The following is a 71991-nucleotide window of genomic DNA, read 5'->3' as shown; positions in this document are numbered from 1 at the left end:
TGGGTCGGGCCGGGCCAAGCCTAATCCTAAATGGGCCGATATTGTCCATGGGCCATTAAGCCCAGCCCGGCCCGGCCCATTTAAAATGTATAAACAATCCAAACCAACCATAAAGTAGACACAATATAAGAGAATTATAAAGGGCCTTTAAGGGACCTTATAAAAGAGAACACGGCCAAAAGCAACTACAAAAATATCGAGTACAATACAAAGACCCTAGGGAGGGACTTACCTTCTAGGAAGGGCCTTCCCAATGCCCAGGATCTTGAAAACTGGTTTATAAATAAAATCTTATTACAACTTTTTTTAAAAAAAAGTAATTAGCTTGTTCTGTATACGATTGGAGAAAAATGGGTAGACCGGGAGGCATAGAGCTCAGCCTGGTCTGGTGATCTGAATACCTCACCAACGAACGTGTTAACATCAGATTGATCTTTACAACAGAGTCTGCTTGAATTTCTTTTTGAAGGAGCTGTAGCATATACAGAAATAAGTAAGACTACTTGATATTTTGATAACAAGAAAGCTGCTACATCAAGAAAAACAATGCTCAAATGTGGTTTGGAATCTAGTAAGATAAGAAAGCCACTATATTTATTATCCAATTCAAGGAAATTCGTAGCAATAAATTACATATTAGTTACATTCCCTCATTACATAATTCTGACTAATAGCTAAAACCCATCATCAATAACTCATCATAATATCATATACATATAGAAAATCAAGGAGACAACAAGAGTAGAAAAAAGCAGCCCTAGTCCAGCCCTTTTATAAAAGCAATAAAAAGCAAAATAAAAACAATTACCTAGTATAGGAAACTATCATCAACCTCATCATCATCATCATCAACGGCCTCATCATCATCCGAGCTAGAATCACAATCCAAATTTGAAGGGATGTTATATTCATCACGACGCCAATCTTGAACACAAACTAGGGCTTGAACCGTTGAGGGTTTCAATGAGCTACGATTAGGAGATATAGTTTTCCCCCCTACACTAAAAGCCGACTCGGAAGCCACCGTACTAACCGGAATTGTTAGAAGATCTCGTGCCAATATTGCAAGCTCCGGAAATCTCACGGCATTTTGTTGCCAATACTCTAAAATATCTAGCTCCATGTTCAAATCAAGCTCCGATTCCTCCAAATATGACTCAAGTTGGGACTTTTTTGTTTGAGTCCTTGTAATTCTTGAACTATAGCTTTGATAATCATCAAAGAAGTTTTCATCTTCAATCCTACTACTTGTAGTAGAGGGAGCAACAATTGGGGAAGTTGAAAATGTTGACTTATACTCATTATACAAAGATCTTAAAGTGTTCAACACTTTTTCAACTTTACACATAGCATCATCCAAACCATATATCTTGTCAAAACAATACTCCACAAACTTTAACTTAAACCTTGGATCAATAATTGTCGCACAAGCTAGATATATGTTATACTCGGACCAATATTTGTCAAATTTTTCCAACATAGGTAACACCATTTGAGCAAAAATTCATGTGGACCTTTAGATGTCTCAAGTAAACGACGATGCACCATACATGCTCCCTTAAAATACATGTTAGAAGTTGGAGACTTATTGGCCGAGAACATACATGTAACATCATAAAAGAGTTTCAAAAACTTGTGAACAACACTCAAATTTTCCCATTCATCCTCCAAAGGCACATTACTCTTGAAAGATGCATGTAATGACCCCAAATGAATAAAAACATCTTTGTAGTAAAGCACATTATCAAGCATCATATATGTAGAGTTCCAACGAACTTGCATGTCCATACGAAGTTTCCTCTTAGCCTCTAAATGAAAATGCTTTTGAGCGGTATCATAAAAGTCCTTGCTTCTAGAAGATGATCTTGTAACAAATTTTACCAAGTTTCTAATCTTATCTAATATGTTCTCAATACAAGATAGACCGGATTGGACAATAAGATTGATGATATGAGCACAACATCTTATATGAAAAAAACAACCACCACTAACCAACATACCCCTTGACCCAAGACGATTTTTCATGTGCTTAACCATCACATCATTATAACTTGCATTGTCAACCGTTAAGCTAAGCACTTTGTCATCTAAATGCCATTGATTAAGAAACATAAAAATCTCTTCGGAGATGCTTTGTCCATCAAAGGGGGGTGACAATGATGTGAACTTAATAATCCTTTTATGAAGTTTCCAATCATGATCAATAAAATGGGCAGTTATGCAAATGTAATGTTGCCAAGTATGTGATGATTTCCAATTATCAGTTGTCAAACATATTCGTCCGGATGCATTCCTCAAATTTTTTTTAATTTTCTCTCTATAAGAGGCATACAAAGAAAAAAGGTCTCTAGTTAAAGTTGCTCGACTAAATGGTTTAAATTTAGAATTAGCCTTTAACATCATCAGCGGCAAGCAAGAAGGTAATAAATTGAAGATTTAGAATTTGGGAATTTTTTTAGGATTCATCATTTGGGGGAAATAGGGAATTTTTAAAGGGAATTTTTTTTTTTTTGAAACTGACGTTAGAATTTTAGAAAGTGTAATCTAATTTAGGATAAAAAAGCCTCATAAGTGTAATATAATTTCAGCCCTTTTTAACTTAGACCCAACCCTTTAAATCCCATTATTTAATAGCCCTTTAAAAGCCCGCCCCATTTAAATGTTGGATGGGTAAAACCCTTTTATAAAAGGGCTGGACTAGGGCTTTAAATGGGCCCCTAACCCATTGAACAGGTCTAATTATGACTAGCAGCATTTACAATGTTGATTTTCAGTATCTTGAATATAACTAGTTTGAGTTAGTCGTACTCAATTTTGAACTTAAGTAAACAGTCGTGTCATTGTTATTGTATGGAAATATGGATGCTTTGGGTAAAGATTGAACATATTCTACATTCAATTTTCATAACAGCAGAAAAATATGCTACAAAAATCTGAACATTCTAGAATCAATTGACCAATCAAAGGTAGAGAAGAGAATTGAAGAAAAACTTACAGAGTTACAGTAACAAAAGGTTGAAATATAATTATATGGGACTTTATCTTAATAACTAAAAAGTCTAAATCATAGAGCAAGGTTAAATTCTATGAAGCAGCTGTTGACTATGGTATCAATCTGTCTAGTGGGATGACCCTCAAAGCAGTTATGTTTGAGAAAAAAAAAAAAAAAAAAAAGCAAATTTTAGCCACAGAAAATTTGGATGACTTTTCAAGTTTTCAATTAATGACGTTGCAAAATTTTGAATTATATATGAGCTTTATAATTGATTTGTTCTCTCAGAAGCAGTGCAATCTTCCTTTCAGAAGGTCTGAACTAAATAATTGGATCTCTTGTTTGGTTGTGTTAGCTTTACTTGCACATTGTTCATTCAATTTTCTTCTGAAAGCAAGATGACAACTTTGTATGGTATAGCTCTTTTATGGTCATTTTTGTCTCTGATCATTACTTGCATAGCTTTAGATACAATCACTCTAGGTCAATCTATTCGAGATAATTCTTCGGAGACTTTAGTGTCTGCTGGTGGAGATTTTGAGCTGGGATTCTTCCCAGGCACTAATGAGAAGAGATATGTCGGGATTTGGTTCAAGAAAATCCCAAGTCCAACGGTTGTTTGGGTTGCCAATCGAGAAACCCCCATTCTTGATTTTTCTGGTGTGCTTCAGGTTACCAACAACTCTGTTCTTAAACTTTTCAATGGTTCTGGAGGAGTCATGTGGTCTACCAATACAACAAGATCAGTAAAGAATCCAATTGCGAAGATTTTGGATAATGGAAACCTTGTTATAAGAGATCAAGATGATGACAACCCTGATAATATCTTATGGCAAAGTTTTGACTATCCTAGTGATACCATGCTGCCAGGAATGAAGTTGGGAAGGGATCTTGTTACTGGGTTTGATCGGTTTCTGACATCATGGAAAAGTAGTGAGGATCCTTCTCCGGGTAGCTATACATATAAAATTGATCCTCATGGATATCCACAGCCTTTTGTTTTTAGAAATGGTTCTGTTGAGCTGTTCCGGGATGGCCCTTGGAATGGTGTTTGGTTCTCTGGAACCTCTATGTTACCAGACGATACTTTGGCCAGCTTTGTTTTTAGTAACAAGGAGATGTATTATACCTATACAATGTCTGACATCCCAACTAGGAGGACTTTGAATATTGGTGGAAGTATTCAACGTCTTAATTGGAATAATAATACAGGTGATTGGGAACCACTTTATAATAAGCCAAATGATAGATGTGACACTTATGCATCCTGTGGCTTATTTGGTATTTGTAACCTTGCAAATTCTATTCAATGTCAGTGTCTGAAAGGGTTTGTGCCAAAGTCACCCAAAGATTGGAACAATGGGGTTTGGTCAGGTGGGTGCGTTCATAATGGCCTATTAAACTGCAGCATTAACAATGGGTTCACGAAATATTCCAATGTCAAATTGCCTGACACGAGATATTCCTGGTATAATACGACCATGAACCTAGATGAATGCAAGCACAGATGCTTGCAGAATTGCTCCTGTACAGCTTATGCAAATTTAAATGTCATAGGTCGAGGAAGTGGTTGCTTGCTTTGGTTTGATACTTTAATGGATTTGAGAGCTATAAATGGCCCTGGACAAGACCTTTACGTAAGGGTGTCCTCCAACTCTAGTAAGGATTTATTGCTGATGCTGTTCCTTAAACTTTTTTTTTTTATCTTCAGTTTTGATTTTCTATGTTAAAAAATTAACATTCTTATAAATTTTTTGTTTCTGGTCCGAACTTTTTTTTTCCTGTTTTGAACTGTCATTTCTGTAGTTGGTGGAAAAAGACGAATCTGGATAGCAGTAGGTTCCAGTTTATCAGCTGTCTTGCTTATATGTGGCGCTATTATCTTTTTTCGAAGGCAAAAAAGGAACGAGGGGAGGAAAAGAAGTCAGTAAAAAACTTATGCTGTTTTCTTTTTATCTGAATCTCAACTGATGTTTGAAAGTTCAACATCCTGTGGTTTTAACTGAAAATTTATTTTGTAGTAGCAGTATAACTTTCTAAGTCTGAAACATGCTGGTTCCACTGTAGGAAAAAAATTGTGCTTTGGTCAATCTCATAATTATTCTACCATTTTTTTTTTTTTTTTGATTTCTTATCTGTGGTCACAGGAAACATTGAAACAAGGGAAAGTGAACGAGAAAACCGTAGCAACAAAAAGGAGTCGGAGTTGCCAATATTTGCCTTCGGTGTGGTAGAGAAAGCTACCAATTACTTTTCACCCAGCAACAAGCTTGGAGAAGGAGGCTTTGGGTCTGTCTACAAGGTATCAGATTCAGTCATTTGCTTTACTACTTGATTGTTTACAGAGGCACTGGCCAATGTAAGTAAATACAAGTATTACTGTCAGAGACTCCAATGCTGTTAGGAATCAAGTTGGGCAACTGATATCTGTTATATTGTTTGGTGAACATCCTTATTGAAAGGACGATATTTTTTATGATATTTCATATATTTTTATTAAATAAATGTGAATTAGACAGGTTTTACTTCTAAATTGGTGTACAGTTCTGATTGCCACGTCTAATAATTCCCAGGGATTGCTGAACAATGGGGAAGAGATAGCAGTGAAAAGGCTTTCAAAAGATTCAAGACAAGGAATAAATGAATTTAAGAATGAGGCTTTATTTATTGCTAGGCTTCAGCATCGCAATCTTGTGAGACTTATTGGATGCTGTGTTGAAGCAGAAGAAAGGATTTTAATCTATGAATACATGCCCAATAGAAGCTTGGACCACTTCATATTTGGTTTGATATTCTGTGGACTTTACATCCATGCTTATTTTTTCACTTTCATTGAAACTTTTTTCTTTCCTTTTTATTTTTTTATTTTTTTTTACATGCAGAATAACTAATAAGTTCAGTAAAATTTACGGTGTTTGTCCTGAAACTGAAGCTTTAGATTAGAGCATTGACAATCATTAATACAAAAAACTAGGCATTCTTTGCATTTAAATCACTATGAAATGATTGAAATCATCCAAATTTACAGCACCCATCACTGGCAACACACGATTAATAGAAAAGCTTACAATTCTGATGTATTTGCAGATGAAACGAACAATTCTACATTGGATTGGACAAAGCGTTTTGATGTAATTAAGGGGATTGCTCGAGGTCTGCTTTATCTTCATGAAGACTCTAGATTGAGAATAGTCCATCGAGATCTTAAGGCAAGCAATGTATTACTTGATTCTGAGATGAACCCAAAAATTTCAGATTTTGGCTTGGCTAGAAGTTTTGATGGGAATGAACACGAGGCAATGACTGTCAGGGTAGTCGGAACATAGTAATTTTCCTACATCACTTTACACTCCTTGACTTGTTGTACCTTATCCTTATGTTGATGACTAATTACATACTTTGTATGTTATTTTGTGACAGCGGTTATATGCCTCCTGAATACACGATTGATGGGGTATTTTCAGTAAAATCTGACGTCTACAGCTTTGGAGTATTGGTACTGGAGATTATTTCTGGCAAGAAAAATAGAGGGTTCAAACATTCAGATCACCAACACAACCTTCTTGGACATGTAAGATCAGTCGTACCTTTCTCTGGTTGCAACTTTTCAACTCTTTGTTTTCTAATTTCAGACTGTATCTTATCAACCATATCTTCTTTCAAGCATGCAACAACTTTAACAACCTTTTTAGGATTGAGACAGGAATGTAGAATTTGTGCAAGTTATTATATTTGATAAATCATATTTTACAGGCAATTATCGAAACATTCTTTAACATGGTTAAAGTTTGGTAAGTAAGTTGGTTAAAGTCTTAGGGTGATACCAAAGGGAGAAAATTACGTCTACATCATTTATCCTCCATATAAGTTCAGGCCCGTATCTAGGGCAGGGCAGGTGGGGCAACCGCCCTGGGCCCAATGTTAAAAAACCCAAATTTAGTTATACTTAAGGCCCTTAAAAAAACCAAAAAACTATAAGATGTCTGTTATCAAGAGAAGTCAAACGGTTATGGTTTTCTTCCCCCTAATTTTTCGCACCTTTTATTCAGTTGCCAAACTATATTTAATTTACACCTCAAAAAAAAAAAAAAAAAAAAAAAAAAAAAAACATTCAATCGATCCCTTTTTTGCTAGTTCTGTTTCAAAAATTCAATACCTCTTCTAGTCTTTCCAAACCTACATTAAATCCTTTCAAAATAAAATCTTAATTAACTCAAATTACTTAACTAATGATGAAAATTATCATAAACTATCATATATCTCTTCAATTTCAATGAGCCTTTTTTTTTTTTTTTTTTTTTTTGGAAAACGAGCATTTTTCGATATATAATCCTCCTTTTATTTCCATAATTCGCCCAAAAAAAAATTCTTCTTATATTTCCATACATATGTTTTCTGAATTTGGATTTGTTTGATTGGTTTCGTTCAATAATCTTGGGTAAAAGTTTTTCAGTCCCTTTGTGTTAGATTGTTAGATAATCCTTAGATTTCAATTGATTTCATATGAAATTGTAAAGACCGTTTTCAGTTGATGGGATGCACTTGCGTGAAGACATACTTTTGTAAAGTTATTAGTTGGTGAAAGAATAGGTGACAAATTAAGAGCATTTTTTTTTAATGCTTCAGCTCTAAGTATATTATACGGAGTAAGCAGTAAGAACATTGGCTGTTTTAGTTAACTATTATTGACTTTACTTCTAAAAATGCTAGTAGAAATTGTTTAGTATGAACATTTAGACTTTTACTTCAATATATTTATATGAAATGTTTTATGAGATCGTTTTTTTTTTTTTTTTTTTTTTCTGAGAAATTATGAGATTGTTTGTTAATCATAAGAAAAAGTACCATTTGTGGGCTTTTTTTTTTTTTGCCCCTTGAAGTTTAATTATTTTAAATAATATGGAGTACTTGTTAGTTAGGGCCCCAATTTATATATTCGCTCTAGGCCACCAAAATCTCAGAAACGGGCCTGTATAAGTTGAAGATATATTTTCGAAGATCTTTTCAAAGAAGTTTACTCATTTCAGCTATAATCAGTGCTGCACTTTCCCTTAAAACAATTCGATCTATTGTGTTCTATCTCAACTAAAATTTGGTCTCCTTAAATGTGGTAGACCAAGTAGAACAATGTTGCTTTTTAACTTATCTAAAATACTTTTCACTTAAATAAACTAATTGCTGAAACATATTTGAGTAAGTTGAACACAATGCATGGTTCGTGCAGGCGGATGCACGATCCACATGGTGCATCTCTTCCAAAAAAAGGCGGAAAGAACATTGCATAGAAATATAAAGAACATTTAGTTTAAGTGAAAAGAACATATTATAGAATTGTAAAGAACATTGTATAGAAATGTAAAGAACATTCCGTTAAAGTGCAAAGGACATGTTATAAAATTGTAAAGAACATAACGTTTAGTTAAATAATGTTCTTTACCTTCATGTTCTTTGATTGTCAGAATAATGTACTTTTATTTGTGACATATGTTAATTGTTTATTTTGAAATGTTCTTTGAATTTTGTCTTTAGATTATGGTGGTTGAATAAAAATAATGTTCATTACATTATATTATCATTAAAGGTGATAAAAAATTCGGGTCGGGCTGGGCTATAACATAATATCTCGTGTCCAAAAAAACCCGGAAAAAGTAGTGGGCTTTTCGGCTTTTTTTCGGGCCGAGTTTGGATTTTTTTTAGCTAAAAATGCAATTTTAGGCTTGTCTAAACCCGCCCTATTTTCGGGTTGGATCGGGTCTGGTCTGGTCGGGCTGAAGTTGATCACCTCTAATTATCATGTTTTTAATTAATATTACGGATGTTCTTTAGATATATATAAAGAACGTGAAGTTGGATGTTTTTTTTACAAAATAGGTATATGTTCTTTATAAAACAACTATATGTTCATTACAATACAACTCTAATTTGGATTTTCGACTTTTTTTTCGGGCCGAGTTTGGATTTTTTAACTAAAAATTCATTTAAATTTTTAGGCTTGTCTAAACCCGCCCTATTTTCGGGCTGGGCCGGGTTGGGTCGGGCCGAAGTTGATCACCTCTAATTATCATTTTTTAATTAATATTACGGATGTTCTTTAGATATATATAAAGAACATGAAGTTGGATGTTTTTTTTTTACAAAATAGGTATATGTTCTTTATAAAACAACTATATGTTCATTACAATACAGCGATATGTGATGTTCTTTATGAAAAAGATATTTGTTCTTTACAAAACAAATGTATGTTCTTTACTGAACAACGGAATGTTCATTCCGCGTTTTCAAAGAGAAAACGGATGCACGGAGCATCATGCATCCGCCTCCATAGAAAAAATTTCAAGTTGAACAGACCAACTAACTTGATTTTGTCTATGTTATGTAGACATGGATGCTTTTCAGAGACAAGAAGACTTTGGACGTTGTAGAACCATCAATTCGGAACCCAAACTACGAATACGAAATGCATCGATCGATACACTTAGGCTTGCTGTGCGTTCAACAGAATCCAGAAGATAGGCCTAGTATGTCTTTTGTAACCGCCATGTTAAGTGGAGATAGCCAATTGCCAGAACCTAAAGAACCTGGCTTTTATTTTCAAAGGAATATGCCACATAATTCTGTTTCAAGCGACGCCCATTCAAGTTCAAATAATGAAATTACTATGACTTTGATATCTGGAAGGTAGATTAATATATTTATATACTTACTATGTTATATGGACTCCGGAACGGGTATCGGACACAGACACATGTTCAAGTGTCCGATTCAACAAGTTACAAAATTTTAGGACATGAGGACTTTGTTCGATATTTGGACACGGGTACGGGGACATGTCAATACGTCACTTAAATTTATATAAATGAATTGTACGTCTACCCCTATTTTTTTTATTTTAATTCTTTCCTCGATAAATTCTCCTAATAAATGACAATCTTCTTATCTCCATCTTCTCTATATTAATAGCGGTTTTCGAACAAGATATATTTTTCTTTCATGTTTCTTCTCTTTTTTCTCTCCTCACTTAATGGAAGTGTCTGAGTGCACATTGAAGGATCGGACGCGTGTCATGTGTCCGTGTCCGTGAAGTGTCGTGTCGGCACGGTGATATTAGCCGTGTCCGATTAACATAGTATAATTATATGATGATCATATTGTTAAACTGGGATGACTTTGCTAAATTCTTTGGTTTATAAATTATTATCTAAGCTTCGAGAATTTTAATCATGTATTTGTCAAAAAAAAAAAAATTTAATCATGTATAATGTTGTGAGTTGTGACTAACTACAGCCATTACAGATGTACGGTTGATTGCTCAAGAGATAGGACTGGATTTCAATTGATCTGCCTAAAAAAATATTGTCAAAAAAGATTACTTTCAAGCTTCATTTCTTTATTCTTTATATGACATTTAACTAGGTGTCAAATTAAGCAAAAATGGTTCATGTACTGGCCGCGATTGACACTTCTAGCTAAGGGCGTATTCAGCGTTAGCTTTTGAGTAGCTTTTAGGTAGCTTTTAGTGGTTTGACTTGGTCAAACCACTACTCAACAAAAAATGTGAGTGTTTGGCAAAGTAGTGGTTAGGGTAGCTTTTAGTAGTGGAGGTAGCTTTTGTGAAATGTTAGAAATATTAGCTTTTGAAATTAGAGGTAGCTTTTCAAGTAGCTGTTGAAAATTTAATCTATAGTTTTAAAAATAAAATATTGATTTTTATATGTAACAGCTAGTCAACCACTACTTTACCGAACACTCATATCTAAATTATTTATCTTCACAGCTAACAGCTTGTTGACAGCTAATAGCTACCTCCACAGCTACAGCTACCTTCACAGCTATATTTTGCCGAACACGCCCTAAGTTAGAGTAACATCGATCTTAATCTTATTTGACGGTGTACAAAGAGCTCATCACACTACCATATCTTTAACTACTTTGATCTTTTCAAAAGTTAAATCTAGATCGAAATCAGATTAGATCAGATCATGTGAATTGAACATAAGTAATAGTAAAATGTAAATAGGTGTTTGTCAAATCCGAAGTAGCAAGAATAGTTGAAATTGTAATGAAACACAGACTAGAATCACAAGAAAGGAGGAAGAAATTAAGGATGGACCATGGAGGTGGAAGATGATGAAGATTCTTTTTTTTTTTTTTCAAATGTTAACGAAATTTATAATCTTGTCATCAAGATATCTCGAAGATTAACCGGGGCTCCCTCTTCGATAAACAAAGTATAGCAAAACTATAAATAAATCAATAAAAATGATTATTCTGTATATAATGAAAAACTAGTGTATGACTTGGATTTGCTCTAAGTAATATTTTAAATAATTTCTTTTTTATGTTAGATGATTTAAAAGACTTTATATTATTTTATATTTTTTTAAAGGCTTTCTAATTTTTTTTTTTAATTGTGATTAAATTAGAATGCAATGACAACAATAACTTTTTTTTTTATTACTCTAATACTTATAAGTATTTAAATATAAATGTGGATTAAGGGTCTATTCACATTTACTGAACTAAGTTGAACTGAATTGAACTGAACTGAACTGAACTGATTGGAGCTAAACTGAACTGAACTAAACTAAACTGAACGAAGCTGAAATGAATATTTTATGAGAGAGGGAAATTAGGAGTTGAACTGATTGGAGCTGAACTAAACTGAACTGATTGGAGCTGAATTGAACTGAACTGATTGAAGCTGAACTGAACTGATTGGAGCTGAACTGAACTGAACTGAACTGATTGAAGTTGAACTGAACTGAACTGAAATTAAGTAAATGTGAACAGGTCTTAAGGCCCTATTTCAATTAAGTTATTCAATTCAGTTCAATTCAGTTCCTATTTTCCTTCTCTCATAAACAGTGCAGTTCAGCTCAGTTTTAATGTTTAAATCTCGACACCGGTGTAAAAAGAATACAAGTGGCACATAGATAATTTTAAAACAAGTTATTTACAAGTTTGCCATTGTTTATGGAGGAGATAAACTTGTAACCCAAAATTACAATACGGAAATTTTGTGTAGAACTACCCTAAAGATAGGGTCATTTGTGAACAACAACCTTTTTTTTTTTTTTTTTTTGTTTAGAACTACCCACAAATTTGAAAACATTTGGGTATCACTACCTATTAACATTTTTCGTCCAATTAATACGTTATCGAAGCCCACTTTTTTCACTTTTCCAACCCAATTAACTCCCCCAATTTATAAAGGTTTTAATTTACCTAAATTAACCTAATTAAGGTTTTAATTTACCTTAATTAACCTAATTAAGGTTTTAATTAGAATTCATTTTAGGGTTCATGAGTTTAGTATTATTTGGGGATTTTTATTTCTAAGGTTTGGGGTTTAATTGAATTGGGGTTTTTTTTTGCTTATTTTAGTATTAATTGGCCATTGTAATTGAAAAAAGTGAAAAATTGGGCCAAAATAACATTTTAATTGGATGAAAAACGTTAGTGGGTAGTGCTACCCAAATTTTTCCAAACTTGCGGGTAGATCTAAACAAATAAAAAAAATGGGCAGTTGTTCACAAATGACCCTTTCAGTTCTACACAAAATTTCATTACAATACACTGCTGTGGCAAAAAATACTTTTAGTTTTTTACAATTTTTTATTCTTCCACCAACCCCACCACCTCCACATTTTATTACTTTCTCCAATTTCTCCTAAAACTCCGCGCATGAAAAAATGGAACGAGTATTTAAAAACGGAGGGAGTACTCCATAGATGATACCCTTTCTCTCCTTGCACGTGTCATGTCGAGCAAGCATTGAAATTTTACATTCCATTTTTTTTTTTGAAATCCGGAGACTTTTTTTTAAGGCAAACGGGAAAATTTATTAAATCAAATCAAGTTCCGCCAAAGATTGAAAACTTTGGGGGAACAATTCATACAAACACGTTCAGAATTAATCTCAGACTCCCATCTAGCAACTAAATGGGCAACGGTATTTCCCACACGCCTTACATGACAACACTTAAAAGAAGAAAACACCACACTAATATGCCTAATATCTTCATAGAAAGTAAAAATAGGAGCAGCTCCTTGTTGATTCTCAGCAACAGCACGAACGACATTCAAAGCATCACACTCAAGAACTACATAAGCATAGCCCAACCTGCTCGCAACTTCCACCCTGTATCTCGCTGCAGCCGCTTCAGCATAGTCTGATTGCCATCTACACCCTGTCTTTTGCACAGCCACGCATAACAAAGCCCCATTCTCATCCCTGATAACCACACCAAGACTCACCCCCGCATTACCAGACACATAAGCATCCACATTAACCTTCACAAACTGTTGCTAAGGTGGTTTCCATGTTATATTTGAAGGAGCAGCCGAGCAGCAGACCCTGCCACACACACACGACCACCAACCTTCACATTATACACATCATAATCCTCACAGAGCTTAACAAAACCCATGGCCACCTGAACACCATTAACATCACTATCTCCATTGAAAATAACCTTGTTGCGGCAATGCCATGAAGCCCAGGCTAAACACATAATAACACGAAGCTGAGGTTTCTCTACCTTGCTCACCAACCAGCAAAACAGATCTGCAAAAGACTCGTGGGGGGCTTCAGCAATCAGAGCACCGAACTCACTATAATTCCAAATATTCAGGGCATGCTTGCAGTAGAAAAGAGAATGGATTATGGTTTCTCTTTCAGACCCACAGATGGTACACACACTTGAGTTGCGAATGTGACGTCTATACAAAACATCCAAAGTACCCAACGATCCTTTGCAGGCACGCCACACAAAATGGTACAGCTTTGGGGGTCCTCCTAAACTCCAAACCATTTCCCAGACATCCCTTTCCCCATCACCATAATAAAGCTCCCACGTTCTCATATGCCCCAATAATCTTCCTTGCCAATAAGTTGAGCGCACACTATAGATACCGGAAACTAATAAAGCTTAATTAGGCTATCCAAATGGACAAAATTTTACATTTCATTATTTACGTTTTTTATTTCCTTAAGCCTTTCAGTGTGTAGAATCAAGAATGCTAATCAATTAAAAATCTTGTTAATACGGAGTACCACCAAAAGTTCCACCACAATTCCACAAGTATCTGAAATTACTGCAAACCCTCCAAAATGTCACCAAAGTTCTGTATCATCACAAAAGTTCAAAGTTCTACATCACCTTTTTTATGTACCACAAAAACGCAAAATCAACTATGAGTCTCTTTTCATTCAATAATTGAAATAGACAATAGAGAAGGCAAAGGTATTGACAAAGTTCAGATGTAAAACTACCCATAGGGCTCCAATATTTTATATTAGCATTATCAGTCGACAAAATTGCACATGTGCATTTCAACCATGTGCTTGTTCAGTACATGAATGAACCGACTCTAGTGAGCTTCGTCCTTAAAATAGAGGTAAAATCGTATATACATGAGTGCATCTAATAATCTATCTATGTCATATTTACATTCCATCAGATTCTTACACAACAATACAACATAATATCAATGTTACATATGCTTATAAGATGCCAAAAAAATGAGAAAAGTTTATGGTTTTCTCTTCTCAAGTACTGAATACTTTATCAATGACTTCTTTCAGGTTCTTGCATCCCACTACCTGTAACCCTTCAAAGCCGAGAGCTGCTATGGCTTTTTCAGCTGACTTTGGAACAATGCATGTTTTATATCCAAGTTTAGCCAAAGTATTAACCCTTTTTTCAATTCTCGAAACCTGCAAAGAAGTTTTCGGTCAAAATATAGACTAACATAACATTCTAAGTTAAGAAGGGGGTGTGAATAAACAACAGACAATTTATGGAGCATTATATACAGGCTTAGAAAAATCAGTGGTCAATTGGTCATAGAGAAATAGATTATGTGAGATTATGTCACTTCCTCAATAGGGCAAGCATTTTTAATAAATTGTTGGAAATTTACTTCAGTTGCATATTTATATTGGCAAAAAAATAATTTGGCAAGAGCCTCATACTTACCATTCGGAGTTCACCACCAAGGCCAATTTCTCCAATAAATGCTACATTATTTGGTAGAGGGAACTCCAGAAGACTGAAGAAGGCAAATGTAGATATGTTACTTCGAATTTGATTACAAGAAAAGGATAGCTATAGTTTTTTTAGTAATATACACTTTACAGAACTCACGAGTAAGGCATATATCACCAACCAAAAACCAAGACTCCTCACCAAGATGACAAGAAATAAAAAAAAGACTCTAGAAAGAATATGAAAAGGCTGGACAACACAAGTCTCTAAAAGTGTAGTGGAGAGCCAAGAGAAATGGTTGGATAAGAGCTTAGAATCAGGTATCAGTACACTACTGCGGTCATACCAAACCTAGTAACATAATTTTCTCTCTAAATGCCAGAAAATTTGGTGAGACAAATGAGCCAACAAAAAAAGAAAACATGCCTGCTGCAAATTGCCGCTGCCACAGCAAGATCTCCTGCAGTTTCAGTGAGAGATACTCCACTAACAACATTAAAAAAAACACTCTACAAAAAAGAAGTTACATTAGCATATAGCACATACAGAGACGAAATTCTAACAGGTTACAATTACCATGAACTCATAACAGTTAAAAAAACAAAAATGAATTATAACAAAACTATATCCAGAGTACCAGACTCTAGCTTGGAAATGAGTTCCACACACTAGTAGAAAAATGTACATTTGCGTCGCCATATTTGCGTCACTCATTCTAAGGAGCGAAGAAAATGTTTATTTTTACCATCCTTTTAAGTTATTTGCGTTGTATGTTATTCAAGAAGCGACGCAAAACTCAAGTGCATTTCAGCTTTCTCTCATTTGCGTCGCTCTTATTTATTAAAGCGACGCAATTAATAAACTTATTTGCGTCACTCATTTGTTAATCAGTAAAATCAGTAATACATTAATCATCAGGTACATGAAGCTAATATATTAGCATCATGTATGTTCTTTAAAACAGAACAATGGCTTGTACAAATTTAGAAACAATTAAATTGGACATCATGTGCCCATTGTTCTGTATCCATTGTCACTGATGAGCAAGCATAAAACAATTTTTTTTACAGTATGAGTTAAAATGGGTTATTTATTTGACTAACACCCTGTTTTTGACTTTTCTCTGATCCTTGTTAGTCTAGTGGTTTCCTAATCATACAATGGGATTGATACTATTTGTTAAAAAATATAAAACTTTTAACAAGTCTCTTCGGTAGTTCACGAGTCTTGTGTACATATAGTACGAGTCTTGTGTACATATAGTATGAGCATGGTGCTTCCGGAAATGCTTCTGACTTGAAGATCAGCTGCTCAACGGACGTATAGGCTTTTAGGCTACATTTCCTAATGGAGGAGAGGATCTAAGAAGTCCTACACTCCCTTGCAAGAATCCAGAAAACTAAAGACACATTGTAATCTTTTCAAATATACATATTGCTGATAACCTAGAGCTTTTTGGCATTTGGAGATGATCATAAAGGAAACAAAGGGAAACAGTGCTTTAGGTTGTTCGGTTTAATTTGTATTGAAATAGATTTTCTGAATATTCCTTTCCTACAGATTCCTACCTAATGAAAGAAAACTTTTCCTTTCTTTACCATCCATTCTACTCCATCAAAAAAGCAGATAGACCAATTCAAAGACGCTGCTGACAGTTGTTCAATGCATGGAACGAAATTCTCCATTGAACTAACCAATTGAAGAAGACCCTAATATTAAGAAATCAGTTAATATAGAACTTATACTCTTAAAAAAAGATGCTGAAGCCAATGAATAGTGATGTAGAACTATTTATCATGGCTCTACATTAAACCACTAGTGATTTGGGTATTTTATACCCGGCCAGGTGGCCCAATCAGAAAGCGCCACGTGTCCTCCGTATAGGTGCCATTTGGACCTATGGAATGATGACACGTGGAGGGTGGACTCTTCTCCGTCCTACGTGGACTGAAGGTCCATCAGGGACCATTCAGGTGGCGACACGTGTCACTCAAAAAGTGCTTCAGAATCCTTTTGGGCACAGTGACACGTGTCACTCAGGCATTGGCCCTGGGATGGCGGCCTTCTAAGGCCCAAATCCCAAGGCGCCGCAAAACGGCGTGACCTAATTCCTAGGTCACCAGATCCTAGGAAGGCACACTCTTCAAAAGGACCTTATAAATAGGGACATTATGTCATTTATGACAAAAAAAAGAGAAAATTTGGACACGCAATACGAGACAATACGTCACTTATCACACTTTACCTGAGCTTGGAATCCAAGCAGATAACTTTACTTCCGCACGTTTTATTTTCGAACGTTTGCTGACTTAATCTTCGGAGGTGGACCCCCAACCATCCGGAGGTCCGTTTGCTTTGCAGGTACAGGCGTCCTCAGTTGAATCCAGTTTCAGTGTTGTAACTCTCCCGAGGAACAAAAACCCCCGAAACATTTGGCGCCGTCTGTGGGGAGAGTACCTCTGAAATGGCTTCACAAGAACATGTACCAAATCCGGAGGCCATTCGGCCTCCAAATGATGTACTGGTCCAAACGGACCATGACTCAGGTGACGACGCTGATGTCGAAACCTATGTGGATCCAAATGGATCCCTCATCTCTAAACGCATCCGCAATAAAGAACGGCGGGAGCGTCCCCATGTTCAGGCAGGACCAAGCAAAACTGCTGGTCAGCCAAAGAAGCCCTCGGGGCGGCCGGTTGATCCTTCCCAGGCGGCAGGATCAACTCCCGTCACTCGGGATGAACTAATGACTCTCCTGAGCAGTCTCAGGGGAGAAATCAAACAACTCGCCTCTAAGAAGTCGCCTGCCCCTAGAAAGGAGCAGTCGGCCAAGAAGCCAGCCCAAGCTGGCAAACAGAAGTCGGTCAGGGACCGTCAGCCAACTCCTCATCCTGCCCCTAAGGAGAAGGCCCAGCCCCAATTTGATCTCACTCGGCTCCGTTTCCCAGAAACGAGCACAAGAAAGCCCATCCGGCATGTACAGCCGGATGGCAGCAAGAAGACGTTCTCTAACGCTCGGCAATACATTGAGGAGAAGAGAACTCAGCTATCAGAGTCGGCTTCAACGTCGACTTATCATGATAGCTTTCGGAATACCTCTGTGAGGTGTTCCCAGTCTGGGTTCAGTCTGGGCCTCATGTGATTCAATCCGCCCAGTACATGGCACCGCCACTGTACCAGGCGCCAGTAGTACCTTACATGCAGCCTACCCTCTACGGGGGACAGGCGGCATACGGCTATCAGCCGATGGACTGGCAGCTTAGGCTGCAGCACCTTGGAGACCAACCCTCTGCTTTCTCCAGAGAAATAACTAAAGCCGTGCAGCCGGCTAAAGTTAAAAACGTTCTGGTTGGAGCCTATGACGGGACCTCCAACCCAGAGGACCACCTGTTGGCATACACCCACCTCATGTATTTATAGGGGTTAGATGATGCCGCATGGTGTCGTTGCTTTCCAGCCACCCTGAAGGGCATAGCCCAGCAGTGGTTTGGCAACCTGCCGGCTGGCTGCATAAATAGCTTCAAGACGCTTGCGTTCTTGTTTGCATCAAACTTCTCTATGAACATCCCTGCCAAAAAGACAAGTCTTGACTTGGGCAATGTACAGCAAGGAGATAGAGAAGGTTTGCGATCCTATGTCAGGCGGTTCAATCTAGTCCGAATCCAGATTCATGGGCTGTCTGATGAGGTCGCCTTCACAGACTTCTTTAAGGGTCTGAAGGACGGGTCTACTTTTAAGTACGAACTCGTCCGCAAACAAATCTTTACCCTACAAGGAGCCTTGCGAGAGGCGGAAGCCTACATACAGGCGACCGAACTCTGCTCCTCCAATAAGCAGTCCGACCATAAGAAGTCCGACCGGCAGAAAGAGAGTCGGCCTGCTCAGCCGGCTCCTAAGCCAGAAGAGAGCAAAAAGAAAAAGCAAGTCTGGGCCATTGATAACTCTGATCAACCGGCCCAGAAGAAGAAAAAAAAGTGGAAACCGTACGTCCCAAGGTACGAATTCCACAAGGACTGCTGCTCCATCCTTTTGGAAATTAAGGATCGGCTAACTCTTGAAAAGCCGACTGCTATGAAAGGTTCCGCTGAAAATCGAAACAAGAACAAGCATTGCCATTTCCATGAGGATGTTGGCCATGACACGAACGACTGCTTTAGTCTCAAGCGGGAGCTCGACCGTCTGGCCGACAAAGGACAGCTGAAGTCCTATGTGAAGTCCAAAGTGACTTCAAAAGCAAATCCGGGGCAGTCCAAGAAAAAGACTCCCCAGCCTGCTGTGAGTGCCGAAACTGATGAAGAACCGGTGTACACCATAGCAGGCGGATTTGCCGGTGGTGGCCCGACCATTCGGGGTACCAAGGACCATCTGAGAAAGATGGTCAATTCTGTTGAGGAGGGGGATGCAGCTAGCACATCCACCTTCCCTAAAGTTGTCATCACCGAGCAGGACAGAGGCAAAGTCCGTCGGCCGCATGATGACCCTGTTGTCATTGAGTGCAAAGTCGCCAACCAGCTGGTTGGCCGAATTCTGATTGACACAGGAAGTTCCTCTGACTTCATCAGCCTCAAATGCTTATCCAATCTCAAGTACAAATCGGATAGCATGATGGAGGTCACCCACACCTTAGTTGGGTTTGGGGGAGGACTTGTGCACCCAGTCGGACGAATTGACCTACCTGTCCGTCTGGGAAGCAGGGGAGACGGTCGGCACATGACCATCCGTTTCCTAGTGGTTGAAGAGCTCACGACTTACAACCTCATCTTTGGCCGACCCACTCTTAATGAGTGTAAGGCCGTCATCATCCCTGCTCTCATGCTACTCAAGTATGAGAAGGATGATGGAACAGTTGGTTCCCTTAATGGGGACCAAAAGACGGCTCGAGAGTGTTACCTCTCGGACGTCAAGCCTGCGGCCGCAGCATCCGGCCGGGGCAAGCAAATGATTGACCTCGACGATGTCGAGGAAGAACAGTCGGCCCCACCAGCCGGAAAGAAAAGAAAGACTGATCAGCTGGTGGTGGTCAAAAAAGAAAAGCAATAGCAATCACTGACCGGGGAACGGTCGGATGATCTTCGTCCCCAGCCTGCTGGTGAACACATTGATATCCCTCTGGATGACAGCCGTCCAGAGCGGACTGTTAAGGTGGGGACGATTGCCTTTGCAAAGCTGGGTGAAAACCTTCACCAGCTGCTCAAGGAATTCAAAGACATCTTTGCCTTTGAAGTGGAGGAGATGCCAGGCATCAGCCCGGATCTCGCTGTCCACAAACTCGCCGTGGATCCTAAAAAGAAGCCCATCCGGCAAAAGAAAAGAAACCACGGCGAAGAAAGAAGTCGGGCGGCAGCTGCCGAAGTAAAAAAGCTGTTAGATGCCAAGTTCATTCGGCCGTGCAACTTCCCTGAGTGGGTAGCTAACGTTGTGTTAGTAAAAAAGCCGAATGGAACTTGGCGGATGTGTGTTGATTACACAGACCTCAACAAGGCATGTCCAAAGGATAGCTATCCACTGCCTAAGATCGACAGTCTGGTCGACTCAACAGCCGGACATGCCCTGATGAGTTTCATGGACGCCTATTCAGGTTTCCATCAGATCCCCTTGTGGAAAAAAGATCAAGAAAAGACGGCATTCGTCACTGATCAGGGGTTGTTCTGTTATACGGTGATGCCGTTTGGTTTGAAGAATGCGCCTGCTACCTTCCAACGAATAATTAATACGGTCTTCATTAATCAAATCGAAAGGAATGTAGAGGCGTACATTGATGATATGATAGTCAAATCCAAACAGCAGGCGGATCACCTTGCTGATCTCCAAGAAACATTCGCCACACTCAGGCGGCATAAGGTCATGCTTAACCCAAAAAAGTGTGTCTTTGGTGTTGAGTCTGGGAAGTTTCTCGGATTTTTGATTGACCAAAGGGAAATAGAGGCCAAGCCTGAGAAAATACAGGCGGTAATCGACATGCAGTCGCCCCGTACTGTGAAGGAAGTGCAAAAACTAACAGGTTGTCTGGCGGCCCTGGGGAGATTCCTCAGCCGGTCAGGCGACAAGTGTCTCTACTTTTTCCAAGCAATCAAAAAGAAGACAAACTTTGAATGGGGGGATGATGCAGAGGCGGCCTTTCAAAGGCTAAAAACTCATCTGCACTCTTTGCCGAGGCTTGTCAGCCCTTTGCCTAAAGAGAAGCTCTTCATGTACTTAGCCGTCTCTGATCATGCCCTCAGTGCCGTCCTCTTAGCTGAAAGAGACGGCATCCAGCTCCCGGTGTATTTCATAAGCCATGTTTTGAGAAACGCGGAGCTTCGGTACCCCATGGTTGAGAAATTCGGCCTTGCCCTTTACATGGCCATTAAGAAGCTTAAACCTTACTTCTTGGCGCATGCGGTAGAGGTCTATGCTGACCAACCGATCAAACGGCCACTCACAACCTTGGAGTCTTCTAGACGAATGCTCAAATGGGCGATTAAAATGCAAGGATTAGAAATCACTTACGAACCAAGGAAGGCAATAAAGGGACAAGCATTCGCTGACTTTATTGTCGAAATGACAAGGCCGGTTGTTCCGGACAATACAGACCAGGTTTGGAAAGTGTATGTGGATGGGAGCTCCACTGTGAACGGCTGTGGTGCGGGGATTATCTGTCAATCTCCTGAAGGAGATAAGTACAAATACGCACTACGGTTCAAGTTTCAGGTCTCTAATAATGAGGCCGAGTATGAGGCCCTGCTGGCCGGCATCCGGTATTGCAAGGCGGCAGGGGCGAAGAAGATATCCGCCTGCTCTGATTCTCAACTGGTCGTACTCCAAGTTAATGGAACGTACGAGGCCACTCATCCGGCCATGATAAAATATTTGCAGGCGGTCAAGAGTGAAGTTGGGTCACTTGAAGAATTTCATCTAACTCAAGTGCCCAGGTCTTCAAACAATCAGGCGGATGCTCTGTCCAAGTTGGCATCATCCGCCTCCTGTGAAACGCCTCGGTCAGTTTTCTGGGAGGTCATGGAAAAAAGAAGTATATCTGAGGAAGACCCCATTGGAATTCTTGACCGAAGCTCAACCTGGATGGACAGCATCCGGGCCTATCTTGCAGACGGCACGCTCCCTGACTCACCACGGGAGGCGGCTGTTCTAAAAAAACGAGCAGCTAACTTCGAGTTGCGACAAGGAGAACTCTTCAGGGCTGGCTTTTTGAAACCCCTGTTGAAGTGTGTTACCCCTGAAAAGGGGAAGGAAGTCCTCGAAGAGTTGCATTCGGGATTCTGCGCCTCCCATATAGGCGGCAGATCCCTCACAGCCAAGGCCAGGCGGCTTTACTTTTGGCCAACTCTGGAGTCGAATGCCATGGAAATGGTAAAAAAATGTGACAAGTGCCAAAAGTTTGGCAAGCTCATCCATCGTCCGGCTACAGACCTGACGGCCATCCACAGCCCAATACCCTTTGCCAAATGGGGCATGGACATTCTGGGGCCATATACAACTGCACCAGGTGGCAAGCGCTATATATTGGTGGCTGTGGATTACTTTACCAAGTGGGTAGAGGCTGAGGCAGTCAAAAACATCAAGACTAAAGACGTCATTTCCTTTATCTGGAGGAACATAATCACTCGTTTCGGGGTGCCCATGTCTATGGTTTTTGACAATGGTCCTCAATTTGAGACGCCTCAACTCAAGACTTGGCTGGGAGACCAGAGGATCTCAAGCTTCTTCGCATCAGTCGGCCGGCCGCAAGCAAATGGCCAGGTCGAAGCCTTCAACAAGTTAATCTCAGACGGGATTAAAAAGAAAATTGAGCGGGCTGGTGGCCTTTGGGCGGATGAATTACCACACATCCTTTGGTCCATCAGAACGACTGCTAAAGGGGCAACGGGAGAAACCCCATTCCTAATGGTGTATGGTGCAGAAGCTGTTCTGCCCATTGAGCACTATGAGCCGACCCTTCGAATCATGTTGTATGATGAAGAGGCGAATTGGAAGGCCATGCGCCTAGAATTGGACTCACTTCCAGAGCGCAGGGGCAATGCTGCCTTGCGTCATGAGATATACCGTCTGAGAATGACTCGGGCTTACAACAAAAGAGTACACAAGCGTCCTCTCAAAGTGGGGGACTTTGTGCTACGGAAAATAGAGGCAGTCGGTAGGGCGAATGAACAGGGAAAGCTAACCCCAAATTGGGAAGGCCCCTACCGAATCTATGAGGAGGTAAGAGAAGGCACCTACCGCCTGGAAGAACCAGACGGCAGGCAGCTGCCCAGAACTTGGAATGTAGACAACTTGAAAAAGTACTACTTCTAAGTACGAATGTAAAGACCTCAATTTGGTAATCTCAAGTTTTGATAATGAGAATATGCCTTCATTTCCCAACTTATCTTTTTATTTAAGTTTTTTAAGTGTCGCCTGTACCAAATACAGACGGCCAATATGTTTAGAAAGCGTCTGCCCCAACAGCAGACGCCCCAATCCCTCTGAAGGAGCCGATTGTTTTAGAACAGTCGTTCCTACGAAATTCATCAAGTTTACACCAACACTTGACGAATATTTACTTAATCATTTAAGAGGCCTAAGGCCAGATAAAATCATGATGAGGCCCATGGCCGGATGTTAATAAACAAAAAGAGACCGAATGGTCACAGTCTGCTCCAACATGAGTATGACCGTTTGCTCCAACATGAGTCAGATAACCGGCGACGTCCATTCGGGCGAATTCGTCGAGGAGAAGCATCTCCCATTTGGGTGGCACATTGCTCTACGAATATATCAAGCGGCCCTACCGAATGCTAAGGCAGCATTCGCAGTCATTTGTTTTAATCGAAAGTGAAATCTAAAAGACCTGAATTTTCTATCTGTTCTAGCGCAGTTCAGAAATGGTCACTGTTTCATAAGTAGAGGCTAAGCGAGGCATAAAGCCGGATGCGCCTGTTATTGCTCAGGGGCAAAACAGGCGGAATATTTGATTAATATACAAGTTAAGTTAACTGCTTAGCACTTATTGAGGCTATTGGCCGGATGACGCCTGATCCTTGCCTATGGGGCAAGACAGGCGGACAATTATTTTTAAAGAAAATTGGTTAAGTTACAAACTTAGCATTTTATCTCAAAGAGGCCTATGGCCGGAGGCGCTTGTTTTTGCTTATGGGGCAGAACAGGCGGAGGTTTACCCTTAGCAAATTAGCTAAGTTGGAAATTTGAGTTAGTTCAAGCAAATGGCCGAATGAACACTTATGTTTGTCAATTCTGGATGGACGTCTGCCGCGTGGTTTGGGGCAATCACCATAGTGATTGATTGACTTAGAAACCATGCATACTCTTCTAAGTATCAAAAATTTCTAAGTCAATCAATCCAATAAACCGAAACCACTCGACATCCGTCCAGGGGCAAGAACGTTCGCATGGTATACAAGTTATAATACTTAGCCAAAAACATGCAATGAAAAATTCAAAATGCAAAGGACAACAATATGGATAACTTCAGCCAAATGGCCGAATGATTCAAATTAAAAAGACCAATCGTCACCAGACGATTGGTTAAGATTGTTATCTGGAAAAGCCAGAAAGATTGTCAAATTACCCGACCCCTTGGTCGGTAAAGATACAAATACTTGGCACGCAGGCCGGAAAAGAAAAGTACATGGCCATTCGGCCGCAGAAAAGCATAAAAGCTTAAGTGATCAGGGGAGAGCCTCTTCAGTGGCAGCCGGCCTGTCGTCCTTCGGCTGCTCTTCATCCTTTTTCTCTTGCTCCTCCGCCTGATCCTCCTCCTCGCCACCAGAGGACGACTCCCCAAAAGAGTCGGACCCAGAACTTTCCTCGGCCTCAGCATTCTCAGCCTCTTCAATAAGGCGAGCGTCGAATGCTTTGCTGGCTTCGTCAAATTTGGATTTCCAAATCTGATAGTCCGAGTCCGTCTGTACAGCCGCCCAAGTGTCCCGCATGATGGCTTCATAATTGCTCATCATTTGCTTAACAAGAGCCTCTCTCTCTTGATCAGCCACGGACTCAAACTTGGACTTCAGCTGATGCTCCTAGTTGCTGAGGCGCTGCTCCAGGCGGCCCACCTTCTGCTTGGCTCTCTCGGCCTCTTCTTTGGCATCTTGAAGAGGCTCGAGCTTCTCCTTAAGAGTTGTAATCTCTTTCTTAAGGGAAGTGATGCGCAGGCGGGCCGAGTCCAGGTCCTTCTTCACCTGCATATTGGCTTCCGCCTGCGAATACATCATATCAAGCGTCAGATACTCATTCTGAGCAATATCAAATTGAGCTCGATCCAAGGCGGACTCGGCCTGAGCTTTAGCGACTGTTACCTCTTTGGATTTCTCCTTGAGGGGTTGCTTGAGCCCTTGGACGCGCAGCATGGCCTGCAAAAGAGCCGAATGGTTAAAACCAGGCGGAAAAAAAAAAATAAAATTGCTTGAGCTAAGACTCATACCTCGCAGAGGTTCCCCAAGATGCCATCCAAGTCAAGGGTGCCGACTCCTCTGACAGACGCCTTGTCGTCAGGATCAACCGCCCTCAGCATGGACTTGGCCATCTGGACTACAGTCGGCCTCTGCACAGGAACTGAGAAGGAAAGAAAGTTAGAAAAATAACTTAAGTACATCTAAATGGAAGAACAATAGAGGCGAATGGGTTTTACCGTCGTCCTTCTGTTCCTCCTCTCTCCCCAGGCTCCTCTTCTCTCCTGCTGAGCCGACAGCAGTGGTGGGTTTCTTGAAGCCACCCTTCAATGCCCTCTGGGCATCCGGTTTGCTGATCTCCTTTTCAGCTTCGAGAGAAGAGGCGTCTGGGCCCTTCTTGGGCTTATGAGCAACGTGCTTCCGGCCGCCCTTGCCGGATGCGCTCACATCACCCGCCCTAGTCTTTTGGATTTTAGGGTCGGATGGTTTTGAAGGAGATTTGGAAGGCGCACCCTACATCAATACAAGACAAACGCAAGTTAGAAATCATTCGGGCAAGTTAAATATTGGCCAAGAATGAAAGTATAACAATTTCCTACCTTGGAGGTGCCGCCAGTTCTCTGCTCATCCACTTTGGTGTGAGTGGTTGCTTCTGCCCTGTTTAGGACATTCGACCTGTATCGAGCAGCAGATACAGCCGGTTTCCTTGTGGCCGAGAGCTTCTCCATTGCTTTGTCTGCAAAAATGAACAAGTGTTAGCACCATTAAACAGGTACTGAAAAGCAAAAGTAAATTGCATATAAAACAGACGGCCGACTACCTCTCGGCATTTCAGAACTTAGCCCACAAGCGGCTAAGAATGTCCCTTCTTCAAACCACTTGTACAAAGGGAGATAGCATTGAGGGGTGACCTCCTTCTCCCCCTCATCATTCGTCCACACGGACACGGTAAACAACCCCGCGTCCATGATCTCCTCCTTTGTCCGCCTGGGAATAGGCGGCAATGCGCTCCTGCCTGCTAGGAGAGGTGGATCCTTATTCCACCTGTTATACTTTTGGTTCAGGCGGCTGTCGGCAGACTTGACTATGTAAAACTTAGTCCTCCAGTCTTTCCACTTGTTCTCTTTGCCAACCGCCATCATGTACCCCTTGCAAGTGGTCAAGGTGTACCAGCCCTCGCCGCCCCTAGCAGGCGCCCTGCTCAGATAGTGCATGTGGGCGAACGCTTCAAAGCTCGCCTCCACCTGCAGCATCTCACAGGCGGCAACGTACCCCAGAATATTGATCCAGGAGTTGGGTACAAGTTGCCAGATACCCAGTTGGTATCTGTCCAAGATCCTCTCCACGGCCGGATGGAGAGGGAAGCGGAGGCCAGCCTGGAAGGCCGCTTCATAGCAGCCGAATGCTTTGTCTTGATAGCTGGCCAGGCTCGGCCAGGTTATGGTGTCGCCCTCGTTAGGGATCGACAAAGTGTAGCCATAGCCTAGGACGACCTTGCGCCTAAAATAGGCAAGGCCGGATGCCATGGCGCTCCGCCTGCCTGGCGGAACATGCTGATAGTAGGGGGCTCTCTCCAAGCGCCTGGAAGCGCTCGGCTCGGCCTAGCTTTCCCCCCTATCCACTGCCAGGGACTCTCTGGCAGAATCTATTTTTGATCTAGCCTCCTCTGAAGTTACGAAGGCATTCTCTAAAGAAGATGACGAGGCCGACTCGTCATCAGAGCTCTCATCAGAGCTAGGGGACCGCCGACTGGTGCCAACGGGGTCCTCCCCTAGACTCTCTTCCGGCGCCTGTCCAGAAGGCCCGGGTTGATATTCTTCATCCACCTCCCCCAGGATTCCATCACTGGGAGTTCCACTAGATGTGGGCGAATGGTAATAGGTGGGGGTAGGAGGAAGATAGGAAGGGCTGTCAGGGTGTTCCGACAGCTCATTTCGAGGCACTCTTATTGAGCCGTCTGAATAAACAGTCGACCCATCTGAATGGTAGAAAACTCCATCGGAGCTACACTGCCTTGTTGTTCTTTTGATTCTGGCCATAGTGTCCTGCACAGACACGGAAACGGTCGGATTCGGAGAAGTTCGCAAAGCAGGGTCTTTGGCCAAGCATTCGACACTGCTAGTTCTAGATTCAGCCGTCCCCGGTGACCGGCTGATCACTATCCTACGCCGTGCCGCATGCAATTGGGGAGCCATTTTTTCGAAAACAAAGAAAAAACTGAAGAGTAAAAAGAGAAAAAAAACAGGCGTTACCTTAGAAGAAGGGAGAAAGACGCCTGGTTGATTTAAGAACAGTCGGACTGTTGGCCGAGTGTCGAATGCTTGAAAAACGCTTAGGGAATTTTGAGATTCTTTAAGTCAAAAAGTCCAAGATTCTCCAGAGATTCGCCAAGGTGTGAATCCAAGGGGGGTCAAACCTCACTATTTATAGGGGGGTAAAACCCTAATTTTTTCCCTCCAGTAATTTTTGAATCTGACCACTCAGATACTAACACCTGTCACAGGAGTCACGTGCAATGCACGTGACCCCTGTGAGGGGCAAATGATTTGGGTATTTTATACCCGGCCAGGTGGCCCAATCAGAAAGCGCCACGTGTCCTCCGTATAGGTGCCATTTGGACCTATGGAATGATGACACGTGGAGGGTGGACTCTTCTCCGTCCTACGTGGACTGAAGGTCCATCAGGGACCATTTAGGTGGCGACACGTGTCACTCAGGCATTGGCCCTGGGATGGCGGCCTTCTAAGGCCCAAATCCCGAGGCACCGCAAAACGGCGTGACCTAATTCCTAGGTCACCAGATCCTAGGAAGGCACACTCTTCAAAAGGACCCTATAAATAGGGACATTATGTCATTTATGACAAAAAAAAGAGAAAATTTGGACACGCAATACGAGACAATACGTCACTTATCACACTTTACCTGAGCTTGGAATCCAAGCAGATAACTTTACTTCCGCACGTTTTATTTCCGAACGTTTGCTGACTTAATCTTCGGAGGCGGACCCCCAACCATCCGGAGGTCCGTTTGCTTTGCAGGTACAGGCGTCCTCAGTTGAATCCAGTTTCAGTGTTGTAACTCTCCCGAGGGACAAAAACCCCCGAAACAACTAGTACCAATGTTTGATACTCGACACTCTGATATGGATATGAACACTGGACATTTCCTGTATTCAAATAAAAACATGCATAGTTTCCCTAATATAATCGAGTCTAATACCTGGGCATATACTCATGTCCAACATCACTAATTGATCAGATTAACATAAATGCAAATTGAAGTAGGCACAATATCTTTTCACAATATGCAATGAATTATGTTTTGGGACACTGCATGTTCTTGAAACATAATGCACCGTTGACAAGATAATTATAAGATAATTTTTTATAATTATATAACAGGATATTATATTCTCCATTCTGATTGACATCATCTTAACAATATTATCCTGCAACCCACCATTCATCATCCAACTATATCATATGAAGTATAATTTATAATTGAGAATTTTATGGATGCAGTATGGCTCCTGACTGAGCTATGGTTGGTTGAAGATATATTTAGCCTTACCCCAACCTTATTTTTTTTTTTTTAAAAAAAGAGAGTGAACATGAAAAAGAATTTAAAAAGATGAAAGACTAAATATGAGACTAAGACACTTTAGAGCTACAGCATGAAGCACAAGGGTAGTAGTGAAGAGAATGATTACATAGTCTTGCATTTTCAGTCCTGCTTGCTTTTTAAGAACCTGTAAACAAACGATGAAAGCATAAATAGTTCATCCATTGCACTCAATAAAATGAAAACATTCAACTACCTTAATGTGTGGTGCTATCACCCTTCAAAATAAAAAATAAAAATAATAAAAAAATGTGTAGTGCTATCAACTTTCTACGCCATTATGTGTGAAACACTCAGTCTTCTACATAAATCCTACTTTTATCATGCCTGTCCCTAACCAAGTCACAATGAAATTCTTTGATAAAGTTTCTAAATAATCATCAAGTCGTCAACTAATAGCTTTCTAAGTTAGCCAAACAAACTGATATTATCTTTGGTCAGATTAAGATACCTAGAAAGAAAAAAAAATACACATCTAAAAAACATTCAATTCCTATAATAAGTAGCACCAGCATAAAATTGTGATCTGCCAACAAACTAGTAACAGTTGTTATTTATGCTTTACACCCTGTTTTTTAGAAGATAAAACAGAGTTCTTCCCTAAATTAATGCTTCACAATCCTTAACCGAAGCATTTTTCAACAACTATACAGTGAACTAAATTGTATTAATCCAACTGTGAAAGTAACGTATGTTAAACACTACCCTAGGGCCTAGGGGTACATATTCCAATAATTTTCAAGTAGAAAGTCTTGAGGTTCATGGTACCAGTCGAAAGCTTTTTAAGGAACTCATCGTGATATTTTCACGGAACATTCTGGAACCGCTATAGCCAAACAAAATCCAGGATATTTAACACTTGATGGAAATATAGACCTGTGGTCCAACATTTAATGAGGTACCCCTTGTCTTAATTTCACTGTCCAATTTTTTTTTTAATGAATCTTTTCTTGATTGAATACATCGTTACCAACTGCCAAAGAAAACCAAGTAACAAGCTAACACCATCATGGTGATTATTGGATAAAACAAATACTTCCTCCGCTTAATTACTAGTTTGCTTGCCTTTTCACAGTTTTTAATGCACAACTTTGATTACCAATTCTTTAACTATGTATATTACTATATTAAGATTTGAGAGCTATAGTCAAAATTTCTAACCATTAATCAACGTACCATAACAAATTCTTTAACTAGTTTGATTACTATATTACAAATAGATTTGAGAGCTATAGTCAAAATTTACAAAGTTTGACACCCGAAAGGAAAATGTTGCAAATAACAGGGGGTAGTTATTCTAACCATTAATCAACGTACCATAACAAATAACTATATTTACTATCAAAGGAAAGATACGCAGGAACTAGACATGTATTGCAGCAGCAAGTGAAGAATAAAATTGCTGTTAACAGACATAAAAGTTAAGGAAGATCTCAGCCAAAAGACATACTGAAATAATCATATCATCTCTGCTTGTCGAAACCCCATTAAGATGCTTGCCAATAGAGTCGGCTACACATAATGCCTGTAAGTAGAAGTGGCATAAGAGTGTTGCAAAATCAAGACAAACATTTACCAGGCAACAGAAAATCAATTAATTTGAGTCGATGTCAGGAGGATAACTCAAGATGCTACTTTGTCTTGATCCAGTTGGTTGTCTCTACTTTACAACTAAGTTTTCAGTCCGGTGATTCTAATTACATAGCAGCCTTGCAAACAACCCTTAGGCTATCCTATTGGTTATATGAAAAGAGAGACTTATAGGAAGGAACTGTAAGACCACTGTTAGACGAAACTCTTAAGAAGACAAAAATGTTGATCAGCAAAGGGGAAGACATCAGTTTGAACACTATTTTTTGGTGCAAAAACAAAACACTTCCATCAGATTCACATGGGAACAGTATCTACCATATATTTTCTTGTCTTTTTAAAAGAGGATTGCAGTAGTATTAGGGGTCTAGGTGAATGGAAGGCGCCAGGGGGGGGGGGGGGGGGGGGTGAACAGCTTGTAGGGATAATATTCTTATAACAAGATTTATACCTGAACTTCAATAAGAAAAGTTCGAGAGCCATCAATGATTACAGCAACAACAATTCCAGCTAAATGGTCTGATTCTGAATGCTCCTCACTCATGAACATTTCACTAGGATTCAAAACAGCTTGCAGTCCAGATTCTGCCATTTCAAATACTCCCAGCTGCATCAGAAGTGAGATTTGAGAGCATAAGTATCTCAAGTAGGGGGTAGGGCATAGTCAACAGTGAGATAATATCATAATACCTCATCAGTAGACCCAAAGCGGTTTTTCACTGAACGAAGTAAGCGGTAAGTTGAATGCTTTTCCCCCTGAAACTCGGGTGATATCACCACATCATTAGATGCAGAAAAGTAGGCTACTATATTATTTGATGGTATATCACAAAAAATAAAACACTCTGTTCTAAGAAGTATTGTCAAACTAGTCACATTTAGAAAAGGCAAAAGCATACGTTAAAACCTTGCATAGTTGCATGATTTGCCTCTAACAATAATTTGTTAGTATCTTTCTCTCTCTCTCTCTCAGTTAGGGGGGGGGGGGGGGGGGGGGGGCGGGGGATGGATGTTTAAAAGTTCCTTAAACAAGCGAATTGAATTACAATTTAACAAGTGGTGATGTGTGGTCATATGGGGATCCTTATACAGCATTACACATGTAAAATCAGCCTTCTACAACATTCTTAATACTTTAAAAAAGCCTTGAATAACAACATTACACAATTAAAATCAGCCTCCAGTGACAAATCAGTGTGAAACCTGTTGAATCCTTAACAAGTTCCTTACGCTTGCAAATGGAATAACAGTGTAACAGGTGGCTTTGCAAATGGGAACTTATTTTCCACAATATATATGTGACGACGAATGAAAATTTTCTTAGATGAGAAGAATAACATTTGTAGGTGCCGTGCAGGGATCCTTATACATGGTGAATAAGTAAGCTCCAGTTGAAACATGTAGTAAGTGATGCAATAACACAACCGACAGTGTCATTTAAACTCAGTATTTTAAGGCCTTATACGCTCTAAGCAGATGCATTAAATGGACTTTTAAAGTCATGAAACAAGATGTGGATAACTGAATATGTGTTTTTTCCTTTGTTCTCAAGGATCAGTATGGGAAGAGAAAGAGAAACAAATACCACGATCAACATATAACTGTCTCATTAAACAAACCTGTGGCCAGTGGCGGAGCCACCTTTTTTGTTGGGTCACGTGACCCAACAAAAAAAAAAGAGCCATTAAATATTAAACATTGCATTAAATAACCACAAGTGCTCATTAGTCTAGTGGTTAAGGCCTCACTCCTCTATATTGTGGTCACAAGATCAAAGCCCACCAGCAGCATTTCCTTTATTTTTTGCTTTCTTGTTTTCCCTTTTTTTTCCGCTTCTTTTTTTTTTTTTTTTTTTTTTTTTTTTTTGACAAAAGAAACTAACAAAACATTAAAAAACATAAAACAATAACTCCCTGCAGCGAGCTGCACCAGCTAGAGAATGCGCCTCATCCACAGTAGATATAGAAACCTTGTAAATGGAGCATGCCACAAAAGAGGACAAAATACACCGGATTTCATCAACAATCCAAGTAACCAAGATATCCACCTTACTCGAAGCCGACAGCAACTGAATCATAGCTAAACAGTCACTGAAAATTCTAACCTTAGTGAACCCTTTTTTGACGAACATGTTGAAGACCCCAGAGACAAGCTAACAATTCAGAATGAAGAGCAGAACTAGCCATACAAGCCCTAGCCCCACCCCCCAAAACCTGGGACGAAATGGGATCCTGAAAACACCAACCAGCCCCCGCACGGGAAGAACCCGAATCCCAAGCACCATCACAAAAGAACAAGACATCATATATCTCCGAGGGAGCACCCTGCAAAATATAAGCCCGAGGACAAGGGGAAAAACCAGGAGGAGAGGAGACCAATACATTGTCCAGTTGGCGAGCTTTTTCGCTTCAAGTGCTCCAGGACGAGGGTAAATCAATAATAGTATACGGAGAATACACTTCCGAGCGGAATCTGGCCCCATTCTTAGTAAGCCAAATTGCCCAGCAAAGGCCAAAGAGCTTATCTAAATAAGTCCAGTTTTTAGAAGCAGCAGACTGCATAATAATCCCTGCAAACCAAGACTGAAAAGGGATGTAATCGACAGGAACCGGAAGAGAGCCCCAGGAAACCAAATCCCAAATCAACTGAATAAACTGACAACCACGGAAAATATGAGCAACAGATTCAGATGCACAGCCACAGAAAATGCAAGTAGGGTCAATAGGTAGCCCCTTTAACACAAGTGAAGACGCAGTTGGGAGAGCATTATGTAAAATCTTCCAAACAAATAACTTCCATTTGGGAAGAATCGGCAAGCCCCAAAAATGCTTCCACAAAGTAGGAGGCAAATCAAAAGAAACAGACGCCAAACGGGGAGAAAGTAAGAAAGAGTAGGCAGATTTAGTAGAGAACGAGCCATCCCTAGTAAACTTCCAGTACATGAAATCATCCATTAATTGCTTGGGGCGCTCCAAACTCAAAATAGTCGAAGCAATATGTTGCGGGAAAAGATAGCGAACAAGAGAAGTCTTCCATGAAAAATCAACAGGTGATAATAACTCAGCCACAGAAGAAGGTCTTTCCGACTCAGGCAGAGAATTCCTAAAAAAGACCTCCACCCCAGGAACCCAACAGTCATTCAAAATATTAACACAAGCACAGACCGAACCCCTAGATAACACCGAACAACCAAGCAACAAACCTCTACTACCCCAAGAAGGGCGAGAGCAAGAAATACGGGGTGTAGAAGAAAGTAGATTCGGATACTTAGCCTTCAAGGTTCTGGATACCAGGAGTTGAGGGTGTTGCATCAAACGATTTGATTGCTTAGCCAAAAGAGTATCATTAAAGGAACGGAAGTTGCGAATACCAAGCCCACCTAACCCCTTAGGGAGATGTAGTAAAGTAGAAGAGGCCATAGACATACCTCTAGCATCCTTTCCAGATTTCCACCAAAACCGGGAGATCAGGGAGTCCAAGCGATCACAAACAGAAGAAGGCACCTTAAAAACCGAAAGAATATGGTTAAACGAAGCTATCAGGATAGAATTTATAATTACCAACTTAGCCGCTTGTGACATCCTAAGAGAAGCAAAAGAAGACAGGCGTTGGACCATCTTATCCACCATAAATTGAAATTCTTTGCATTTACTTCTACCAAGATCAACCGGGACACCCAAATAAGTTCCAATAGAAGCCGAGGCTTTCAAACGCATGGAGGAAGATAAAAAGTCACGGAAGTCTTCCGGCGTATTTGAGCTAAACCGGATAAATGACTTTTGAAGACTAATCATTTGTCCAGAAACTGAGCAAAATTCCTGTATTACCGAAGAAATACTCTCACAAGCCGAGGGAGTAGCCCGGAAAAACAGTAAAGCATCATCGGCGAAGAATAAATGGGACATAGAAGGAGCCTGCCTTGAAACTCGCAGGCCTTGGAACAAACCATACTTCTCATCCCGACGAAGCATAAGAGAAAAGATCTCCATGCATAGGACAAAAAGATAAGGAGAAAAAGGGTCACCTTGACGCAGACCACAATGAGGTTGAAAGGCCTGAGAGGGAACCCCGTTCACCAAAATCTGATATGAAACCGTTGAGACACACTGTTGTAGAATATGGATCCAGTATGGAGGAAAACCGAAGCGCTGAAGAGCCTCCCATAAAAAATTCCAATTAACTCGGTCATAGGCTTTATTCATATCAAGCTTTAAAGCCGCCGAGCAGAACTTCGAAGAAGAAGTCTTCATGTAGGAAAGCAGCTCATGAGCTAAAAGACTGTTATCTGCCATCAACCGACCCGGGACAAAGGCTGATTGAGAATATGAAATTAACGACGGAAGAACCCGTCTTAACCTATTTATCAAGCATTTTGCAATACATTTATAAAGAACATTGCACAAGCCAATAGGACGAAATTGGGAAGCAGCTTCCGGATGATCAACCTTGGGAAGCAGAACTAAGAATGTGCGATTCCATTCTTTCAGTAAATAGCCATGAGAAAAGAAGTACTGGATGGCTTCAACAACTTGTGAACCCACAACAGACCAATGAGACTTGAAAAAACCAGCCGTGAACCCGTCCGGACCCGGAGATTTATCGCTACCAATATGAAACATAACATCCTTAATTTCTGCAGTCGAAAACGGCCTAGAAAGAAATTGACAATCCAAGGCTGACAAGGATGGAATTTCCAAGTTCTCCCATGAGCAATTCGCCGGGGCCGAAGAAGTGTTATCACAATTATAAAGTGAAGAGAAATACTTCTGTAAAAGAGTCGAGATATCTACCTGATCCGAGCACCAAACACCATTCTCATCTTTTAAGCTCAAAATTTTATTTCTGCGACGACGAACCTGCACCGAGCGAAAAAGAAGAGCAGAATGGGATTCCCCTAAAGCATCCCATCGAGTTTTACAACGTTGTTTCCAATATAAGAAAGAAGTCTGAGCCTGAAAAAGCTTGTCTTGTCTAATTTCAAGGAATGCCCTTCTATTAGGTGCATCCAAAAGATCATTCGAACCCTGCCTAACTGTCCCCTCCAAATCCTGCCAATCAATACCCCATTGCCGCTTATGGTCAACACACCAGGAAAGAAGGATCCTTCTAAGTTTGTCCAGCTTCCGAGACACCGAGAACATACAAGAGCTCGGCGAAAAAACCGCCCAACCTGATGCAATTAAGTATGCAACATCGGGAATTCCAAGACACCAATTGTCAATTTTATAGGGGCGCTTTCTCGAACCACAAGAGCCAGATTCCTGTAAAATTACTGCTGCATGGTCTGAAAATAAAATAGGTTGATGGAAAAGAGTGGCATTAGGATTTGAATCCAGCAAATCAGAGGTAGCCAAAGCCTTGTCTAATCTTTCAAAAGTAGGGTTCAGAATCTGTCCATTTGTCCAAGTAAACCGGGGTCCAGAAAAGGGTATATCCAACAACTGAGATGATAATTTCCAATCAAAAAAAGTATGACGACTAGGGATATCCCTAGAACCACCTATCTTATCATTCAGGTATTCCACTTGATTAAAATCCCCTAGGATAACCACATTTGGCACTGAATGCAAGATAACTGAAATTTCATCCCAAACTAAATGTCTAGAAGAAAGGTGAGGCGAACCATACACAAACACTACATATTTTATTGCTTGGCCAGGAACCATTATTTTACAGAAGATAACATGGGGTGAAATAGAGATGGGAACAACTTCAACCGGGGCAAACCAAAAAACTACTAAGGCCCCACTAAGACCTAAAGCATCTGACCCACAAAAACCATCAAAACCAACTACAGACAACTTTTGGACAGCCATATCTACAGAAACAAAAGTCTCCATCACAAAAATAATATCTACAGCAAAGTTACGGACTAAGGAAGTGATATAAGGAACCTTAGGGGAGTCCGCTGCTCCAAGCCCCCGACAGTTCCAGGCTGCAATCTTCATGATCCTTTGGATGGCTCATCCTGGGGAGCCATCATACCCTTAGAATTTTGAGAACCATCCGAACTCGAACTCGAACTTGAATCACCACATTTGCGCTTCTTAAAAGGTTTGAGAAACGACATACACACTGAGTTTGCATCCGACGCGTGACCATCCTGTAGGGGACCCACTGGCGAAGCTGATCGGCGTTTGCAGGGGCAAGCCACCTTAACCCAGTTCCAAACTTTATCCCCTTTTTTAGTTAATTTCAGAGTAAGAGGTTTTTTACCCTTGGATTTTGCTACTGTTTTATTCTCAGAAGGAGTTGCCGAATCTGACTTAGGCGAAGACTGAATAGAAATTGGAGGAGAGCATTCCATCGGTACCGGATCATCAGAACCTGGACCTATACCACCAAACTCAGGGGAAACGTCTCCAGTCACCTCATCAGAATCACCCGTAGATAGAGCAAACCCCTCTGCTGAAGAATCCGCCAAGTAACCTGGATCATCTCGATTAGGTGAAGGGATAGGAGAACCAAAATATTGCGACGGATGCTGAGTCAGAACAGGGGAAGCCGACTGACGAATAGGGGGCATCACCGCAGCAGGAACTCCCGGAGAAGAACCAACCCAATTGCTGGGTCCAGCTCCAAACGGGTCTGGATACACAGGACTTGAAGGCCCAAAAGGAGGAGGCGAAAAATGGCGAAGCGCCGTCACTAAAGTCGGAGGAATAATTGCACTGCCCAAGTTCAGATAAGGGTCCGACTCCAACATATTTCGATTCATACGGGAACAAGTAGAAGTATAACACCCTAGCTAGAGTTGAACCAAAAATCTGAGCCTCCAATTCAGAATTCGATATTGGATCTAAAGGAGTTGGCCTTGTACAAACAGAAGAAGGCCTCAAAGCAGAATGCTCCATACCCAAAGAGTGAGCACGCATATTTTGAGTGATGTCCAAATCCACTAAAGTAGGAGCAGGCCCAAGAATTGAATCGGCCTGATTAATGGGCCAAGATGGACCAGTTTGAGAAGTTTCTTGACTATCCGAATCCGAAATAGAAAAGGAATAGGATTGATCTGAAATGTTAACAGGATTGCCAGGTGTCGCTCCCGCATCCCTTCCTCTGTGATTAGAATGAAAAACTTGATGAGGTAGAATAGGACCCCCACGTGCCGCTAAATTACATCTAGCCGAACAGATATGAGCTGCATGATTGACATATGGAGGAGAATTATGCCATCCACCGCGAAAATCTGCCGCTTGAGAAAACGTGAAAGGAAGGTGGGCACGTGTCCTGTTTGGCGGTAAGTCTTGCCGACCCTGGGCCTCGAACTCCGACCGTACTGCTCGGTTGACACCAAGGTTGCGCCGCCAGACCTCATCTTGTTCCCCCCTGTAAACCCCAGGAATAGAGGGTGGAAAAAGCCCTGGTAAAGAGCGTCGAGGAATGTCTCCAGGAGGAGGAGACTCCAAACTTCCAATTCCAAAAGCATCATGGTCACAAGGATGAGAATCCCCTGACATTTCCGAAGGATCCTCATCGTTATGAAAACAAAAAAAAAAAGCTCCGCAGTCCAATTTGCCGGATTGGGAATAGTACCACGAATAGCATTTGTATATAAAGGAGTATCCGTTGGACCAAATAAAACACGTGCACCCCTTTCGTGGAGCTTACGAAAGCGACGCTCCAAGTGGAAGGTGACTTCATCTTGTTCCTTAGCACACGTAGTCCGACCGTGTCCGACAAACCCACACTTTTTGCAGAATCTAAATATGCCATTGTATTTAAAACGAACCCACGTAGCACGATTATCATAGGTAGGAAAGTAACATCCCGTAATTAATGGCAAAGATAGATCAACTAATAATTTAACACGAGGCCTAGGAATTGGGAAATCACCTTGTAATTCTTCCTCCATAGTAATGTCACCGACATGTGCAAGCACCGAAGCCGCCACCCTCGGTGTCGAAAAACGAATAGGAAGACCGACCACCGTAACCCACATATCAGCAAGGTTTAGGTTGAGATTTTCTGGGACCGAGTGTCCTCGAAGACGTTGTAATACCATAAGGCTGCCTTTAAGATGAACCCAACCAATATTATCAAGGTCTGCAGCATCATCGTCATTTCTGCAGAAGAACACGAAGTAACCATCATAAGGATAAACCACCACTGATTGACGTAAGTGCCAATATCTAGAAACCAAACGTTGAACTAAATCCACCGAAAAGTCCCGAGCATCCCACAGCCGTCCTATGACACAAAAGTCCCAACAAAGGTGACTAGTTTCATACTCCAGAGGCGGATAGGGAGTAGCTCCTATTCGGTGAGGGTAGACAAAGGTGGAAGGAAAAACACGGTCACTCATAGTGAAGTAGCTTAGAAGATAAACCTAAGTCAAACCAGAGAGTGTAAGAAGGAAAATGGAACAGGGGAACTTTAAACTTGACAAAGACAGAGAGAATTTTCTCTCACTAAAACTCTTTCTCTCACTAGAACTTTCCGCTTTCTTTGTTTTTTCTTTTTTTTGCTTTCTTTTTTTGTTCCTTTCTTTGTTATTTCTTTTTTTCTTTCTTTCTTTGTTCTTTCTTTGTTTTTGGTGGAGGCATAATATAATTTTGTCAAAGATCATATACTACCTATACGGCTATATATTTTTTTTAGCACGTACTTTTAATTTATTTATTACTCTCTAATTTTGAGAACGTATTTTTGAACACGTACTATTTTGAACATATATTCTCACTAAGTAACTTGTTGATTTTTTTTTTAATTTATTACTTTCATCCCTCAAATCTTACATTCTTAGTTCCCATTAGGTAACTTGTTAAAGCTCACCATTCTAAATCTTTTTCGTAATTTTATTGGTGATTTGTCATTATCTGCCACAAATCCTCCTCTCCCACAAGATATTTTGACAAACTTTTCAATAAGTCGAATGTACAATAAAATATTGTACATCCGTTATTAAGTTACCCTAAAATGGGCAAATATTACCCTTATATGAATAAAAGTTACCCTGACATAAATATAAGTTGCGAAGTATTTATGCTTTATTAATAAAAGTAATGGCAAAATTTTTTAAAAGTGACCCTAAATTTGATAAAAGTGTCCACCGATGTACAGTAAATTACTGTACACCGGATGTATACAAAAGTTTTGGAGTGACTTTTTTTTATTAGCTTTTAGAACATATATGCATTAATTATTGATTTATATCCGGTCGATTGGTGACAGTGAGTCGGTGACCCAGCACCCATAAAATCCTGGATCAGCCACTGCCTGTGGCAGAAGAAATATGAAAACGGCAACAAAGATGATGGCACCAGTAATTTTCCATCAAAACTTAATAACACAGGGCAAAAGATACCTCCATATATAGCACAGTATCTACAATGTGCTCCGAAACACGAGGACCTGCAATGTCTCCAATCTTGGTCACATGTCCAATATGTCATTAACAGAAATATACATGTCAGGGAAACAAAAGGACCTGTAGTATTTTCACACAACATGGAAAACAGTTTAAGATGAAGATAGGCTCACTCCAAGCTAACCGCCATTAGCAGCAAGACTGATCCTGGCCAACATTTGTAATCTAATCAGGGGTCTAATGACTTACACTAGACCCTTTGTTTTCCTGTCTCTAGAGTCTAGACTCTACACATGTATCTGACATTATTTCCAGCTTGCAGTGTAGTAAAAGGACAGGGTAAGCAAAAGCTACATTAACTATAGTCCAGAAACAGGTAAGTCCCACCATGCCCTCAGAGTGAGAGGGGGAAAGAAGAATGTCATGATCAAAAGCAAGAAATTCTAGGCAATTTATATTCAGCACAGTCTAACTGCTACAATGCTACCTTTTAAGTATGTATCGAATAGTTCGAACATTTAATTGGGATTCAAGTTCAATCATACCACTCTAAAGGAAAACAAAATATAACTATAGATATCAAGGTCTAGATATGAAAACAGGTGACTGCAATTGGTCAGACAAGAGCTAGAGTGCCAGCAGGCTAAACCATTCTGCACATGAGTGATAGAGGCTATACCATTGATTTGGTGAATGCACTTATTCACATGACAATCAAATTCCCTCCTAAAACAAAGGTCAATGGCTTTACTTCTTCACATTTCTATATTCCAACAAATTCATAATCGACTAATTGTACAGCTTCATACAGGCTACAAGTATTTCAATTATCAAACAGGAGACCTTGAACTAGCATCAATGGTATGCATCTTCATGTCTAGCTTCCAGCAAAATTTGTACTTCCTCCGTTTTATATTAGATGCATCACTTTCCCTTTTGGTCAATAAATTCTCTCTATCTCTCTCATATCACATGTGTCCTTTTTATTTTTACTCCTATCTCTCTACTCTAAAAATTGCCAAGGAGTTCACAATTTTAAAACTGATGCATCTAATAAAAAACAGAGGAACTAGTAGAAATGTCAATAAAAGCTAAAGTTGCCTAGTCATGTCAAAAGAAAAGGTCTTACAACATAAAACTGAAACTAGTGGACAAAAGCTTACTTTTATCAAGATATGGAGTTCACTTCATGGATATTAACCAAGTGAAGAATGTGGGCTTTGATGGTTCCACAATTTCTTTTGATAGATTAAAAATAAAATGTTTTATACTCCAATTGTTTCATAATAAAGTGCTAGTATTCTTTTTAGGGGCGTCCCACAATGTTGTGTCTGTTTTAATATCTCTATATTTATTTTACATAAGTTTACCATAATACACCTTTTTTTGAATCAACTTTTATTTATTTTTTTTACCTTCCCCATATTATATGTCCCTACAATTTCCCAAATTTTCGTGTCACTATTTACCTTTTCACCTTCCCCATATAAAATACCCATATATCCAAAGATTCACCAAATGTCATCATTAATTTTTCCATAGAAATTAGAATATACCACTATATTTAAGAATATTACACACTCTTACTACCTTGATTACTGTGAAAATTAGGAAACATGCTACATTATGGAACATAAGGAGTATTAACCTCCTTTTTTTTGGCATCGGTTTGACTATGTAAGTGGTTAATTGGAGTTAAATATTGTGTAAGTAGGGTTTGTTGGGAATTAAAAAGCAATAGAAAAGAGATAATGGGGTACTAGATAATATCTGCCTGATGTTATTACAGTCCATACTTACCAGCAGAATAGGGATGCCGGTCTTCTTTGAAAAACGAAGCAATGCTGCCGTACAATTCTTCAACTGTCATCACAACATTAGTATCAGTAGTCTACCTACAGCTACCCAGAGTAGGGCAAATACTAATGTAACTTTAAGAAATAGTCAACCTCTTTAGCAATGCTGAATAAAAACAACGGAAATTGATTTTGGCACACCCTTATGTGAGAAGAGCATAGAAAACTATGCTCTCACATAGAGGTGTGCCAAAATCAATTCCCAAAAACAACTACATCTTCCTTACTTTTCTTATTCTTTTTTTTTTTTTGGGAGATGGGGGGGGGGGGGGGGGGGGGGAGGGATATTTAAGCTTTCAGTTCTAAGCATAGCACTATGGCAGGAGCACAAACTCTAAAGTATATAGAGCATTTTAGCATTTCAGTATCACTGTATCAGACACTTTTAGACAGCTTTATCAGCTATTAGGTAGGCTTTTTTTTTTTTTTTTTTTTTCGTTATAGCACATAAATTAATGATACTAGCATTTATGAAAAATATTGTGTCCACATGCAAACACAGAGAAACAGCATACAGCCATTGAGCCATACATTCCGCTTTCTAGCTGCCAAACTAGGAAGTGGCAAAGACAACTGAAGTTTCTGAAAAGATAGTTTATTTTGAGTAATAATAATGATGAGGTGGCAATGAAATTAGGAAAGAATTCCATTAGCATCATAGAGTATTACATGCTTCAACCTCATTTGGGGTCAATTATGGGAAAAATCAGAGGCAGCAGGACAAAAAGAGGAAGAACTTACACAATCTGGTTATTATCAGCACATTAGGTACTGAGAAGTTTCTAAAGCACATTTCTAGCTCAAGCACATACACCCAATAAATACCTGCGACATTCCTCCTGGACTTCCCGTCACTCCTTGCAAATATATAGTCTGAAATCTGAATGGAGTCGATGACCACAGCCCGTGGGCAAAGAAGTGACACCTTTTTCAAAATATCCTATAAAATGAAGTAAAATCAATCTTTTTGGACTAATGGATTTCATAGCTGTAACCCCAAAAGCAAGGTTAGAAAACACCCACTTTAACTCCAATATCAAATTATAAAATAAATAAAAATATATACTACGTACAAGGTTTATGACAAACAATAAAACTACGAGAGTCATGAAGTAAACTATAGAGATCATCATTTAAGGCTTAAAACTTAGGGAAATATAGATAAACCTCAACATCAGTGCTTGAATACAGAAACAAGTCCTCTGCATTAATGCTCAGCCGATCTGCTCTGTTTCCAATTTGCTCAATACTCTACAAACAAATATGCAACATATAATGATTGGTGCCAAAAGAAATCCTTATAGCAAGATTGATGAGCCTGTAGCTTATAAGTGCTGAAATGTTTTATTCTTTCTGTCTAGATTAGTTCATTTGGCTTTCATGAATGTTGTCATCATACTGGGAGCAAGAGCAACTTGGATATTGTAAGTGTCCCTCTTCTTCCTATTTTCCATTCATGAAACACAAGTATTATAAGCACGAAATCATGCTGTTTCGGTCTTTTCACAGACACTATCCTCTTCACCAGAGATGTAGACCACCGGCGCGCTTTCAGAATCATCATGACTTTCTGCTATTAAGGCAGCAATCTTCATTTAGAATATAGCTCGTCAGTGAAACATAAAATATTGTAATCTTCAAGAATATGGAAAGCAAGCTGTGCCAAAAATAAAAAATAAATAAAAAAAAAAAAACTAAAAAAAAATATGTAACCACAAAGAACAGGTAGGGTAAACCCCCACCCGTCCCCCCTCCCCCCCCCTCCAATCCATACAAAACGAACACAAGGATTGCTAATTTCATCATCAAAATGTCATACCTGCAATAACAGGGTGCTCTTGCCAACGCCAGGATCACCACCAACCAAAATCAGTGAACCTAGAAAGATAAGATTTGTGACTGCATTACACTAAATTACTTATCTTGTGCACAGGGAGAATACAAACCATTAATAATAAGATTATATTAGGGAGAATACAAACCATTAATAACATTTTTCATATTCTCCCTAATCTTATCTTTGTGCACAGGAAGAAAAGAGTGAACATCTTAATTATGGAGGAATACTGATAATAATTAATAACACACAATTCTTATTAGTGGGTAGCTAGATTATTCCAATTTGTCAATGGAGGAAAAGGTTAAGCCTCTTAGCCTTTCGTCACTCATAAAAACACCGTGCCTTTTGTACACACATGAATCTAACAACCATGTCCAGATCTTTCTCTCCATATCGGGGCCATCAGTTGAAGATGACAACAACAGATCTTGTGTCAAAAGTATCCCTCAATTACGCGGCAAATCTATACTTGGTTGTTTTTACAATGAATGGTTGTTTCTACGCGATGAATTGAGTAATGAAGCAAACTTTTCTATCTTTAATTTATTTACTTGTAAGACCATAAATCTCCCTCTGATGCAAGCTGCACCTCGTAGTAAGCTTTTCCAAGTCAGTGCACCCTCAAATCACCCCCTGATTGTGTGTTGATGTTGTGTTTTTATTATTTGAGCGAAATTTGCCAAAGTTTTTTGTTTTCCTGCCGCCCTGCACACCCTAACTGTACTTGGGTCTCATTACGACCATTCAGATATAGTGATGTGTTTGTCTATAACAACGTCTCTGATAAATTTTCAGATAGGACATTTACTAAAATTTTATTCCGGGAGATAGATAATGGTACAAATACACTAACCTTTGAGCAGTCGTGAATTCCTAAGCTTAACTTAGAGGCTCTGGATCTTGTCTACCCTGTAGAGTATTTGATTGAATCTTGTCAACGACTTTACCATATTTCCTTGCATTCAATCTGTGCATTTGACAGTAAAGTTACGGAAGTTAAAGTATTCGAGCTTGATTTAGACGGAAAAAACTCGAGGCAGATTAATTCTTTGGATGGCAGAGCTTTTTTCCTCGGCCTTAGTTGTTGTACTTGGTGTTGGGAACAACAAACGAACGCGCCTAAATCAGGAGGAGGTATACAGGGGGATTGTATCTACTTTTGCCATCAATCTATAAAAGATCAACAATTTTACACGTACATGTACAAACTTACTTGATAATAGTTTAATTTTATGACACTCCGGCCTTGTTCGAGCTCATTAAGGCCTAGCAGCCACCCTGTATGGCTTATTCCACGAAATCAAAGGTTAGTGTTACACGATAATCGATTAGTCGAATCTTGAATTGATGAAATTTTGCTATATATGCTGATGTTTGGATTTTAATTTTTTTTCCAGGTTATCAACAGAAAAAGAATTGAAGAAAAACGAACACCTTGAGTTGTCGCATCACCAAATGATACAGCACGAAAGCAGGGTATCTAACCTTCCTCTACACTTGATAGAGTTGATTTCAAAGCATATGCACTTATTTGATTATTGGAATTTCCGAGCAAGTTGCACATCTTTTCGATCAGTATGTCCTCCGCGTCAATGGAGAAGTCACACCAATAACGTTGTGTTCCCTATGGTCATGTTATTTACGAACAATGGTGGATCATGGGGACTAACTGATCCATGCCAGGGTACTTCATACTCGAGTACTCTCCAACTATTTCCACACCCTTTTACCCTGTTTTATTCCAAAAATGGTTGGCTCCTCACCTATTCTAATCGACGGTCTTTCCAATTTTCCAATCTCATTACTGGGGAAAAACAGGATTTGACGCGTGTGTTATTTCATATGGTATACTACAAGAGGGGGGGTGAATTGTAGTAAGTTCCTAAAGCCTAATTTTCGCGAAATATAAAACAGTTATAGTTAGGAACTTTGATGAGTGTCATTTATGGCACTCATTTGATCTCTTTTAGGATGATTTTCATTCCATTTTGTAGCTCTTTTCCTTAGTTCTTCTTAGTTTTGCTCTTTATTTCATTAGTTTGTGCTTTTCGTAGTTAATTTCCTTGTTTTGTGCATTTCTTTGTTTATTTGTTCTTTTTCCCTTTTATTTGTTTGTTTTCATTTGTTTTCAGGTTATGATCGTGTTTCCAAATATTCCCGAGCCTTCCTCTTACATTTCTCATCAAGTTGGATGCCTCGTGTTCGCTTTTGGAGCTTCAAGTTTGAAGGAACGCAAGGAGCAAGTCAAGAGATCGGTGCACGTATGCGGTGGGGGCATCATCTTTGCCACAAACCCACCAAATTATCCATTTCAAGACTACCTACCTTGGTGTTCATCATCATCCCCAAGACGAGCGCACGAGGTTGAGCTAGGACAAAGAAGGGGATGTGTGAGCTTCCACCAGGTGCGGGCGCGCACGTGCAAGGTGCGGCCGCGCACCTGGGTGGTGCGGCCGCGCATCAGCTAGGTGTGGCCGCACCTGCCTGGGTGCCCTGTTCCGTACCCTTTTTCGTGCGCCCGCACCTCCCGGGGTCTCTTTTTGGACGATCTAACCGACTCTTCTTTTGTATCTTTCTTATATATAGTATTTCCTTCTATTTTTAGAGAGAGAATCATTCAGATAACAATTAGAGAACTTTTGATATCATATTTTAGAGAGAGAAACTCTAGGTTTTTAGAGAGAGAAATTCATGGTTAATTGTTGATGATTCAAGATTTCTTCATTTCATTTGATCTTTGATCAAGTATTGTAATGATTACTCTTCTTTGATTCAATATATAGTTTGATCTTAGTTGATTTCTGTAATCCCCCATATTTTCAACTTAATTATAATTTATTTATATATTATTCTTACAAATATTTTTATGTCAGTTTCATGAAATAAATTATTTTTATGAAAAGATTTAAGTAAACTAATATGTTTATAACTAATTTACAAACAATTTTAACTTAATAGCCCAAAACCTCAAATTTTACTCCTAATCTAATTAGGAAACCCCAAGGCCCAAATAAAACCCTCAAAAACCCTCACACTTCTCCTCTCTCTCACGTAAAAAAAAAAAAAGAGAAAAGCTTTCACCTTCCTCCTCCTTCTCCCTACTTTCACGAACAGTACAAAGAAAAAAAATAAATAAAATTCCTGAAGCTGCCGCCAACGCACCACAACTCCGGCCACCGTCTGACCGTCGCGCCCCGCACAACCAGCCGCCTAGCAGTCCGCCTTTCCTCTCTTCTCCTTCCTCTTGTTTTCTCTTCCTTTATTTTCTTGTTATTTTGATTAAAGCTTCAATTTTTATTTGATTTCAATTATAAAATTATTGTTATTAGGCTTTAATAGTATGTATAAATTACAAAAGATTATAAATTTATGGGTTTTGTATGTCTAAATTATTAAATAAAATTTCAGATTTTGTATTTTGTATATTTTAGGGTTTAAAGCATTGATTTTTCATGTTTTAGGGCTTGATAACATGTTAATCAAACTATCTAACCATACTATGTTTAAATTACATTAAAGTATAATTATTCTAATCATATATAAATTTTCAGATTTATTAAAGTTTCAATTTTTATGAACAAGTGGTGTTAATTTCATGTTTTTATGCTTCTAAACCTATAAAAGAATTATTGTGAGTATTTTGTGATTGAAAAAGCTTTGAACTTTAAATTCTAACTTTAAAAATAATTTTCAGATTTCATACCTTTTATTTTGAAGCCTCTAATTGCATTGAATTGATATATTCTTGGGTTTTTAACACACTATTTGCTATATAATGACTATTTCAAGTAATTATGCTTATGGGGTTATTTTATATACTTAAAACAAATTTCCAGGCCAGATTTATTTACCCACTTTAAAGTTGCTGTAATTTGATATAAAACACTATATTTTCATAATTCTAACCTATAAACTTAAAGTTGGGATGTTATATTACTAACTTTGATTATTGGGAACAATTTAAAGGCTTTATTTTGATGATTTAAGATGTTTTAAAGTAGTTTAGTATTGGTGTAATTTTAATTGCTTTGGTATTGATTTATTTCTAATTGTTTGGTTTAGGAGAGGACTTTGTAGAAGGCGACTTCTAGTTTTAAAGTGGCCAACCGGATTGTTTACACAAGGTACGTACAAGTTACGAAACCTTGCTTGTAGGTGCATGTTTAAGGACGGATCGAGAACTTAGTATCATGTATAGGATTGACTGGGTTAAATTGTCTGGTTATACATTGTGAATTTCAAATGATGTGCACTAGTTTATAATGCAAGTATTATTTATGCTTTAATTATGCAAGGTGCGCTTAAAGGCAAAGGTATGTGATTGGTGTAAAGTTCAAATTATTACTCATTCATGATTATGTAAACAGGATGAGTAAAGGAGAAACTCAAGTCTTGTAAGACGAGGTTAAGGTTATAGGGTGCCTTATGCACTCAAGGTGTTTATACACCGAGGTAGTAATGGAATAATTAATAAATGTTGTTTATCACTAATAAATCAAGAATCTAAATTGAGAAATTGCCATGTTTGATTGAATTGTTTTTGGGATGTTTGTATTGAAATGTATATGAGTCATCACCAAGTCTAAACCTGTAAATCACGTAAAGTGCAAGATGGATGAGCAATAAAACTCTGGAATGGTGCGCATCTGGAGTAATGACAATCAGGGGTTGGGGTACATGGGGTATTAGCCGTGTACTTTTATCGAGGTCGTCTGATCTACGAGTCTCCTATTTCAAATATTATCACTAGTAGAAAATATCAAAAAGGCACCCCCTAATTGGCACCGGTTCAGTCCAAACCGGTGTCAAAAATGGGCTACAAAATTAGTGGGAAGTTAAAGCAGAATAAAAGGCACCGGTTCAGTCCAAACCGGTGCCAAAAACATAAAGGCCACCAGTTTGAACCGGTGCCTTTGTGAACCGGTATTTTAAGTATTAAAAAAAAAAAAAAAAAGGCGGCTGCTACTTATTTGTTCTCAACCCTAATCTAGTTCATTCCTCTTTCTCTCTCCTCTCCTCTCCTCCTCTTTCTCTTTCTCTCTCCTCTCCTCCTCCTTCCTTCTCCTTCTCAAGTAATTAGTTTTTGAGCCGCCATTTCACCGCCACAACAACCACCGTCACAACCACCACCTCCGGCCCAGCCCAGCCCACAGAAATATCGATCTCCTTTCTCTTTCTTTCTCGATCTCCTTCTCTTTCTTTCTCGATCTCCTTCTTTCTTTCTATTAAAGACCACCACCAAGACCACCACATGCAACACCACCAAGACCACCACATGCATAACCAATTCGAGGTTTTTTTTTTTTGTTTTTTTAATTTATTTTCTGGGTTTGTTTTTTGTTAATCATTTGAATTCGGTTTTTTTTATATATATTTATTTTCTGGGTTTGTTTTTTTTTAATCCAAGGTTTTATTTTCTGGATTCGTTTTTGTTTTTTATTTCTGGTTTTTTGTCTTAATCAATTTTTTGATCGATTTTTTTTTAATTCGTTTTTTATATATTTATTTCTGGGTTTTTTTTTTATTTTAATCGAATTTTTTTTTAATTTAAGCGATTTATTTCGTTTTTGATTTTTATTTTCTGAGTTTTTTTTTATCGATTTTTATTTTTTATTTTCTGGGTTTATAATCAGTTTTTGATTTTTATTTTAATCGGTTTTTGGTTTTTTTTTTTTCTGGGTTTATTCGATTTGGTTTTTTTTTATATGGGTTTATTCGTTTTCAATTTTTTTCGTTTTCTGGGTTTATTCGAATACTGGGTTTTCAAGTTTTTTTTCGATTTCAACTTTTTTCTGGGTTTGAATTTTTGGGATTAAATTTCTGGGTTTGAATTTTTGGGATTAAATTTCTGGGTTTTTTTTTTTTGAAGCTTGATTATATTAATCGATTTTTTTTTGTTCTAATTGGTGCAGGTATGTTATTTAGATCTGAAATCGAAGAAACAAGATACAAGAATACGGATTTAGATGTGAATGTTTTTTTTTTATTTATATTGTAATTTTTTTTAATTTATATTGTAATTTTTTTTTAACTTATATTGTAATTTTTTTTCGTACTTATATGTTGTAATCAAACTATTTTATTGATGTATATTATAATTTTTTTTTTAATCATATACTGTAAATATTCATGATATTGGATTTATGTTTTGATGTGGTTATTAATTTAGTCTATTTAATTTTTAAGTGGATAAAACGATAAAACAAAAAAAAAAAAAAAAAATAATTAAATTTTGGGGCACTTTTGGCACCGGTTAACCGGTGCCAAAAACAAGCAATTATTTTTTTTTTGCCATTTTTAGCACCGGTTAACCGGTGCCTATTCTGAGTTTTGGCACCGGTTTGAACCGGTGCCTTTTTAAACCCCTTTTTGGCACCCCCCACATTGGCACCGGTTCAAACCGGTGTCTTAGGCCGGGTTTGAACCGGTGCTAAATTCATTTTTTCACGTAGTGTATTTTTCTAAAACTAGGAGTAAGGTGAGATCTCATACTAACTACGGTCACGGAGTCGCGCCCGTGGTCGTTGGATGTTTATTGATGTTTCCGAAAGGAGGCATGGGGTTTTTCTTTATTGATGTTCCAAATGGGACATGGGTTGGACAACCTTGTCTATTGCTAAATCCAATGAAATAAATAAATGAGTCAGTTAATATTAATTAGTGAGGTCTTAATAAATTTATTAATCGAGTCATGAATTGAGTCTATATTTAATGATGCTTGTGCTTGATTATTAGTAGCATGTTAGGTATTTTTTTAATTTGATTTCGCAGCTTGTATGTACTCAGCTTTGCTGACTGCGTGCTTTTGTGTGTGTCTTTCTTTGGTCATGGCCTTCGCCTTTCAATGACCCTGTGACGATCCAATTTTTACACTTGTAATATTGGGGAGCAGAATAACCACAGGTTCTTACACATGCAACATTCATCAGGGTTGTGGGATCTTGAGTAGAGAGTTGGTTGTTTGCATTTTATTTCTTTTGCAAGTTGAATTTATTTTAATTCGATTTTATTTGACTCTAATTCTTTTGGGTTTGAATTTATTTGAACACTGGATTTAATCACTTACTACTTTTATTGGGTTTTGAATAAGGGCCTTAATAGTTCCAACTTGTAACATTTATTTTGACTTAATTCTTTTGTTTTGAAGTTTATTTATAACTGTTTTGGTTTTCCGCTGCTAATTTCTGAGATAGCCTTAGCGTTTGAATACGTGGCGGTAGCACGCCAGTAATTCTCTTGAAATAGTTCAGGTTATATACAGGTTTCTCACAGGTTTTTAAGAGAGAATTATTAGGGTGTTACAATTTCATTTGTTTTTTATATGCTTGGTTAATTGTTTTAGTTTGATTGATATTTGATTGAAGTTTGATTGATTTTTGTATTGATTTTAGATTGCTTGAAATGATCGTGATGAATGTGTTGATTAGTTTTGTTTTGATCTTAATTACCATGATTAGTCAGTAGATTACTTGCTAGGGCAATGGTGAAGCATGTATGAGTAATGGATTAGTGCTAATTGGGGATAATTGATGGAGTTGATAGTGAGATTAAATTTGGTTGATGATCATGTGCATGTGTGTGATTGATTGAAAATTGGCTAACTTTGATTGTTGCACTAGATTGCATTGTAAGTTCACATTGATACGGACCATTGATTTGTGGCTTGCATTTACACGATTGAGGTGTCTTGTGATGTTTCCTAGCTAGAGTTTATCGTAGTTGACGCTAGTTAGACCTCTAGGAGAATAGCTTGATATGCTCTATTGGTTGCATGATTGATCTTCCCTCACATTGTTTAACTTAGCCAATTTGACCTCCCAATTAGTCAATTCCATTATGAATGCATGTGGATCCTAGCCCTAGTGCTTATTGCATTTGATTTCTTCAAGCTTATTTGCCGTGTTTGTCCTAGTTAGAATTCACAACCCTACCTATAGACTTTGGGATAGCTTGACTATAGACGATAGACAATAGCCCACCATTCCTTTGTGTTCGACCCTTGACTTACCATATACTAGTATAGGGTTGGTTAAGTGTTTATAAATTTTGTTTGACCGTTGGGGAGGGTAGATAACGACCTACAATTTCCACCGTTGTCAAACTTAAAGAGTGCAAAGCAGATTTTACGAGAAAACCATCCAGTGCCTAGCTAGAAGTAAAACCTCGGCCCTATTGGGACTTATAAATAAATTCCACTATAATAGGCAACTCTCCTAGTACAACCTATTACATAGACCTTTGCTTTGCAAGTTCCACCACGGACACTTGCCTATCTGATAGGACACCTCCTACCAGACTTAAGACACCTCCTAGGACCCTTTTCTCCCTTTACCCAGGACATTTCCTAGGTGACCCAAGACACCTCTCAAGTTCCTTTCACTCACTGTGCACTCACAGCTACCACTCGAATTTTAGAGAATTCAAACTCATACACAAACGTGAATTTAAGAGAATTCACAATCTCACCCCAAAATACAAAACACTCAAAACCCTTTTTCCTATTACAAGATCTCATTGAATATCCCTAAATACATATCTATGAAAAAAGATATAAAACTAATATGTTGGACACTCGAGACCTATCTGGAACTCACTGGACGTATTGTAACCAAAACCTGATAGGAACTTTGACCAGGAGAATTGTGGGGAATAAATTTCAAGCATTACCCCTAGCTTGAACCCCACTGTGATCATACACTAAAGTACGGTGGCGTCCAAAAGGGAAGAAGATAGAGCAAAAGAGTCGCCAACAAGTTTTAGGAACTTGTAAACCGTTCCCAAGGTGAAGGTTACACCCCTTAACGATCCAAGAGATCGTCAACTCCATAAGGTCTTGAACCAAATAAGGGTTCGGGGATGAAGGTACAAATCCAACCTAAAAGAGATTGAACCTGCCTTAATAATAGGCCTCTACTTCATTCAGATCGTATTCATGTGCGCTTTTTGACTAACATACAATTAATAGGATTAATCCTAAACCTGTTTATCTATGTTGGTTGAATTTAATGCACAAATAAATCTATTATTGGCGATCACTTGAATTTTAATCACATTAACCCTAAACAAGATTATTAATTATCTTATTAAGCGTGATTACAAGTACAGATTCCCTTTAAACATACATAAAAGGTGTGATCAAGCAATAACAATAAATATATCAAGCAACATAATAAATAATCATCATCATAAAATTATAATCATAATAAAAATAAATTATAATTAAAACAATCATTATAATCATAATAATAATCATATTAAAATAATAATAATGATTATAGTAATCATAATCATAATAATAATCATCATAAATAAAATAATCATCATCAAAATAATAAAAATAATAATATTCATAATAACAATTATAATCATAATCATGTTCATGTTAATTTTAAAGCATAATAATAGCAAGATCCTAGGCATGATACTAACAAGATTAATAACAAACCCTAGCATGTCACTAAGCAATAAAAATCAAAGCTTTAGCCCTAACATGATACTAACAATCATAAATATTAGGAAGAACATAGGAAGCATCGTAACAATCATATTTGATATTAAAATGGAAAAATGTAAACTTATAATCCCACCTTTAGTCGGTCTTCCACAAACAATCCCACCTTTTGAAATTCCAGAAACAATCCCACCTTTGATAGGGATCTTCCACTAACAATCCTTGACCGGTTGGATTGTTTTGCTAACCGGTTTTATTAGGTTACAAGACACGTGTTGACTATTGACTGGTTTATTCTATTTTTTAATAATTAAAAAAAAAACAAAACCCCCATCCACCTGAACAACCCTCTTCCCTTCCTCATCCTGCCCCTGCCTTCCCCAACAACCCAATCAACCAATCGGAAGCTTGACAAAGGTGTTTTTTTGGGTGGTTAGGGCGTTTTCGGGGGGAGTTTTCAGGGCTATGTGGGGATTTTGGGGCTGGGGTGGAGTTTATCGTGGTTGGGGGTTGCTTTTCAGGAATGGGTCTGGTTTTACGGGGCTTGAGACGGAGTTTGCAAGCTCCAAAGCCCATAATCGACCCTAATTATTCCTTCTTAATTTATTTTTGGGGTTGATTTTACTCATTTTAGGGCTGATTTGTGTGTGTGAATTGATGTTGTAGTTGTTGGATATGGAGGATCGGCGGCCTGCAAGTGGGCTGCAGTGGTGGCGCGTTGTGCGACGCTGCGTTCGAGGATCGATGATCTGTGGGATTTTTGTTTGGTGGGTGGGTTTGTTGAATAACGGCGGAATAAGTCATGGATGGTGAGTGTGGGGTTTTCGGCCTTTAGCCTTTAGGTGCTGCTAGAGGTTGCGTGGGTGTTAGGGGGCTTGCTGGTAGAGTAGTGGAAAGGTGTTTATGGCTGGTGGTGTTTTTTGAGGGTTGTGATTGGTGATGGTTGGGTGAGTGGTGGCCGATGACGAGTGAGGAGTTGAGGAGGTGGTGGACTGGTGGTAATTTGGGTAGCAGTTCATGGAAAGTACTCAAAGAAGGTGGAGAAGATGAATTAAAAAAAATAATAAAAAAGTTTGACCGGTTTAACCGGTTATAGGTCATAGGGATCGTTTATGGAAGATCCATGTTAAAAGTGGGATTGTTTCTGGAATTTAAAAAGGTGGGATTGTTTATGGAAGACCGACTAAAGGTGGGATTATTAGTTTACATTTTTCCTATTAAAATTACCCTAAACATGATACTAGGAATATCATAACAACCTAAACATGATTTCTACATCATAACATCAATAAAAACATTAAAGCACTTACTTTGATGCCTCGTACCTCTTTCTAATAACAAAATACACACGTTAGTAACTTCAAGGAAAATAATAAACAAAACAATTAAATTAAATAATTGAAAGAGAGATTTGGGACCAAACCCTCAGAAATTGAACCTTTCACGTCTAGGACGAAGGCAACTTCGAATATGGCTAGGTGTTTCTAGATCTAATGAATGCGGAATTTTGTATGTAAAAAGCAAGTTTAGAAAAAGAGAGAAAGAGAAAGATGGTGAATGATTAAAGAGAATGAGAGAATTGATGAATGAAAACTGGTTGTAGGTGAATCAAAACGGAGTTTTTACGACTTTATTTATAGAGAAAATAAGCCAAAAAGATAAAATTATTAAAACAGAGCATTGACGCACAGAAAACCGAACCAGCGCCAACGCTGGCTGTTGGAGCCAGGCGCCAACACTGGCGCCAGGCGCTACAGCTGGCGTTTGGCGCTGATTTCAGAAATTCACGCGTTTTCTAAAATCAGATAAAAATTACCGTACAGGAGGACAAAATCGTATTTTCCTCAAAAATGCTCTTTGATTTTAATTAAAACTCTGAAAAGTCAACAAAAGTCAATTTATCAATGCTAATTGAATTAGGAATGAAAAGAACCTTCTAGAAGACTAAAACCATTCCTAATTGCATTAGGAATGATAAATCATATTAGGCCCTCCCCTAGATCATTGGGCCGCAAATAAGGCTCAAACCGGGCCCAGTTTGGTAAATTGGCCATAACTTCCTCAATATTCATCGGAATTGGGCTTATAATATATCGTTAGAAAGCTCTTGTCAAGCCCCATCCAACTACACCACTATTGGACCCATATCATGGACCAACCAAACTGGATTGGCTGTTTTCTTAAAATAAGTTTTCAAAAACAGAGAGAAGAGAAAAGAAATTAAAACTATCCGCAACACTAAAATTTCCACACTTTCACTTCATTCGATTATGATTCGACGCGAAAGGTACTCATCACCGGGTTTGGTTTTGGGGAGACACAAATGGGTGTCTACAGAAGCCCCCACTTTGACTGAGTTTGGAGAAACGCAAGTTTCGAAAACAAAAGTCAAAGTAGAGATAGGGACAGAGAATGATTCAGAACGTTCTGCAATCCTAAATAATTCTTGTAACGCCGATACCTGCAAACTAGCATTAGTTAAACAGATAAGAGAGTTAAGAAACGCGTATCTTGCACCGTCGAGCACACGTCTCTGAAAGTAACCGATTTACTGCTGCTTCACTGTTGTTTTGATGACCTCCTTCAAGCTAGAGAATGCCATCCCTCTTGAAAACCGCTACGCTTGTAACTGCTTCCAATATAGAAGATTGCTTTGCTTGAAACGATCCTCCTCCGCTATGATAATATTCCACGTCCAAGGGAATACCATCGAAGATTGCTTCGCTTGAAGCAATCCTCATCCGCATTGATAACACTCCACATCCAAGGGAATACTATCGAAGATTATTTCTCTTGAAACAATCTTCATCCGCATTGATAATATTCCACGTCCAAGGGAATAATATCGAAGATTATTTCTCTTGAAACAATCTCCTTCCGCACTATGACCATCTTCCACGTCTAAGGGAACACGATCGAAGACAACTTCGCTTGAAATTACCTTCAGTTGTTTGTGACTACTCTCCACAAGCTAGGGAATGCCGTCGAAGATATCCTCGCTTGAAGCCATCCTCATTTGATGCGATAATTTTCCAAAGGAAATTACCGAAGATCTCCGCTTGTCGATTTTTAAAAGCTCGTTTGAACTTTGCTCCCGCTATGCCTGTACGTCGGCGCTTCCGTTGCTTTGAACCTGTACGTCGGTGCCCTTTTTGCGAATGAACCAGCATGCCGGTGCCTTTTGCGAATGAACTAGTATGTCGGTGCCTTTTGCGAATGAACCACTATGTCGGTGCCTTTTGTCAATGAGCCAATGCTTAGGCGCTTTAAGCTAAGTGAGATGATCTTTCATCCGGTCGGTGCAATCAAGCCGATTACTAAAAATCGTGTCAAATTTCTTAGAGGGGCTAACTGGCGTACCAAGGAACCTAAAATATATTGCAAAAAGATAGAACAACCCTTAGTGAGAAGCTGAGTGTTCTGGCGTCGCGAGGTTGTTGAGCATGTCAAAGGGAGCTGGTCCCCCCTTGGCGATCTTGCACAATCCCTAGGCGATGCTATGCAGAGGAGCTACTGCCGTTGTTAGCTCCAGTTCCTGTACCGGCTGAGGATGTGGCGGTACGATTTTTCAGCTCTTATCTTTCGTTAAGTAGCCCCCAAGTAATGCTTCACTGACTTGGTTTTGCTTTATCAGGACGATGCTGCTGAGTTCGTGCTACCTCGTATGTCTATACATTACCAAGGGACATATGGGCCGATTGAGGAGATGATTCCTCCGGCTCCCGAGGGCGAGCGCTTCGTAGAGCGGTCGATTCCTCGCCACCAGACTCGAGTAAGCTTATTTATCTGCAACTTTTGTCCACATATATTACGCATGTTTACTGACTTATTTCTTTGACAGTTCTCGCGCGAGGTGGTTTGTACCTGTGCTTATTATTTATTTGACTTTGTATAGAACTTTGCCTTTTAGTTAAACTCATTTTTTAGACATATTTTGTATATACATACTATTATGAGTTTATTTATGTTTGCTATTATTATTTTTTATGTGTATGTTTGTGTGTGCAAGAAAAGTGTGACAAACAATCTTGCGCAAAAATTCCGTCATTTTTATTATTATTGATGGAGGGTATCCGACTCTCTCCCCCAAAAGAAAAAATGAAAAAAGGAAAAGGCCAAATAAAATGTTGGTTTTATAAAAACTTGGAAATTAACCTAAATAAAATCCAAAAAAGAATAATATGATTAATATAATAGTTATATTAATTTAAAAAAAAAAAAGATGTTTTAGAAAAAAGATAAAGAAGCCGTAAAATCATTAGCAGACTCGAATTAAGGTAAAAATGCGGTTTTAGAAAGCGCGGATGACGTGGCAGATTGGCGCCAGCTGGCGCCACGCAATTAGGTGTAGCGCCAGGCGCTACACTTGGCGTGTGGCGCCAAGACTTGGCGTCTGGCGCCAATTACGGTGTGTGACGCCAATTAGCACTGTCTCCGTATTTTACCCCGATTAAAACTGCTCGTAAATCGTGCATAAATGGCCCCCTGCCCAGCCGATTCTTTTCATAATTTCAGTAAATAAAATAATTCTTGGCCTTAGAAAAATAATATCATGTCTCTAGTCACCAAAACTTTCACCCAATACACCCATGAATGGTGTCGATCTCTTAATGCTAGAGACAGAAAAGAATTAGATTTGTTTCACTTGGGGGGAATTTATGGCATTAAAGGGGTAGATCTTGACTTAGATTTCATTCATACCGCCCTAGAATATTGGAATGTTGATACTCATTGATTTAGAACAGGGTATGATGAGATTAGACCTTTGCCAGAAGAATTTGGTGCTATTTTAGGTCACTACTAGAAAACTGCTGAATACCGACGGAAAAATTCCGTCGGAAACACCTCAAATTCCGTCGTAAAACACCTTTCCGACGGAATTCCGTCGTAAGTGGTTGTCGGAAAAGGGTTTGTAGTAAATAGGGTCTTTTCCGACGAAAATTCCTTCGGAAACACTGTTCCGACGGAATTTCCGACGGAATTCTTTCGTCGGAAGGGATTTTCCGGCACCGGCAAATCCGTCGGAAATCTACGACGGGCGCAATTCCGTCGGAGATTTTCGAGGGAAATTCCGTCGAAAAATTCATTTATGAAATTAAAAAAAAAATACGCTGCGCCACCACCGGCACGGCGTATCACCACCTCCAATCGCATTTCACCCACCACACACCTAACCCAGCGGCCACCACACACCCACCCTAAACCCTAAACACACCTAAACGGCTAAACCCACCTAAGCCCAAACCCCCCCCCCCCACAAACCTAACCCAGCGGCCAGCGCCACCCACCACACACCATCAACCCACCAAACCCAGATCTAAACCCGAACTACGCCCCACCTAAACCTAGATCTAAACCCACCAACCATGGTCTACCTAAACCCGACCCACCCACCACAGTCCACCAAAACCACCCCCCACCTAAACCACCCACCGCGGCACCAAAACAGCCCCAACGAAATCCAAAAAACCATCTCCAGCCACCACACGCATGCACATAAGCCACACCCACCACCACCATCGAAATCCAAAAAATAAAAAATTAAAAAAACAGAAACAAAATCGAAAATTTAAAATATAAAACATACCTTAAATTGAAATATGCTTTGAATTTCACCATGGAAACGGTTTAACAAGGCCAAATTCGGCCATTTAAAGTCTAGATCTAGGCTTTAAATGGACGAATTTGGCCTCAAAACCTTTTAATTTGCTTTATTCACCATGAGAAGAGAGAGAAAGGGCGAAACCCTTGACCGATTTTGGTGTGATTGTGGTGGTGGTGTTGGTGATTGTGGTGGTGTTGTTGGTGATTGTGGTGGTGTTGTTGGTGATTGTCGAAAAGGGGGAAAGAAGAGGAAAGAGAGAAATGAAGAAAGAGAAGAGGAGCAGAAATAAAAGAGAGAGAAGGAGAAGGAGAAGAGGAGAGAGAAGAGAGAAGAGCGACTGAGAGAAGGAGAAGAAGAGAGAAGAGCGGCTGGAGAAGAAGGAGAAGAGGAGAGAGAAGGAGAATGAATAAAAAGGAGGCGGAGGCAGCTAGGGTTTTAAAAAATGTTTTTTTAAAAAATATATTTCGACGGAAAAATCCGTCGGAAATTTCCGACGGACTTTAAATCCGTCGGAAATGGAAAATTACGATGGAAAATTCCGTCGGAAAACACATATATTCCGACGGATTTAATTTCCGTCGGAAATTTCCGACGGAATTGTGAAATCCGTCAGAAAATTTCGACGAAACTAAAATCCGTCGGAATATATGTGTTTTCCGACGGATTTTAGTGTCCGTTGGAACCATTCCGTCGCTATTTGCCTGTTTTCTAGTAGTGGGTTTCCCTTCAATAGACCTCATAGTAATCCCTAGAGTAGATGCATATTATTACAAGGATTTTGAGCTCTTATTCAATTTAAAAGAAAGGGATTTATCAAAAATAGTAGATGGCAACATAGTTAATTTGAAAGGATTTGCACGCCATTATTTTGATAAACCTCTTTCTGAATCTTTTCATATTTATAGAAGAAGGGCTTTCTTATTTTGCATGCTTAATCAATTTTTTCTTAGTAGTGGTAAAAATAATGAAGGCCAATCAATTATAACCACCGTACTAGAACAAATTGAATCAGGGAGAAATCCAATGCCATTGATAGTTGGAGAGACTATGATTAGTCTTGATGAATTGAAAAGGAACCCAAAAGCACCTTTTCGCGGCTCTCCAATTTTATTACAGGTAGAAAAATAACATTTTTAATTACAGAAATCAAAAAGTATATTTTTGTATTGTAATAATTATTTAATTGCATTGCAATTTTTTTACAGATGTGGCTAATGGAAATGCTAGGATTAATTAGCCCTCCGGATAACATTGAGAAGTACACTCCAAATTGCTTCGTGAGGAGGAAGAAGCGTTTCTCTAAAATTGGGCGCCATGAGTGGAGAAGGGTCTTCGAATCTCGCAATTTTGCTATCAAGTGGGTCGTCCCATGGTGGAAAATAGAGAGGATGGTTGGCGTCAACAAGCAACCTTTCTGCCATCTTCCAAGTTTGTCCTGTATGACTTATTATTATCCCTGCAGGGTAAAAAGACAATACGGCTTGCTTCAGAATATTCCTTCCGGGGATCTTCGTCCTCCTTATGAGTACCCTGTCTCTCAGGAAGTAGACAGATTTGATGCTTATTGGAGTGCTAGACCTTTATGGGAAGTGATTACCCAAAAGGTTTCTCCTTCTTTTCCCAATGATGTGAAGAAGTGGTTGCTGAAGAAACCTTCGAAGGATTTGAAGAAAGATCAGGGTAAAACTGATGTGAAGAGTCGTCTAGGTGATAGGGTGATTCCTACCAAGGAACGCTTAGGTGAAAGAGTTGAATTCAAAACACCTGCAATGCCTAGGAAGAAAAGTACTACCAAAGATAAGGGAAAAAGGAAAGTTGACACCACAGAGAAAAAATATTGGGTAGAAAAGAAGCATGGAGTCCTAGCTGAAGGGGAGACTATCTACTCTAAGATTGAATATAGGTCCTCTAAAGGATGCCTACTAGCTAAGGTTATGGATGAGGAGGAGGAAGCAGACAAAAATTGGAAAAGGGCTAGGAAAGAAAAGAAAGATTAGGAGCATTGCTTAATTTCAAATTATTAGACTTAGTTTATATTTTTCATTTAAAGTTAATTTATTTCAGCTTTATTAAAATTCCATCAATAATGTAATTTTATTTTATTAATGAAATTTCAGCTTTTAATTAAATATTTACTTTAAATTTATTTTATTAAAGCAATGAAAACCGAAAAAATTAATTTTCCAGAAATTCTTCGAGTACGGAAGTCGAAAATTTTCCGAAAAATACCGAAATTTGCCCAGAATTTGTCTGTGAATTGGCGTCGCTTATTTTCGACTGGTGCCTGCCACAGCAGTATGGCGCAAGTGCCGTCGGCTGGCGCTGATGGTCGTTGTCTGGCGCCAGAGTTTTCTTTGCGACGCCGACATTTCGCCGATCTTCTGTCGAATTTTTAAATAATTCTTGGATGCAAGATTTTCGAAAAATAAAGTGGCCGCACCCGTAAAGGGTTGCCTACGTATCCTTTCTTAAGGAATCAGGCCAAACGTAGCTCTCTTGAGTATCCTACTCAAGTAATTATGGGTAATACTTCTTAAGTTGGTGAAGATTTATCATGTTTGAGAACTCATTGTCATCCATATCAGTTAGTTTTGCTGCACCTCCTAACAGGATTGTTTTGACAATGTAGGGTCCAGACCAATTAGGTCTAAATTTTCTCCTTGGATCTAAAACATTTTTCCTTAGTGCTTTTAACACCAAGTCTCCTACTTTGATGTTTCTTGTCTTGACCTTCTTATTAAAATTCCTAGCCATGCGAGTTTGATAACACTGAGTGTGATGTAGAGCTTCTAGTCGTTTCTCATTGAGTAGAATTAATTCTTCATATCTTGCCCTAGTCCATTCAACTTCATCGAGTTTACTCTCTAACGCAATGCGTAGAGATGGTATTTCTAGTTTGACGGGTTGTACGGCATCCATTCCATATACCAAGAAAAATGGCGTATTTCCTGTTGATGTGCGAATTGACGTGCGGTAACCCCACAATGCGAAGTGAAGTTTGTCAGGCCAATCCTTATAATTTTCCGTCATTTTCTCGATGATAGTCTTTAGGTTTTTATTAGCTGCCTCGACTGCTCCATTTGCTTGAGGCCTATAAGGGGAAGAATGACGATGTTGAATGCCGTATTTTTGTAGCAATTCTTCACATTCTGCTTGAAAGTGAGTTCCATTGTCACTTATCATTTCATGTGGGACTTCGTATCGACAAATAATATTTCTCTCGATAAAGAGTGCTACATGTTTTGCAGTGAGTTTAGCGTATGATTGCGCTTCGACCCACTTTGTGAAGTAATCAATCGCTACTAAGATATATTCGTGGCCTCCTGTTCCTGGGGGAGTGATTTTGCCGATGATGTTGATTCCCCATGTAGAGAATGGCCATGGCGATGTGTAGGTGTAGAGCAAGGATGGAGGAACATGTTGTAAATTGGCATAGATTTGGCACTTAGGGCATCTTTTTACATATTGATGGCAATCCCTATTCATTGTAGTCCAATAATATTCTTCTCGCATTAATTTTTGGACTAACATTTTGCCGTTTATATGAGTGCCATAGATTCCTTCGTGGACTATCCTCATTGCTCTTTGTGCATCCTTCTTTCCTACACATAAGAGAACTCGACCCTTAGGTACCCTTTTATGTGGCTCGTTGTCTATAAGTACATATTGGGAAGCCAAAAGCCTTAATGCTCGCTTTGATCTTTTGTCAGCATGAGGAGGGTATTCTCCTTTGGTGACATAATTGAGTATATCCGTGTACCACGGTTCTTCTTCTTCTTCTTCTTCTTCGTCTTGGACTACTTCGTCGTCTTCTATAGCCTGGATGTATGCTGGTTTGTGCCTTTTTTCTATAGTTAGAGGCATTTGCTCGATTTCCGTGGGAATCCTAACCATTGAGGCTAGTCTTGCCAAGGCGTCAGCAAATTGATTTTCTTCCCTAGGTAGATATGTGTATTCTACCTTCTCTAACTGATCGGTAAGAGTTTCCAGATAGGTTTGGTAAGGGGCTAGGCTTTCGCTCCTTACTTTCCACCTTTTAGATATTTGATTGATGATCAAAGAAGAGTCTCCAAATATCCTTAACTTTTTTACTCCTAATGCCAAAGATGTTTCAAGGCCTACCACGCATGCTTCATATTCAATAGCATTGTTGGTAACGTCGAAATCAAGCTTTATGGAGATTGAAACACACTCTTCTTTAGGTGATACTAGTAATACTCCAACGCCACATCCCTTTTGGTTCGAGGCTCCGTCGAAATATAAGGTCCAAGTATCATCTTCAGTGACCATTAAGTCTTCATCTGGAAATTCATTGTCTTGTATTGGCGTTGAGTCTTCTATTGGAAAATCTGCTAGAAAGTCTGACACCACGGATCCTTTGATAGAAAACCGAACCAGCGCCAACACTAGTGCCAGACGCTACAGCTGGCATTTGGCGCTGATTTCAGAAATTCACGCGTTTTCTAAAATCAGATAAAAATTACCGTACAGGAGGACAAAATCGTATTTTCCTCAAAAATGCTCTTTTATTTTAATTAAAACTCTGAAAAGTCAACAAAAGTCAATTTATTAATGCTAATTGAATTAGGAATGAAAAGAACCTTCTAGAAGAATCTAGAAGACTAAAACCATTCCTAATTGCATTAGAAATGATAAATCATATTAGGCCCTCCCCTAGATCATTGGGCCGCATATAAGGCTCAAACCGGGCCCAGTTTGGTAAATTGGCCATAACTTCCTCAATATTGATCGGAATTGGGCTTATAATATATCGTTGGAAAACTCTTGTCAAGCCCCATCCAACTACACCACTATTGGACCCATATCATGGACCAACCAAACTGAATTGACTGTTTTCTTAAAATAAGTTTTCAAAAACAAAGAGAAAAGAAAAGAAATTAAAACTATCCGCAACACTAAACTTTCCACACTTTCACTTCATTCGATTATGATTCGACGCGAAAGGTACTCATCACCGGGTTTGGTTTTGGGGAGACACAAATGAGTGTCTACAAGAACTGACTTAGCTTCGTGGTGAAGGATAAAACCATTAAGCACGACCACTACACTTCGTCAGCCTCGACTTTGAATGAATACATATTAGCATATTTATAGTACACTCGAATTATTCATTTCATCTTGAAAAAGATAGATTTTCTGAAAAGATAAGTTTAAAAGATATTTTCTAAAAAAATCAGTTTTCCGGAAATATATCTTTTTGTTAAGGATAAAATCTGTTATGAATAATAAGATATAGTTAACATAAAATCAAATTTTATTCCAATCTTATCTTTTTGTTTAAAAATACTTTTTAAACAAAATTATATTTTTCCAAAAGGGATTTATTAGAAGATAAATATCTTTATTCAGTAAAACCAAATCCCTAAAAGATATGCACGTATTAGGTAAATATATATATCATTTAAACCGACTTTTAATGACGTGCATACTTAAGTTCCTATTAGGTTCCTGAACTCTGACAGTCTCTGAGTTCCTGACAAGTCAGTCACTCTAATTTCATTTACTGTTTGGAGTTCACCTTGGTTCTATATAGACTTGTTCCACACCGACTTTTATGTCCAACATACTTACATTCTCCTAGAGCAATATACTTCTATTTCTCTTTCTTCATGTTGCTTCTCTGAAACTCTTGTTCTGGAATCCTGTAGTCTTGATATATTCTGGATCTTAGGGTTTGCCCCATCATTACACCGGAACCAGGTCGTTACAACCCGTTGATATGTTCCTCTCAGGAAACACCTTTGCCCCAGCATTACACCGGAACCAGGTCATTACAACCCGTGGTATGTTCCTGTCAAGGAACACCTAGAAGTTCCATTTCTGGAACTCTTCTTCTAACTTTACTTGTATCCTCATGGATCTTCTAAAGTCCCTTTGTTTTAGTTCCTTCTTCAACTCCCAGAGTTTACTAAACCTGCAAACATCACAACACTAGAAAATCCTTATTAGATGGAAGTTTGTTCAATCATAACTATCATCATAAAAACCTCATAAGGGTCAACAAGTTGCCCCTTTTTGATGATGACAAACTAAGCAAACTTCTGAGGATAACAAAGTAAAGCAGAAGGTTAGTTTTTTCATTTATAAAAACAATAAAGAAAATCAAACTAAATAAAAAGACTCCCACACATACATGACCTATATATGTATAGGATACTTACCTTATGAAGCTAACATATGCAAACACATATTTACATAGTTACCTTCATGGTTCCTTAGCCATCATCATGCTTATCAAGCATAACACTTATCATTGTTCTTGTTCCTCCAATGCTTATCCTATATTGCTCAAATTCCTTACATATATACCTGTCACGACTCAGGTTCCTTGTACCCTGTTCCAAGCATAACTTGCTCTTTCTATGCACAACTTAGCATACACGTTAGATAGATAATCATCATTAGTTTATAATCATCAAAACCTAATTGCTCAACAGCGTGGTCGTTTTGGATATAGCATTGGCTTCTCAACCGATCCAACTTATCCTAATTGTTTGAGTGTTGGAATCAATAATACTGATTCTCAAGTGCGCATCTACTACCATATAACTAAATACAAAAACTGGCATCGTCGAGAATTTGACTGTGCCCAATTTGATACTGTAATTAGTACTCCCATCTTTCTTGATGGAGCTGTTTATTTCTTAGACGAACAAGGATACCTCGGAGTTTTTCGATTAATTGACGGATAACCAGATTCACAATGGGATGTGTATGGAAAGCCACTGACTTTAGTCGTGTCTATTCATTTTATCTATTAGAATGTTTAGGAGACTTATATTCCGTCTTCATTGAGAAGATGGGAAGCTGGGTTCAAGTATTTAGATTTGATAACATGGCGAAAATTTGGGTTGAAGTTGATTCTTTGCAAAGACCTTGCTTCTTTATTAGTCGAGTGTCATCTTTTTCAGTACTATCGAGAGATCACATGATAAGGAATAGAATTTACCTCCCCACGCTTCGAAGAAATGGTATTGTGTTCTACTCTCTCGTTACTAGGAAGTATCATGTTTCGGGTTATGATGGTTTCATGGAGGATTTATATGATAGAACTGAACCATCAAGTTGTTGTTGGATGTAGTTGTATTGTTGCTGGGATGGAAGGGATAGAGGCTCTAAACGTGGTCGTTTTAAACAATTTAGGGTCATGTGCTATAGATAATGCTAAGTGATAGTTTAACCTATTATTGTTATTTTTCTTCATTTACATGCTAAAACACATGAAACTTATGCTCCTACATTCCTAATTATTAAGTTTATGTTGATAGCATTTGAATTTCGTAAGGTTAAGTTGTTAACTAAATAACTAGCCTTCTGGCCCGTTCCATGCAAGGGTTATTACTTAAAATATTTTCCTTGTAATGTGTTGCTTATTTGTGTTATATGAGTAAGCATTGTTTTATTGTACTTTATATATATATTTATATAATGTGAACTAATTAGCTCAACTTTTTTTTTTTTACTATTATTTTAGGAGATGAAAAGACTACGACTTTATTTTGGTGTAGTTAAAATACTTAATTTCCTTACTTAAATTTGCAAGTTACAGAATGCATAAAGACATGAACATTATTTTTTGATAAAGAAGGTGACATGTGGTATATGAGTGATTTGTGGTGACATGTGGCATATGAGTAATGTGTGGTTTGTGTTTTTAAATACTAACTAAGTATAGATAGATATAGATTAGCACATAAAACTATAGCATTTTATTTTTCAAGGTTAGCTAACTTATTTCTTATTATAATAGTTAATTAAGATTAATTTTAGAGTAGAACGGTTACATATATAATATGAGATAACAGTTCCATATATTATGCTTAAAGAACTAAGATAATAATTAATTATAATAAGATATATAGTTAATAATACTTTTTTTTGTAATTCGTTTAAACAAATTGATCCCACTAACTTATTCAACTAAGGCCCATTACGTTAGTTAGACATTACTTTAGAAGTAGGTTAGAACTCGTGCAATGCACGGTTTATATAAAACCTATTTTATATTTGTTATTTTAAAAATAAATCGCTATTATACATGAATATAAATAAGAATTACGTATATTTTGTAATTTAAAATTTTTATTTTCATCAAAATTATGATATAGTATCCTTTCAACGTTGTCTAATTCATAGTTCAATGTAGGAGGTCATTTATTAGTGTGCTATTTGAAATTGTTTCAATTTCCTACGATATATGAATAGGTTTCCAATATTTAAATTTCAAAAATGTTAAATATGATAGCTCTACAAAAAAAAAAAAAAAAATAACATCATCATTGCATTTAGACGGGAAATTTTTTATTGAGAAAGCGACACGCATACAATGGTGACGTCAGCAACTTCTGTTTTAGTAATAGTTAATAGATACGTTTTTTTTTTTTTGGAAAATTTGACATTTGCTACCAGCGAAAGCACCCTGCTTCACATTTACTAACGCTTTAATTTTTTTAATTTTACTACCACCTAAAACCCAAAATTATAGATATCACTACCTTTAGCCTTGTGCCGTTACCAATTCTATTAGTGGGGCCCAACCACCGTCCAACCACCTCACTGCCACCTTTCGGCCACCGCTCCATCTTCAACCACCCTTATTGCCACCGTCCAACCTCCATTTCCTCATCAACGTCGGCGCGTAAACGACATTCGGCGCCGGCGACCTCATCCATCTATTTCCCCATCAACGCTGCCCCAAAACCACCATGACCAACCTGTCCAACCCACACCACCACACCACTGCAAAAACGACGACAGACGCAAGCGGCGGCGGCTGCGCATGGAATCCCCCCTCAACGCCCTCCGTCACGATCCCTCATCTCCTTTCCCCCACAATCGGCGTCTCCCCAACCACCACAACAAACAAAAATCCGTTTCCCTTTCCCCCAAATCGACCTCTTCTCCCCAAATCCACCCCTTTCCCCCAACCGCAAACGACCGATTTCCCCTTTCCCTTGCCTGAATCGACCCCCCTCCCCTTCCCCCACCCAAAAACTAGCACCAATACCTTAAACCCACTCCCCGAAACCACCCTAAACGGGTTTTAGGGTTTCGAATTCACACCTTCAGGGTAGTTTCAAGCAGCGTGGACTTCGGGAAATGGTGGTGGTGGAGTTCGCCAGCGACAGGGGACCGTTTGGGCATCGGTACGAAGGACGAAAACCGGCACACAGAGGGGGGATGGTGGTTGACTGGGAAGAGGAGGTGGCTGGGAAGTTTTTTCAAAAAGTTTTTTTTTTACTTCTTTTTTAATAAATTAAATTATTATTTATAATGACATAAATGGGTCCTACTTAACGAAATCCGAACATATTTCGTTAAATGGTAGCAATTATAATTTTGGGTTTTGAATGGTAGTAAAATAAAAATAAAAAATTAAAGCGGTAATAAATGTGAAGCAGAGTGTTTTCGCTGATAGCAAATGTCAAATTTTATTTATTTATTTTTATTTTTGTAAAGGTCCTTGATTCTGATTTTGCCTAAGGCCTATAAAAGTCAAGAACGACCACGTAAAGGTCAACAATAGTTTATTAAATAAAACTTCAAATTGAGTAGTTTATGTTCACAATATGTGTAATGCATCCCACTAATGGGCTCTACAATCTATTACTAGTATTCCATATCATTAAATAATCGTTGCCACAAAGTCAACATCCTCCCACGATCTCCTTACACAAAAAAGTCAACTTGACTTTCATGCAAGTCTTCCCAATGTTCCATTAACTAAAATTTAAAAATAAATAAATTACAATTTCAAACCTTTACATATTCAAACACTCTAAACATATCAATCTCTTCTAAGTTCTAACCTTGTAATAATTGTGCATGTACCAATGGCAGGATTCACAGGGTTCCCTTTCTCTAACAATTTCCATCCCCATATGGCTTCCCCGCCGCCTCCTCCTCGGCCACTCCTTCTACTACTCCTTCCCATTCCTTGACCACCAAACAAACTAATAACGATGAAGCAACGATCAAATCGATTGTTGAAGCCGTACAAAAACTAGAGAAATCCGAGGGATTTCCTCCGGAAATATTGAAACAAATCAAACAAGAGCTAAAAAAGATGTACCCTAATATATCTTTTAACTCTACTCAAAATAATTCTCAAGGATCGGAGGGTTCTTCTACTACTACTAATACTAATACTGCTAATACTAATAATTACACTTTTCCTAACAATAATAATAACTTATTTATTAACAGCCAACAAGAGTTTTACAATAATTATCTTGCTAGTTTTCAACATCATATGATGAGTGATCAACTTCAGGTGGCTCAAGTTTTTTTTTTTTTTTTTTTTTTTTTTTTTTTTTTTTTTTTTTTTGGTGTTTAGAGAGCCACAATGGTGGGGTGAGGATCTCCTGAAATCGGGAAGGAAACTCTAACCACTTGAGCTATCCTTCACTCTCTAGGCTCAGGCTCAAGTGATGCAACAATACTACATGAGTATGTTAGGAATTGCAGGAACAACGCCTGGATTAAGTCCTAATTACTATGGTAATCTTTACCCAAGTTACAATAGTAACATAATTAATGGGCCTCAAAATGGTGGCACGACTTCAACAGTCGCGAATACGGTGAAGATGATGCTTGAGATGGTTGGGAATAATGGTACCGGTGGACTAACTGGCAGTGCCGCCGCCATCAGAGGGATCGGAGCCACTGGTTTTGGAGGTGAAGGTTTTAGCGCCCTCAGGTAATTGCTTAGAATGTATAATTAAATTAAGGGTTTTTCTACATTATAACCCTCCAACTTTCCGTTTTCTACGATGTGCCCCCTCTTTTTAATAAATCTACACTGTAACCTTAAAATACATTTAGCTTCTATACGGTAACCTTGCCGTTATCTTGACGTTAACAAATTCCGTTAGTTATATTTTTTTTATCGATTTGCGTGTTAAAAATGGTTCCGTTAAAGGTTTTGGGGGGTATCTTGGTCCTAAGGGGGGGAAATTGAGCTCAGATTTTACAGAAAAATGACACAAATGTCTTGTTTCGCATATTAAATACGTAAACACGCAAATCAAGACTTTTTTAATATGCAAAACGAGGCATTTATGTTATTATTTTGCTAAATTTGAGCTCAATTTGGACCCTTTAGAACCAAAATACCCCCAAAACCTTCAACGGAACCATTTTCAACACGCAAATTGATAAAAAAAAATATTATAAAATGGTGAGTAGGCCCCACTAACGGAATTTGTTAACAGCAAGGTTACCGTATAGAAATTAAATGTATTTTAAGGTTACAGGGTAGATTTCTCAAAAAGGGAGGGCACATCGTAGAAAACGGAAAATTGGAGGGTTATAATGTAGGAAAACCCTTAAATTAATTATTTACTTGGGTAATCTATTTGATTTTTTTTTTTTTGAAAAAGCTAAGGGTTCGTTTGGCATTGCTGTGGTTTTCTGTTTTTTGGTTTTTTGTTTTCAAAAAGTACATGATATGAGTCCCATAATGAATCAAAAATTATATAAACTTATTAAAATTATGATAATTTTGAAAACTGACAACAGAAAAGTGAAAACACCTTTTTCTTGTTTCCTGTTTTTGGTTTTTGGTTTTAAAAAAAAAGGAAACTGAAAACCAAAAACTGATGCCAAACAAGCCCTAATCTATTTGATTATTTGCATTATTATTGCTTAAAGTTTTATACTCCTCTATCCCTTATATTTTATCCCTTTAACTTCTCACGATCTCTAAAACACATGTTCACACGTATATATATCCGTTTCCATATGCAAAAAAATTAAAAATATTTGAGATTACTATATAAAAATATACAATGAGACGATTTCTAACAAAACCTCTCATGAATATATTATCACTTATATATTAACGAGAATTCATGTTTAAAATTTTATAAGTTTGACCCAATTATTTGTAATGGGGCAAAAATAAGGGACAGAGGGAGTACATCTCAAGAAATTATCAACAACATGCTTTAGTTTTCTCTAGAAGCACATGCATTGATAGATGTATACATGATTTGCATTAATTTTTCTACGTAAGTATTTTTAAACTATACCTGATTAAAAAAAAATATTCCCATAAACTCCATCTTAATTTCCCAAGACATAGTTATATGTCTAAAATTCTTTTATTTTATAAGTTAAATAAACAAATAATCTGAGCACACGTAAGAGAGCATATTACATTATTGGTGTTTAGGTTATCTTAGGTCCTGTTTATATTTACTGAGTTAAACTAAACTGAACTAATTGGAACTGAACTGAACTAAACTAAACAGAATAGAGCTGAAATGAATATTTTATGAGAGAAGGAAATTAGGAGCTGAATTGAACTGAACTGAAATTTAACTGAAATAAACATGCCCTTAGTCAATTCAATTAATTTTTACCTACTATGAGATGGACGATCTTACTTAATAAATCAGATTACACATGACTTAACTACTTAAGGATCCCTCTATCGTCACCACTTGGAATGAATATATATTGTATGTTAAGTAAACATATATATTATGTAACTAGAATGTCCTAAACGGATAAAGCCTATATATACATGCTAACATGAAATTTTGGTGTGAATTTGTGCAGTTTCCTTGGCGGCATCCTTGGTGGCTTTGGCTTATGATTTAATTGAATGGGCAATTTTAAATGTCATTTCCTTTTCCTCTCTTAGTAGCACTGTCAAAACGGTTTGACAGTTCGGTTTCGGTTCGGTTTGAAATCGATTCGGTATTTAATCGGGTCGGTTTGGAATCGGTTTAATTGTCTCACGGGTCGGTTTTGGTTCGGTTTAAATAGTTATCGGTTCGATTCGGTTTCGGTTTATTCTTAAGCGGTTTTAATTCGGTTCAGGTTGTAAACAGTCCGGGTAGTAAACGGTTCGGTGCAGACGGGTTGCGGTTTGTTAACGGTGCGGTGTAAACGATTTTTATCCCGGTTCAAACAGTTTCGGGTTGGAAACGGTTTTGGGTTAGAAACAGTTCGGTTCTTTTTTGGTTCAGTTTATAACTGGTTCGGTTCAGTTTTTAACTGGTTTGGTTCTTTTTCGGTTCAGTTTATAACTGGTTCGGTTCTTCGATTGTTTAACCACTTAATGTTATTCATATCAGTTCCATTTCAAGTTTACTAAATTACGGTTCGGGTCGATTTTGGGTTTCAAAAAATAAATTGTTTATCGAGTTGTTTGGATTCGGGCAATTAAATGGTTTTGGTTTGAAATTTGATAGTACTTGCTAACCTTTTGCGTTCACAAGTTGTATATAAAGTCGCGAATCATTTCATATTTAGGCATCATATTATAAACAAATTCTCATTGATTTTATAAATACATATTATGTTCTGTTTCAAGTTTAGT

The 71991-nt window shown here is 38.7% G+C and overlaps 3 protein-coding genes and 1 long non-coding RNA gene across 4 annotated transcripts; 1 reads left to right on the top strand and 3 right to left on the bottom strand.

The window, feature by feature from the left end:
• The first annotated feature begins 2740 nt into the window (after positions 1-2740).
• On the top strand, positions 2741-6787 carry LOC145557835 (G-type lectin S-receptor-like serine/threonine-protein kinase At4g27290). The gene is made up of 8 exons (XM_081619020.1): positions 2741-4651; positions 4799-4915; positions 5140-5294; positions 5566-5776; positions 6080-6317; positions 6413-6563; positions 6625-6627; positions 6746-6787. The coding sequence occupies exons 1-8, from the start codon at positions 3391-3393 to the stop codon at positions 6785-6787; spliced, it is 2178 nt and encodes a 725-aa protein (XP_081475146.1). The 5' UTR covers positions 2741-3390.
• A 6054-nt stretch (positions 6788-12841) lies between these two features.
• Positions 12842-13806, bottom strand: LOC145557834 (uncharacterized). The gene is made up of 2 exons (XM_081619018.1): positions 13375-13806; positions 12842-13285 (listed from the first exon to the last, which is right to left on the bottom strand). Exons 1-2 carry the CDS (start codon positions 13804-13806, stop codon positions 12842-12844), a joined length of 876 nt encoding a protein of 291 aa, XP_081475144.1.
• A 15183-nt stretch (positions 13807-28989) lies between these two features.
• Positions 28990-40144, bottom strand: LOC145557833 (uncharacterized). Its single transcript, XM_081619017.1, has 5 exons — positions 39886-40144; positions 31269-31334; positions 31030-31185; positions 30403-30513; positions 28990-29115 (listed from the first exon to the last, which is right to left on the bottom strand). The coding sequence occupies exons 1-5, from the start codon at positions 39889-39891 to the stop codon at positions 28990-28992; spliced, it is 465 nt and encodes a 154-aa protein (XP_081475143.1). The 5' UTR covers positions 39892-40144.
• Positions 40145-41688: 1544 nt separating this feature from the next.
• On the bottom strand, positions 41689-43465 carry LOC145559994 (uncharacterized). The gene is made up of 3 exons (XR_014093066.1): positions 42912-43465; positions 42570-42684; positions 41689-41751 (listed from the first exon to the last, which is right to left on the bottom strand). It is a non-coding gene; the product is annotated as an uncharacterized LOC145559994 (long non-coding RNA).
• Between the last annotated feature and the right edge of the window lie 28526 nt (positions 43466-71991).

Source organism: Chenopodium album, chromosome 9, assembly GCF_948465745.1.
Source record: "Chenopodium album chromosome 9, dcCheAlbu1.1, whole genome shotgun sequence".
NCBI lineage: Eukaryota > Viridiplantae > Streptophyta > Magnoliopsida > Caryophyllales > Amaranthaceae > Chenopodium > Chenopodium album.
This window is presented reverse-complemented; position numbering and strand designations above follow the sequence as displayed.

Bases quoted from the DNA above. Each gene is read 5' to 3' on its own strand.
- LOC145557833 (XM_081619017.1), bottom strand. The intron at 30,514-31,029 runs GTATAAATCTTG...TTCTACTTACAG, and splicing joins CTTTTCTTATTGAAGTTCAG to GCATTATGTGTAGCCGACTC. The intron at 29,116-30,402 runs GTCTGTTAACAG...GTTTGTTTACAG, and splicing joins AGATCTTCCTTAACTTTTAT to GTTCTTAAAAAGCAAGCAGG.
- LOC145557834 (XM_081619018.1), bottom strand. From the start codon at position 13,806: ATGGTTTGGAGTTTAGGAGGACCCCCAAAGCTGTACCATTTTGTGTGG. The intron at 13,286-13,374 runs GTTGGTGGTCGT...CAGTTTGTGAAG, and splicing joins ATGATGTGTATAATGTGAAG to GTTAATGTGGATGCTTATGT.
- LOC145557835 (XM_081619020.1), top strand. From the start codon at position 3,391: ATGACAACTTTGTATGGTATAGCTCTTTTATGGTCATTTTTGTCTCTG. The intron at 4,652-4,798 runs GTAAGGATTTAT...TCATTTCTGTAG, and splicing joins AAGGGTGTCCTCCAACTCTA to TTGGTGGAAAAAGACGAATC. The intron at 5,295-5,565 runs GTATCAGATTCA...AATAATTCCCAG, and splicing joins GCTTTGGGTCTGTCTACAAG to GGATTGCTGAACAATGGGGA.